Source organism: Salvelinus sp. IW2-2015, linkage group LG5, assembly GCF_002910315.2.
Source record: "Salvelinus sp. IW2-2015 linkage group LG5, ASM291031v2, whole genome shotgun sequence".
NCBI classification, from domain to species: Eukaryota; Metazoa; Chordata; class Actinopteri; order Salmoniformes; family Salmonidae; genus Salvelinus; species Salvelinus sp. IW2-2015.
This window is the reverse complement of record NC_036844.1, coordinates 26,001,960-26,074,048: the sequence shown is the minus strand read 5'-3', so window position 1 is coordinate 26,074,048 and position 72,089 is coordinate 26,001,960. Positions and strand designations below refer to the sequence as shown.

The 72,089-nt window shown below is 42.5% G+C and overlaps 3 protein-coding genes and 1 long non-coding RNA gene across 8 annotated transcripts in view; 2 read left to right on the top strand and 2 right to left on the bottom strand.

Moving 5' to 3' along the window:
• Positions 1–16,531: 16,531 nt before the first annotated feature.
• Positions 16,532–19,921, bottom strand: LOC111964126 (FHA domain-containing protein FhaA). 2 transcript variants are annotated; one of them, XM_023987866.2, is made up of 2 exons: positions 19,786–19,921; positions 16,532–19,135 (listed from the first exon to the last, which is right to left on the bottom strand). In XM_023987866.2, the coding sequence occupies exon 2, from the start codon at positions 19,123–19,125 to the stop codon at positions 17,713–17,715; it is 1,413 nt and encodes a 470-aa protein (XP_023843634.1). In that variant the 5' UTR covers positions 19,126–19,135; positions 19,786–19,921; the 3' UTR covers positions 16,532–17,712. The 2 variants fall into 2 exon arrangements, with proteins under 2 accessions (XP_023843634.1, XP_023843635.1); XM_023987867.2 differs by having other exon boundaries at positions 16,532–19,130.
• Positions 19,922–21,869: 1,948 nt separating this feature from the next.
• Positions 21,870–32,363, bottom strand: LOC111963660 (uncharacterized). Of its 2 annotated transcripts, none has more exons than XR_011479913.1 (3): positions 32,343–32,363; positions 22,709–22,832; positions 21,870–22,579 (listed from the first exon to the last, which is right to left on the bottom strand). It is a non-coding gene; the product is annotated as an uncharacterized lncRNA (long non-coding RNA). The 2 variants fall into 2 exon arrangements; XR_002877288.2 differs by lacking the exon at positions 32,343–32,363 and adding an exon at positions 25,168–25,257.
• On the top strand, positions 30,693–47,628 carry LOC111964125 (protein phosphatase PTC7 homolog). Its single transcript, XM_023987865.2, has 6 exons — positions 30,693–31,411; positions 43,550–43,729; positions 45,159–45,357; positions 45,690–45,813; positions 45,930–46,059; positions 46,219–47,628. Exons 1-6 carry the CDS (start codon positions 31,210–31,212, stop codon positions 46,275–46,277), a joined length of 894 nt encoding a protein of 297 aa, XP_023843633.1. The 5' UTR covers positions 30,693–31,209; the 3' UTR covers positions 46,278–47,628.
• A 10,620-nt stretch (positions 47,629–58,248) lies between these two features.
• LOC111964124 (TBC1 domain family member 10A) overlaps positions 58,249–72,089 on the top strand; it is a 19,382-nt gene continuing 5,541 nt past the window's right edge. For 2 of the 3 annotated variants that reach the window (XM_023987863.2, XM_023987862.2), the window contains exons 1-6: positions 58,249–58,985; positions 70,784–70,883; positions 71,327–71,434; positions 71,539–71,645; positions 71,766–71,880; positions 72,019–72,084. In XM_023987863.2, the coding sequence (XP_023843631.1) occupies positions 58,786–58,985; positions 70,784–70,883; positions 71,327–71,434; positions 71,539–71,645; positions 71,766–71,880; positions 72,019–72,084 (696 nt within the window). In that variant the 5' untranslated portion in view covers positions 58,249–58,785. Of the gene's footprint in view, positions 58,986–61,824; positions 63,930–70,783; positions 70,884–71,326; positions 71,435–71,538; positions 71,646–71,765; positions 71,881–72,018; positions 72,085–72,089 lie in introns of those variants that run through there. The other variant, XM_070443639.1, reaches the window with a different exon arrangement.

Genomic DNA, 72,089 nt, shown 5'->3' with positions numbered 1-72,089 from the left:
CCCAAACAGCAAGCAATGCAGGTGAAGAAGCACGGTGGCTAGGAAAAACTCCCTAGAAAGGMCAAAACCTAGGAAGAAACCTAGAGAGGAACCAGTCTATGAGGGGTGGCCAGTTCTCTTCTGGCTGTGCCGGGTGGAGATTATAACAGAACTGAATCTGTCCACTGTCATCTTAGATAAGCTGAACGAGCTGAAGATTCCATTTGAAGATTGCTGAGGGCAAGCTTATAATGGGGCCAACATGAAGGGCAAGCACCAAGGAGTACAAGCCAGACTGCTAAAAGAAATCCCAGAGCCGTGTTCGTCCCATGTGGAGCACATACTCCAAACCTTGTCATTGCAGATGCTGCCAAATCTTCAAAAGATGCAGTTGGGTTTTTTGGGCATGTGCAAAAGCTCTTCACCTTCTTTTCAGCTGGCACACAAAGATGGAGTGTTTTGAAGAAACACGTGAACATAACCGTGAAGTCATGGAGTGACACAAGATGGGAGAGTAGGCTCCAAAGTGTTCATGCAATCAGGTATCAAGCTCCTGAGGTTCGGGAGGCATTACTGGAAGTCAGACAGACGATCAACGATCCTGTAGCCAAAGTGGAGGCACAAGCACTCCCTCACTACATACCATCTGTTGGTCCGGAAGAAGAAATTAATGTGGAGGCTGTTCTGAAAGAGAAGAGACTGAGAAACAGCAAGAGGCATTTCAGCTATGAGGTTCCTGATGAACCCTTGACTGACGCACTGAAAAACCTTGAAGTCAACTACTTCAACATTGTGGTCGACTCTGCTGTGACATCCATGGATGAGAGATTTGAAACACTCAACCAGGTGAAAACCAAATATGGAGTGCTGCTGAACTTCAGCACTGCCTCTCAGATGTCCAGTGAATCTTTAAAGGCTCAGTGCATGGAAGTTAAACACTCTGACCTTCAGAGATGACTGTGACATCAGTGGAATGGATCTGGTACACGAGAATCAGAATTGACCTGATCTGCCATCAGTTAAGATGACTGCCTTTGAGCTGCTTTCCTTTCTCTGTGAGAAAAACCTGGAGGAACTCTATCCTAATCTTTGGATAGCCCTAAGAATTGCAGTCACCCTACCAGTAAGAGTAGCATCGGCAGATAGGAGCTTTTCAAAATGAAAGCTCATCAAAAGCTACGTGAGGTCTTCCATGTCACAGGAACGTTTGAATGGTCTGGCCATCATGAGTATAAATCATGACGTGGGGATACACATGTCGTATGATGACATCATTGATGATTTTGCCTCAAGAAAGTGCAGAATAGGGATATTTTGATGGTAAGATTTTAATTTAAACATTCAAATGTTTATACACACTTAGTAACATTTAAGATTGTATGGCAGAAGTGCATTTGTGTAAATGACTGCTTAACTATGTGACATGCGTTCTCAATTTCTTCCAGACAGTCCAGACAGACTGGTGTCCATGCTGATGCTGACAATGCCCAGGCTGTAGAGGGAACCAAAGTTAATCATACAGCTGTATAGGTTTTATTTGACTATTTTGAGACATATAGCTGCAGCCATAGTCTATAGGCTTATGTTTAAATAGTATAGACAAAGCTAATTGTATAATATTGTAAGGACTGGACTAATTACCAGGCAGAAGAGCCAAAGCTCAGTGTTATATTTGATTATTTTCTACATTTTAGATTTTCATATTTTTTTTGTTAATGTTAACTTCTTATGGCTGGGGGCAGTATTGAGTAGCTTGGATGAATAAGGTGCCCAGAGGTTCCCAGAGTAAACTGCCTGCTCCTCAGTCCCAGTTGCTAATATATGCATAGTATTAGTATATTTGGATAGAAAACACTCTGAAGTTTCTAAAACTGTTTGAATKATGTCTGTGAGTATAACAGAACTCATATGGCAGACAAAAACCTGAGAAAAATCCAACCAGGAAGTGGGAAATCTGATGTTGGTCGATTTTCAACTCAGCCCCTATTGAAGATACAGTGGGATATTGGTCATGTTGCACTTCCGAATGCTTCCACTAGATGTCAACCGTCTTTAGAAACTTGTTTGAGGCTTCTACTGTAAAGGTGGGCTGAATGAGAGGGGAATGAGTAAGAGGTCTGCCAGCAGCCACGGGTTGGTCACGCGCATTCACATGAGAGGTAGCTCCCGTTCCATTTGCTTTCCTGAAGACAAAGGAATTCTCCGGTTGAAACATTGTTGTAGATTTATGTTAAAAACATCCTAAAGATTGATTCTATACATCGTTTGACATGTTTCTACGGACTGTAACGTAACTTTTTGACATTTCGTCTGCAACTAGTGAACGCGCTTCGTGAGTTTTGATTTGTTTACCAAACGCGCTAACAAAAGTAGCTATTTGGACATAAATGATGGACATTATCGAACAAATCAAACATTTATTGTGGAACTGGGACTCCTGGGAGTACATTCTGATGAAGATCATCAAAGGTGAGTGAATATTTATAATGTTGTTTCTGACTTCTGTTGACTGCACAATATGGCGGATATCTTTTTGTCTTGATTGGGCTCTGAGCGCCGACCTCAGATTATTGCATGGTTTGCTTTTTCCGTAGCTTTTTTGAAATCTGACACAGCGGTTGCATTAAGGAGAAGTGGATCTAAAATTCCATCTATAACACTTGCATCTTTGATCAACGTTTATTATGAGTATTTCTGGAAATTGATGTGGCTCTCTGCAAATCACCGGATGTTTTTGGAACTACTGAACATAACGCGCCAATGTATACTGAGATTTTTTTATATAAATATGAACTTTACCGAACAAGACATACATGTATTGTGTAACATGAAGTCCTATGAGTGTCATCTGATGAAGATCATCAAAAGTTAGTGATTAATTTTATCTCTATTTCTGCTTTTTGTGACTCCTGTCTTTGGCTGGAAAAATGGCTGTTTTTCTGTGATTTGGCGGTGACCTAACATAATCGTTTGTGGTGCTTTCGCTGTAAAGCCTTTTTGAAATCGGACACTGTGGTGGGATTAACAACAAGATTACCTTTACAATACTTGTATGTTTGAGGAATTTTAATTATGAGATTTCTGTTGTTTGAATTTGGCGCCCTGCACTTTCACTGGCTGTTGTCATATCGATCCCGCAGCCATAAGAAGTTTTAAGTGAATATTATCTAACGATTCTATAAAGAAATACTATATTCAATAAATATTGTTTGTTTATACCTCGTTCTGTATAGGTCAGCTTATTCTTAGACCGACACATGGAGCAAACTGTTCTAAAGGAGGGAGGATTGTAGTGGGAGCCCTGGGGTGTCAGGTGTGACTGTGTGGCAATGGCAAATGGTTTACATGGCTCACGGATCAGGTTGGAGGGCCCCTTAGCAGAATTATGCTTAGGGCCCCAGGGAGGTCAAGACCGGCTCTGCTMATATGGAATACAGCGTTTATTTATATGTTTCAACATTCTCTTATAAACCAACTTTTCCATGAATTTTAAGAAATTGGGCGATAATTTGTAAAAGATCTTGGATCCCCAGATTTATGAAGGTGGATCATTTTGGAACTGTTCAMATCTTTAGGAACAATACCAGTTTGCATAGATTTCTTGAAGATACACATTACCTGTCAAAAGTTTGGACACACCTACTCCTTCAAGGGTTTTTCTTTATTTGTACTATTTTCCGCACTGTAGAATAGTAGTGACGACATCAAAACTATGAAATAACACATATGGAATCATGTAGTAACCAAATAAGTATAAACAAATCAAAATATATTATATATTTGAGATTCTTCACAGTAGCCACCATTTGCCTTGATTACAGATTTGCACACTATTGACATTCTCTCAGTCAGCGTCATGAGGTAGTCACCTGGAATGCATTTCAATTAACAGGTATGCCTTGTTAAAAGTTCATTTGTGGAATTTCTTTCCTTCTTAATGCGTTTGAGCCAATCAGTTGTGTTGTGACATGGTAGGGGTGGTATACAGAAGATAGCCCCATTTGGTAAAAGACCAAGTCCATATTATGACAAGAACAGCTCGAATAAGCAAAGAGAAATGACAGTCCATCATTACTTTAAGACATGAGGGTCAGACAACCTGGAACATTTCAATAACTTTTAAAGTTTCTTCAAGTGCAGAGTTAAAAACCATCTAGTGCTATGATGAAACTGGCTCTCATGAGGACCGTTACACAGGAAAGGAAGACCCAGGGTTACCTCTGCTGCAGCGGATAAGTTAATTATTATAACCAGGCAATTCAGTTAAGAACAAATTCTTATTTACAATGACGGCCTACACCGGCCCAACCCGGACGACGCTGGGCCAATTGTGAGCAACCATATGGAACTCCCAATCACAACCAGTTGTGATACAGCCTGGAATCGAACCAGGGACACCCTGTAGTGATGCCTCAAGCACTGAGATGCAGTGCCTTAGACAGCTACGCCACTTGGGACCACATTAGAGTTACCAGCCTCAGAAATTGGCAATTAACTGCATCTCAGATTGTAGCCCAAATAAATGTTTCAGAGTTCAAGTAACAGACACACCTCAACATCAACTGTTCAGAAGAGACTGCATGAGTCAGGCCTTCATAGTTGAATTGCTGCAAAGAAACCACTACTAACGGACACTAGTAAGAAGAAGAGACTTGCTTGGGCCAAGAAACACGAGCAATGGACATTAGACCGGTGGAAATCTGTCCTTTCGTCTGATGAGTCCAAATTGGAGATTTTTGGTTCCAACCGCCGTGAGACGCAGAGTAGGTGAACGGATGATCTCTGCATGTGTGTTTCACACCGTGAAGCATGGAGTAGGAGGTGTGATGGTGTGGGAGTTCATTGCTGGTGACACTGTCAGTCATTTATTTAGAATTCAAGGCACACTTAACCTGCATGGCAACCACAGAATTCTGCAGCGATATGCCATCGCATCTGGTTTGCGCTTAGTGGGACTATCATTTGTTTTTCAACAGGACAATGACCCAAAACACACCCCCAGGCTGTGTAAGGGCTATTTGACCAAGAAGGAGAGTGATGGAGTGCTGCATCATATCACCCGACCTCAACCCAATTGAGATGGTTTGGGACGAGTTGGACCTCAGAGTGAAGGAAAAGCAGCCAACATGTGCTCAGTATATGTGGGAACTCCTTCAAGACTGTTGAAAAAGCATTCCAGTTGACTACCTCATGAAGCTGGTTGAGAGAATGCCAATAGTGTGCAAATCTGTCCAAGGCAAAGGGTGGTTACTTTGAGGAATCTCAAATATATACACTGCTCAAAAAAATAAAGGGAACACTTAAACAACACAATGTAACTCCAAGTCAATCACACTTCTGTGAAATCAAATTGTCCACTTAGGAAGCAACACTGATTGACAATAAATTTCACATGCTGTTGTGCAAATGGAATAGACAAAAGGTGGAAATTATAGGCAATTTTAGCAGAACACCCCCAATAAAGGAGTGATTCTGCAGGTGGTGACCACAGACCACTTTCTCAGTTCCTATCTTCCTGGCTGATGTTTTGGTCACTTTTGAATGCTGGCGGTGCTCTCACTCTAGTGGTAGCATGAAACGGAGTCTACAACCCACACAAGTGGCTCAGGTAGTGCAACTCATCCAGGATGGCACATACAATGCGAACTGTGGCAAGAAGGTTTGCTGTGTCCGTCAGCGTAGTGTCCAGAGCATGGAGGCGCCATTCAGCCGACAGAAACTTTCAACCGGTTTTCCCCATTGATAGCGAGTCGGAGTCTGAGCCGAGTCTTCTCTTGTCTCTACTCCTCCCGTTACGGGGTCTGAGACGCCGAAGGCTCCCACCATTAGCTCTGACAAATTGAAAACCCTAGTCATTGGCGACTCCATTACCCGCAGTATTAGACTTAAAACGAATCACCCAGCGATCATACACTGTTTACCAGGGGGCAGGGCTACCGACGTTAGCTAATCTGAAGATGGTGCTGGCAAAGCTAAAACTGGCGAGTGTAGAGAGTATAGAGATATTGTTATCCACGTCGGCACCAACGATTGTTAGGATGAAACAGTCAGAGGTCACCAAGCGCAACATAGCTTCAGCCTGTAAATCAGCTAGAAAATGTGTCGGCATCGAGTAATTGTCTCTGGCCCTCTCCCAGTTAGGGGAGTGACGAGCTCTACAGCAGAGTCTCACAACTCAATCGCTGGTTGAAAACTGTTTTCTGCCCCTCCCAAAAGATAGAATTTGTAGATAATTGGCCCTCTTTCTGGGACTCACCCACAAGTAAATAAATTCATGAACTTCTTTGAGGAAAAGATCATGATCATTAGAAAGCAAATTATGGACTCCTCTTTAAATCTGCGTATTCCTCCAAGCTCAATTGTCCTGAGTCTGCACAACTCTGCCAGGACCTAGGATCAAGGGAGACACTCAAGTGTTTTACTACTATATCTCTTGACACAATGATGAAAATAATCATGCGCTCTAAACCTTCTAGCTGCATACTGGATCCTATTCCTACTAAACTACTAAAGAGCTGCTTCTGTGCTTGCCCTCATAGTTGAACATAATAAACGGCTCTCTATCCACCAGATGTGTACCAAACTCACTAAAAGTGGCAGTAATAAAGCCTCTCTTGAAAAAGCCAAACCTTGACCCGGAAAATATAAAAAACTATCGGCCTATTCGAATCTCCATTCCTCTCAAAAATTTTAGAAAAAGCTGTTGCGCAGCAAACTCACTGCTTTCCTGAAACAAACAATGTATACGAAATGCTTCAGTCTGGTTTTAGACCCCATCATAGCACTGAGACTGCACTTGTGAAGGTGGTAAATGACCTTTTAATGGCGTCAGACCCAAGGCTCTGCATCTGTCCTCGTGCTACTAGACCTTAGTGCTGCCTTTGACACCATCGATCACCACATTCTTTTGGAGAGACTGGAAACCCAAATTGGTCTACACGGACAAGTTCTGGCCTGGTTTAGATCTTACCTGTCGGAAAGATATCAGTTTTCTCTGTGAATGGTTTGTCCTCTTGACAAATCAACTGTACATTTCGGTGTTCCTCAAGGTTCCGTTTTAGGACCACTATTGTTTTCATCTATATATTTTTACCTCTGGGGATGTTATTCGAAACATAATGTTAACTTTCACTGCTATGCGGATGACACACAGCTGTACATTTCAATGAAACATGGTGAAGCCTCAAAATTGCCCTCGCTAGAAGCCTGTGTTTCAGACATAAGGAAGTGATGGCTGCAAACTTTCTACTTTTAAACTCGGACAAAACAGAGATGCTTGTTCTAGGTCCCAAGAAACAAAGAGATCTTCTGTTAAATCTGACAATTAATCTTGATGGTTGTAAAGTTGTATCAAATAAAACTGTGAAGGACCTCGGCGTTACTCTTGACCCTGATCTCTTCTGTTGGAACTCGATCATCAGACTGTTTCAAGGACAGTCTTTTTCTCATCTACTACAACATTGCAAAAATCAGAAATTTCTGTCCAAAATGATGCAGAAAAATTAATCCATGCATTTGTTACTTCTAGGTTAGACTACTGCAATGCTCTACTTTCCGGCTACCCGATAAAGCACTAAATAAACTTCAGTTAGTGCTAAATACGGCTGCTAGAATCCTGACTAGAACCAAGAAATTTGATCATATTACCCCAGTGCTAGCCTCCCTACACTGGCTTCCTGTTAAGGCAAGGGCTGATTTCAAGGTTTTACTGTTAACCTATAAGCGTTACATGGGCTTGCTCCTACCTATCTTTCTGAGTTGGTCCTGCCGTACATACCTACACGTACGCTACGGTCACAAGACGCAGGCCTCCTAATTGTCCTAGAATTTCTAAGCAAACAGCGGGAGGCAGGGCTTCTTCCTATAGATCTCAATTTTTATGGAATAGTCTGCCTACCCATGTGAGAGACGCAGACTCGGTCTCAACCTTTAAGTCTTTACTGAAGACTTATCTCTTCAGTAGTCATATGATTGAGTGTAGTCTGGCCCAGGAGTGTGAAGGTGAACGGAAAGGCTCTGGAGCAACGAACCGCCCTTGCTGTCTCTGCCTGGCCGGTTCCCTCTCTCCACTGGGATTCTCTGCCCCTAACCCTATTTCAGGGGCTGGCTTACTGGCTTACTGGTGCTCTTTCATGCCGTCCCTAGGGAGGGGTGCGTCACTTGAGTGGGTTGAGTTACTGACGTGATCTTCCTGTCTGGGTTGGCGCCCCCCTTGGTTTGTGCTGTGGTGGAGATCTTTGTGGGCTATACTCGGCCTTGTCTCAGGATTGTAAGTTGGTGGTTGAAGATATCCCTCTAGTGGTGTGGGGCTTAGCTTTGCAGAGTGGTGGGTTATATCCTTCCTGTTTGGCCCTGTCCGGGGTATCATCGGATGGGCCACAGTGTCTCCTGACCCCTCCTGTCTCAGCCTCCAGTATTTATGCTGCCAGTATTTATGTGTCGGGGGCTAGGGTCAGTTGGTTATACCTGGAGTACTTCTCCTATCTTATCCAGTGTCCTGTGTGAATTTAAGTATGCTCTCTCTAATTCTCTCGTTCTCTCTTTCTTTCTCTCTCTCGGAGAACCTGAGCCCTAGGACCATACGTCACAGCAAACCGGGCATGATGACTCCTTGCTGTCCCCAGTCCACCTGGCCTTGCTGCTGTTTCCAGTTTCAACTGTTCTGCCTGCTGTTTATGGAACCCCTACCTGTTCAACTCTTAATGATCGGCTATGAAAAGCCAACTGACTTTTATTCCTGATTATTATTTGACCATGCTTGTCATTTATGAACATTTTGAAAATCTTGGCTCTCTCTAATTTTCTCCTTCTCTCTTTCTTTCTCTCTCTCGGAGGACCGAGCCCTAGGACCATACGTATAGACTACCGGGCATGATGACTCCTTGCTGTCCCCAGTCCGCCTGGCCCTGCTGCTATTCCAGTTTCAACTGTTCTGCCTGCGGTTATGGAACCCCTACCTGTCCCAGACCTGCTGTTTTCAATTCTTAATGATCGGCTATGAAAAGCCAACTGACATTTATTCCTGATTATTATTTGACCATGCTTGTCATTTATGAACATTTTGAAAATCTTGGCTCTCTCTAATTCTCTCCTCTTCTCTCTCTTTCTCTCTCTCGGAGGACCTGAGCCCTGGGACCTGCGTCGGGGCTGCCGGGCGTGATGGCTCCTTGCTGTCCCCAGTCCACCTGGCCTTGCTGCTATTCCAGTTTCAGCTGTTCTGCCTGCGGTTATGGAACCGCCACCTGTCCCGGACCTGCTATTTTCAACTCTGGATGATCGGCTATGAAAAGCCAACTGAAAATTATTCATGATTATTATTTGACCATGCTTGTCACTTATGAACATTTTGAACATCTTGGCATATTTCTGTTATAATCTCCACCCAGCACAGCCAGAAGAGGACTGGCCACCCCTCATAGCCTGGTTCCTCTCTAGGTTTCTTCCCTAGGTTTTGGCCTTCAGGGGAGTTTTTCCTAGCCACCGTGCTTCTACACCTGCATTGCTTGCTGTTTGGGGTTTTAGGCTGGGTGTCTGTACAGCACTTCGAGATATTAGCTGATGTACGAAGGGCTATATAAAATAAACTTGATTTGATTCACCCATGACTGCATGACCATGCACTCAATCATCAAGTTTGCAGACAACACAACAGTAGTGGGCTTGATTACCAACAACGACAAGACAGCCTACAGGGAGGAGGTGAGGGCACTCGGAGAGTGGGTCAGAAAAACAACCTCTCACTCAACGTCAACAAAACAAAGGAGATGATCGTGGACTTCAGAAAACAGCAGAAGGAGCACCCCCATATCCACATTGACGGGACAGCAGTGGAAAAGGTGACAAGTTTTAAGTTCCTCTGCATACACATGACCGACAAACTGAAATGGTCCAACCACACAGACAGTGTGTTTGAAGAAGGCGCAACAGTGCCTCTCCAACCTCAGGAGGATGAAGAAGTTTGGTTTGTCACCTAAAATCCTCACAAACTTTTACAGATGCACAATTGAGAGCATCCTGTCGGACTGTATCACTGCCTGGTACGGAAACTGCACCGCCCACAACCGCAAGGCTCTCCAGAGGGTGGTGCGATTTGCACAACGAATCACCAGGGGTAAACTACCTGCCCTCCAGGACACCTACAGCGCCCGWTGTCACAGGTAGGCCAAAAAGATCATCAAGGACAACAACCACCCGAGCCACTGCCTGTTCACCCCACTACCATCCAGAAGGCGAGATCAGTACAGGTGCATCAAAGCTGGGCCCGATAGACTGAAAAACAGCTTCTATCAGCAGCCATCACTAACACAGAGAGGCTTTTGCCTACATACAGACTCAAAATCATTGGCCACTTCAATGAATGGATCACTAGTCACTTGAATAATGCCACTTTAATAATGTTTACATATCTTACATTACTCATCTCATATGTATACTGTATACTGTATTTTATACCATTTATTGCATCTTGCCTATGCTGATCGGTCATCGCTCATCCATATATTTACATGTACACTACCGTTCAAAAGTTTGGGGCCACTTAGAAATGTCATTATTTTTKAAAGAAAAACACATTTTTTGGTCCATTAAAATAACATCAAATTGATCAGAAATACAGTGTAGACATTGTTAATGTTTCTAAATGACTTTTGTAGCTGGAAACGGTAGATTTTTTATGGAATATCTACATAGGAGTACAGAGGCCTATTATCAGCAACCATCACTCCTGTATTCCAACGTTGTGTTATTTAATCCAAGTTTATCATTTTAAAAGGCTAATTGATCATTAGAAAATCATTTTGYAATTATGTTAGCACAGCTGAAAAATGTTGCGCTGGTTAAAGAAGCAATAAAACTGTTCTTCTTTAGACTAGCTAGTATCTGGAGCATCAGCATTTGTGGGTTCGATTACAGGCTCAAAATGGCCAGAAACAAAGGACTTTCTTCTGAAACTCGTCAGTCTATTTTTGTTCTGAGAAATGAAGGCTTTTCCATGTGAGAAATTGCCAAGAAACTGAAGATCTTGTACAACGCTGTGTACTACTCCCTTCACAGAACAGCGCAAACTGGCCCTAACCAGAATAGAAAGACGTGTGGGAGGCCCCGGTGCACAACTGAGCAAGAGGACAAGTACATAAGAGTGTCTAGTTTGAGAAACAGATGCCTCACAAGTCCTCAACTGGCAGCATCATTAAATAGCATCCGCAAAACACCAGTCTCAACGTCAACAGTGAAGAGGCAACTCCGGGATGCTGGCCTTCTTGGCAGTTGCAAAGAAAAAGCCATATCTCAGACTGGCCAATAAAAAGAAAAGATTAAGATGGGTAAAATAACTCAGACACTGGACAGAGGAACTCTGCATAGAAGGCCAGCATCCCGGAGTTGCCTCTTCACTGTTGACGTTGAGACTGGTGTTTTGCGGGTATTATTTAATGAAGCTGCCAGTTGAGGACTTGTGAGGAGCCTGTGTTGATGTCTATAACTATGCTATTATGTACTGTTGTTACTATGAAAGAAAATATAATAGGAAAGATTTTTCCCCAAAAAATGTTGATATATGTTCAAAATCCAAATACAGAATCCGTGTACAAAAGGACCCTTATATATGCATAAATTATTGTAGAGGGCAATATCTCCCACAATACACATTGGTTGAAGTTGTTAMATTTTTTATTCAAATATCCCTACCATCATATCTAAAAGCATACATGACACCAACATCGATGAAAATGTGCAAATCAACTTGATTGGGGGTACACAACACTATCACGTGCGCTCCCTCTCCGGCCTCTAGGTCACCAGGCTGCTCGTTAAGGCGCACACCTGTCACCATCGTTACAGGCATTAGCGCAATATGACACTCACCTGGACTCCATCCCCTCCTTGATTACCTGCCCTATATATGTCACTCCCCTTGGTTACTTCCCCAGGCATCATTGTTTCTGTTTCATGTCTGTGCATTGTTCTGGATTATGTTGCCTTTTTTCATTAACAAACTCACTCCCTGAACTTGCTTCCCGACTCTCAGCGCACATCGTTACAAACACACTCCCCGTCTCTTGTCATGAGCCGTCCGGTTGTTACCGAGAACCACATACCGGATTTTTAACAGGGTCGTTAGCATTAGAAAAAAATAAAATTTMTTCCCCAGACCTAGCTCAATATCTAGGCATCGGATAAGAACGAGACTACAGCATCCATAAAGTGATCATTAGACTTGCCACCTTTCGGACTGAATACTTCTGTAGGGTCAACAGTTTTGATTAAATATAAAAATGTATTGCTCTCACATGCTAATTTCTGTCCATTAAGAACCAACAATGTGCTACATTTTAGTATCATTTCTGACAATGCTAACATCTTTTCAGCCGACGATAAGAGTTCTAAACCGGACCAAAACATTTAGGTTGTGCAGCAAGCTACAAGCAAAGGAAGCTAGCTATATTTTGTTATGGAAGGTTTTTCACATGGCTGAAGTCATCTGTGTAAACTGTTGGCCTTGACTCTTAAGTGTAATCAGAGCACAAGCAAATAAGATAGTGAATGTCCTTGGCTTCTATTGCAAGTAATGTTAGCCAGCTAGCTACAAACCAACAAGGCTGTAACATTAGCTATACGGACAGATCGCGATGCMCAACTCAATGTGGACAATATCTCCAACATTCTTCCACAAAGCACAGCTACCTAGCTAACTAAGTTCAAACTTTGGGAAATGTGTACTGAATGATTAACACAGTGTCAAGTTACTGCTGTGTACCGGAGTCCTCCTAGCTAGCTATCTAGCTAACACACAGTGTCCATCACTCCTGCCGAACACTTTCCCTCGTCATTGTCATAAGAACTGCGGGAAAGTAGAGCCCGACTGGTTGGGGCAAAGGACAATGTCTTCCAGTGGCTATCGTTAGCTAGCTACCTATCCCGCTTGCTGTGCACTGGAGTCCTAGCTAGCAACCAGTGTCCTTTGCTAACGCCTGCCCTCATTAACAGAACTGAGGGAAACCATTGCCCGACATGAGGGGCAAAGGAAACCATCTACCGTTGTCCCTAGCTACCGGTGTTGTTGCCTCTGCGTCTTCTGTGGCGTTTATCAGTAGCAACTGCATACATTTTCATACTTTTTTGTACTGGTCCTTCGTGGGAATCAAACCCACAACCCTGGTGTTGCAAGCACCATAATCTACCAACTGAGCGACACAGGATGTTGACATCCAACATTATAGCGCATTACCGCCACCTACTGCACTGGAACGCTCATGAATTTTCTGTTGCCATTTGTCATTATTGTGTATTTTTACTTTACTTGTATTGCTGTGTTATACTGTATTATAATGTTGCATAATCACCTTCCGGTGTAAAACTGCGTTTTAAGTGAGAGGTAGGCACTGGTCTGAAGCCAGAAAAGAGAGGAATTTGGACACCTACTAACCCAAAAAATGTGTTTTATGAAAGGAAAAAATCTCAATGACATGTATTGCTAAATTAAAAAGGTTTAAGTAAATACATACAGGCATCACATTACTACAAGACAAAACAGCTCGCTCAATCAAGCTTGGTGGCTTGTTTTCATATAACAAAAAAAAACTTGAAAGGGTAGTGGAATGGGATTAGTGTCGTGTGTGTAGAATCCAATACTTGTCTGGGGTACAAATGTTTGAGAAGGTTTGAATCCTAAGCAACCTGCATACACATTGTTTGAAGTAATAGACCAGCATAGCTACTGTAGTAGGTCAAAGCTGTGTGCTGGAAAACCTTTGTAGAACATGGGTGGAGTAGGCATTGTGAATTTCTTTTCTTTTTGGCTTCAGACCATTCCATACTTCTCACTTAAAACAAAATGTTATGTTTTTAATACACACATTGTGATGGAAACTCAAAACAGACTTCATATATTTTAAAAGTTAGCATGACTAGGAKTAGTGTGTGCACTTACAAATTAAAAAAGGTCAGCACGCACATGAATATGATTTGCAATTGAAGCTTCTATTGAATATGATTTGCAATAGAAGCTTCAATTGCAAATCATGTTCAAATGAGTTCTGGCCTTTCGCCATTTTTATATGATTGATACATTTGTTCCAAGCACCCACATTACTTGTTTATACAAGAGGATTTAGAGTTGAGCATCTTCTCTGTCTTTACTTAGTGTGTGTACTTACCTCTACATTTTTCATTAGTCAAAATACTCTTTCCTAACCTGTTGATTGGAACTGGGCAAAGAGGTCACTTGTGTACAGTATAGGAGTGTTGGTGTTGGCAGAACATAGGGCATGTTCTAGACCTCACATTGGATGAGGTGCCATTTATTGTCTTGTTTGTTTGTTGGCGTGTGTGCAGCCTATGGTTTTGAAGTGCGCTGGGGTGTGTAATCCTCGGCTTTAATGCCTGTCTGAATAACATAGATTACAATGGACTTGATGGATGGTCTCTGGGGTGCTGAGTTTGTTTTGGTTCCCAACAGCTATAGTACATTGAATTGAGCTGTGCATTACTACTGTTCCTGTGCCTTCATCTCATTCAGAAGATATAACTGACAAAACTCCAAAAGAAATACAGTATATTAGAATGTTTACMTGGGATGATTTTCTAACACTTGAACAATAGACTGTGCTCATATTTGCTTACATAACATTTTACCAGTGTATTTTGTCTTTGCAGGAATCTCAAGTCATGATTGGCCAGCAGCAGCTTCTCCTCCTGTGGGCATGGACGTTGCTGGTGGCAGTGCTGTACCCAGGTGCCCTATGCAAACATGAGGTGGATTCAGGGGTTGGGGAAAGAATGTACAGGGATTTTTTTTTTACCTTTATTTAACTCGGCAGGTCAGTTAAGAACAAATTCTTATTTACAATGACGGCCTACCTAAAGGCAAAAGGCCACCTGTGGGGACGTGGACTGGGATTAAAAATACATTTAATAAAAATATAGGACAAAACACACATCACGACAAGAGAGACAACACAACTCTACATAAAGAGAGACCTAAGACAACAACATCATTGCAGCAACACATGACAACACAGCATGGTAGCAACACAACATGACAACAACATAGCAGCAGCACAACATGGTAGCACATGAGGCAAAGCGCCCACCTCCAAGAGCGGTGGCTCCTCCAGACAGGGGCTGAAGATGGCAGGGGCAGCAGCCGCCAGGGCACTGGGTGGGGCTGCCATTGAATACGGGCTGGGGTCACTCGGTAGGCCAAGACATGGCTACGGTGGGCGTGGGTATGGCTACGACGCATTCTCGTCTGAGGAGGACCAGAGATTCTACAATCCTGAAGGCCAAGTGCTTCACAACCAGTCTGACTGGCGCCGCTACAGAAACGCTGCTGGCCCCAGACATGACCCCATGAGTAAAATCCTCCTCACACTGGGATCAATGGTACCTTTCTTCTTCGGGGACTGGATAAGGGGATCTGGTCATAAATCATTTCCTAGGAAGTAGATTCTATCTGAAATACTGGTCCGAAAGACCAGTGAGTGGACTTAAAAACTATTTTAAATAAGTCCTGATCTTGTTGTCCTTTGGCATAGGCCCACCACCACCTTTACAAAGCTATACTCATTKGAACATCATTACGGATGGGGGCTCCTATCTTATTGTGTTGTAAAATCATGTGTCACTTGTTACTGTCAAAATGGACTGTGCTAGATCCTGTTTCAGCTTCATCCACTGTAATAACTGGATGAACTAAGGTAGGAGGCTGCAAATAATACATGTTCCTATTAACATCTACTTTGCTGTGATTTKGCTAATGTTATTACTCATATTTGGCCATGGCAATAAATGTGTGATTATTCACTAGCTTTTATATCTGCAAATAGCAAACATATGTTTTTGTAACCCATATTAAAGTAATATCAACCAATTTAATATTATTTTCTATGGATTTGGTAATATGGGATTCTTCATAATACTTGATTTACCTACTCTGGTCCACTAATAAAATATAGATTTCTATGTGTGTTTGTGTTGCTTTATTACATTCATTATGATGCATGTGACAGTAGTTAAGTTGAGGACCATATAGAGACAACATGGATAAGTAAAGGGGAGYAGTAAATATAAAATAAATCAGTGTTTCCCCTCTACATTTGGATTCAAAAAAATAATAAAAGAATGTAAGGAAAACTCACAACATAGTACTTTCAAATATAAGCCTTGTGTGCAAGGCTTCTGCGAAGAGAAAACATGATTTTATTTTAAAAGTATCCCAGAAACACAAAAACTGGTTTTGATTTAATAATAGGCCTTAGTTCACAAAAAAATACATGTTTTTGTGTATGAGATGAGTTGAGATCTTTGTGTTCTGTTGTAAAGAAAGCTTAAGGGTCATTTAATAGACAGTAACGGGAATTGTAATGCTGCCAASTAGCAGGCAGAAACCCTGTCTGTTCGATTTTCTCACACTGTAGTGACTGTTCTGTAACAATTTCCCTTGAGGCAATTAGACTCCTAGCAACAGATGTGTCTTTAAAAGCTTCAATGTGCTCTGTGAGATTGTCACAGTAACTGCCCTCATGTTTTCTAAAAGAGAGAATGGCCGACCATGTGATTTATTTTGTTTTTATTCATCCTGTACCTTGAAAATGGAAGAAGACTTGCGATATTTAAAGGCCAAGTAATATTCACCATTTAGTTCTAGCATGGCAAAGGGCTTATTTTAAATTTCCAAAACACATTAAAACAATGCATGTTTTATGTTCATCACTAAATACATGCTTGGGAAAAAAGGAAAAGAAGAGTCGTTTATATCCATTCGGCAAGAGAAATAAGTGCACTTCTGATAACCAGGGGACAGGAGGACATGGAGAGGGAGACTAGATGGGGAGGTAGAGAGGTATGGGACAAGAGAGAACTAAAGAAAAATAGGAACAGGCAACTTTTAAAACCAATTGCTGCAGACCACATAAGATGGACTCTTTACAGTACAAATATAAATATCACAGTAGAGTATAATGTACTGTTTAGTTCACCAAAAAATTATTCTGAGCAAATTGATTTCCAGCTAATATCTGGCATACAGGCGACAATGCTTTATGTACTTCATGTGGAACCACACTGGCAAAAAGACACTGAATACCCAGTCAGATGATAGTTGCCTCATCACATAAGAGTTTACAATTGGCTAAAATTTAAATTGGTTAGTGCCTACGTACAACCTGATAGATATCCAGAGTCAATAGTAAGCTTTATATTGTATGTACTTGTAGTGTTTGTRTGTTAGTGTTATATACAGAGATATCGTAATAGATGCAGAGATACAATATTAAAGCATCATGCATTTGCCATGACCTGAACAAATTAGTGTTTTACAGAACAAAATACAGTGATCAACAGAGTATTCTACCAGAAACTGCTCTGAAACAAAAAGTGCAATGAAAAAAAGAATTGCAATAGAAAAGAAGTCTAGAAGTACTACAGCGAAGATCCAAATTGACAGATCAGTGCAAATGTTAAAGACACAAATGAGATGGGCCATTAGACAAACAGTAAAACTATATTAAAGCTCAAATGCCACCATAAAATGTGGAGGAAATGGATCTTATCGTGCACCGGGAAGTTATTTTACACTTGCTTCCTTTCCATCATGACCACTGATAAGTGAAAGTACTGGTTATATCTCCACCGTACTTAATTAACCTATCCTCACAAGATATCAGTGGCATGATGAGGAAGGGGGACTATGAAATGAAGCTATTCCAGACGACTGGGACACACCGACTGTATGTCTCAGTGCAGTAGAAGAGTGCTGCTAAGGACCATGAGGAGACTGGTTATCAGCTGTACCAGCCCCTGGCCAAGGGGGTTACTGCGACTGTTCAGATTTTTGTTGTTGTTGTTGTTGTTGCTGCTGCTGCGTTCAGCTGTCTGCTTCTCCAGGAAGCGCGCCGATTGGTTTATGTACAGCTCCACACACTTCCGGTTCTTCAGCTGYTCCACCAATGCAGGGTAACCAATCTCTTCAATGCTCACTGTGGGGCCGTCAACCTCTTCCTTAAACTCTCCAGCTATCTCGCCAGGGGTGAGAGGCTTCACTTTGTCTGTTCCCTCCTGGTTGCTAGCTGGACTGCTGTTCCCCACCTCAGGAGTGATGGGCATGCTCTGGCTGTTGGCTTCCTGAGGGTTGTTCTTCTGGTTGTTAGGTGTGGCCTGGGAGTCTCTGCCCTGGTCCTGCAGAAGGTCATTCCTCTTCATGCAGGTATCCATGAAGCTGTCGTAGGACTCTGCCYGCGGAGGTACTTTGTAGGTGTAGTCCCGGCCATAGTCGTTTTCGTCTGTGGAGCGTTCGCCGTATTTTCTATACATGTAGTTGTTGTAGGACTGCTCTTCCTGAGGGTTGCGGAAGTTGAAGTGTGGACGAGGGAAACGCCCAAGGCCGTAGCCAACCGCCATACCTGCCACGACCCCAACCCCTGCAGCCATAAAAGCCTTCTTAGCAAACCCCTTGGACTGAGTAGAGGGGTACTGCCCCATTCCCTGAACTGAGCGTGAGAAGGGAKAGCCACCTCCCATACCTCCGTGCCCACCTCCATAACCATAGCCTCCACCATAGCGGGGACTGAGGATCTTATTGTTTGGGTTCCAGTTGGGTTGGTAACCTCCTCCCATCCCTCCACCAGGGTGGCCCCCTGCCTGCCCCCAGCCAGTATTTCCCCCTCTTACTGGGTAACCTCCAGCAGGGTAACCTCCGGCTGGGTATCCCGGATTTACTCCTCCTCTCCCTGGGTTCTGGTTGGGGTAGCCTCCTGCTGCAGGATAACCACCCACGGCGGGGTAACCTCCAGCTGCTGGGTTCTGGTTTGGATATCCCCCAGGATTTGCCTGGCCTGGATACTGCTGGTTGGGGTTTCCACCTGCTGCAGGGTATCCACCGGCTGGGTTCTGGTTCTGATTGGTACCTCTCCCTGGATAAGTACCTCCTGCTGGGTACGGGTTGGGGTTCCTATTGGGGCTTTGGGGTTGTCTTGGGTAGCTTCCCGTCTGTGTGTTTGATGTTTTCGACGGCTTTTTTTCTGAGCCCCTGTTGCTGGATGATGGCTTTTTGCTGCTGCTGCTGCCACTTCTCTTGGCCCATGTAGAGTCAGTATGAAGCAGAACCAGGAGGGCAAGAGACACCAGGGCCAGCTCACACAGCTTTCCCATGATGACTGCCCTGGGGGAAATATGGTGACGTCATTAACAGTAAGTACTTGGACTTGGTCCAATCGTTTTTCTGAAGCCTCAYCTAATTATTCCTGTTTACTTAAATCTGAGCTAACCCTCTCATGTCACTGACACTCCTGTCACGGACTGTAGAATTTATTTGCTTAATTCGTTTTCTGGATATCAAGTATAAGCCAACGCCTACCATGTTCTGTTCTGGAAGATTATCCTTAAAGTAGCCTAACAGAAAATACATGTAACATAATATTATTAGGGATAAGATTTTCCCTGAATGTTCAATACGCTGTATAGAATTCCAGAGAATTCCAGCAGTTAGTCCTATATTTTGTAGCTTTTATTTAGGCCAATCAGTAGGCTAAACATAATAAAGAAAATAGGCTACCACGGTGCAATAAAATACAACACATATCCAGGGGCAGCTTGGATGTTTTCTGAAAAATAAAATATGACGTAGGCTATATATAACTAGACGTGAAGGCAAATTAGGCTATATGCGCAGTACTATTTTTCAGAACCGGACCCGTTATTCGCATAAATGTAATGGTCTTATTCAATAAAATGGCGCTCCAGCGCTTTCACGCAGAACAGCCCGGSCTGATACTCCTTTACAACTAATGTGAATATCGTAAAATAACCTACCGTTGGAAATTCGAGACGATTTTGTTCCTTTTGTAGAAAAGTAGTATTTTTCATCCGTTTCTMTGTTATGTTTAAGGTTCTGTGTCGTTCGCTCACTGCTTTCATTCCGAGGGGAGGGGTTCCTATTTACAAGGATCACCGAACATAGGCTAGCCTGGCTACGTCACTCATCATAGCAGTCCTAGCTAAAACACCACATTTTCTTACCTTACAAAAATAAATTGAACTATATTTTAAGACAATTAAATACTCTACCAACAAAAAAGCTGTTAGAATTATAAATGTGTGTATGTTCCTTAAGGTCCWTGTGTAATGTGATATTGTACCCCCTGGCCCAACTGTCCTTTGTATATACTTGTGTTCCCCCATTTAGTTTTGTATTGGTTTGTTAACAATCATAAAATATATTTTCACGTTTGTCACGTGAAAATACTAGTAGCCTACAGTGAAATGCCTTTCTTGCTTGCTCTTTCCCAGCAATTCAGTACTATAAAATATAAATAAACAAGTCAATTAGAACAAAAACACACGAGAAATAGATRTAAGAACACGAGAAAGTAAGCCATAGATAGGCTATACAGGATAACGCATTCTGTCCCTGTAATAAGCTATTTCATTAATACTTTATTTTGTCAAAATTTAGCCTAGGCTAATCAATCGATTCGAAATTGAAAGCTTGTAATGGGAATTTATGCGCAAATCCCATTCACTTCCAATGGAGGATTCAGCTCAAGTCCAATGGATTTAACCATTTTAATGTTAACTTCTAGGGGTGTTTAAATCAATCATACTACGTGYAAAGCTTTAAAAACGTTACATTTAAAGCCAGGTTGTGCTACACTTTTTCCACCTACACAAACTACTGCTATTTACGTTAGTCATTGTCCACACTCAGGGCCTTTCCGTAGGCCTGCTACTGTAGCGTGTATGTGTGTGATACAACCTGAAGTAATGGAAAATCATAATTTTTAACTGCTCTAGGATATAATTGCTTGGATAACCTTATTTACTATTATTTATTGATTTACTTTTCACTCTTTATGTGGTGCGCACTGAACAGAACGGAATAATTATCACTGAATTGTCATGTTTGTTTGTGTGTCAATTAAACACGTAAGGGGTGGGTTGCCAACTTGCGATTTGACACGGAAATCAAATGTAATTTATTAATTCACAGTGGAACCCAATACAACTGCGTATGGTTCTTGCTGTGGCCTCGTTGTCTAAGTTGTGGACACCAGATGGCGACAAATGGATATATAATGTATACTGTAATGACCTGACTAGATCTTAAATGAACAATTGTCCAGACAGAGAATTGAGTTTGCGAATTGACGGTTTAATAAACCAACTTTACACAGGCTACTGTTTGGACGTAGCCCACGCCAAATAAATGACAGAACCTACAAGCCAATCGTGACCTTCTCTTGTGAAGCCCAGACTTAAGAGAGAGAACAAAGGCTTAACCTGGTCTTAACTTCCAATGCTCCATCCCCCTGCCCAACCCCCCTCCACGCCACTCCGCCAACCGCCAGGATGCCCGGCATCAGAACATTCCAGGCATTCCCGTGATTGGCAGATAGCAGGTTGATTGACATGTCGGACCCCGCGAACACTGGGTCGGGGTCAGTACAACACAACCACCTACTAGCCTAACACATAACACACAGCTGTCTGTGCGGGTCGCTACAATACTTTGTGTTCGATGAATTATTCCCAGGTCATACATGGAGTTGGGGAAATAAAAATGTTTTGATAACTGTACAAACATATTGACCGAAGTCGCGTGACGTGTGTATTTTGTGCCTGATTAGGCAATGAGGCTCAAGGAGGACTTTTGTTATATTTTGCAATCCAAACTACCTTGTGAATAAATAGGCAAGGGGGTCCATGGCCAGATTACAATGTATTCATCAAAGCCACAAACCTGGGACATTGAAGAGCATCATATGAACTATTAACTGCTATCGAAGAGCACACAGAGTCTCCTGCTTTTCCATTTTAGGAATTAGACCAGCACAAATAACACATGTAAAACAGCATATTGTGATTTTTGGTGGGAGAGTTACAAATGGAGAAAGAACTGGATGTGTAAGGTAGGTTTAATATAAAATACAAAGTTAACTCTAGCAGAATGAGAAACACTTAACAGATTTAGGCCATGCCTAAATGCAGCTATATCAACACCTTTCTGGTCAATTTAACACTGTCCACATTGCTGCTGACAATTGTGAGCAGCACATTTATTAACACTGCATTCAAGGGGAACGGAAAGGGGATACCTAGTCAGTTGCATAACTGAAAGCATTCARCCGAAATGTCCTCCCAATTTTAACACAACCCCTTTTCAGTCTGGACCCAAGAATAAGCAGGAGGGCAGCATTACACAGGTGGGAAAAAAGTAGCCAAAACAGTACACCACAACACTTAAACGTGGTACTGAGTCTAGATGTTATCAAACTAGGAGAAGAACAAGTGAAGGAAGCAGCATGGGGAGAAGAAAAAAAAAATGGGTGAAGGTAGGGTGTGTTTATAGAGATAAGATGGCGCGTTCCAAAGTGTCCGAAGTTGAGGGACCATGGGGCATAAAAGGCATAGTGTGGAATAAGGGGTAGCTAGAGGGATGGTTGGACATGTAATACATATAAAATGGGGTGCTGGTGTGCTTCTGCACACCTTTTAGGTCATTGTCACAAATATTCATTCCATGTCCAGCCATACTCGGGGTCTCAGCGTATATCCCTCGATGTCATTCTGTCTCAGTTGCAGCATTCAAATCGTGGTCATCGTGTGTCTGTAATTCACAACATTAAAGACGATGAATGAGCATAGCTTTTCCACAAATTGAGCCATACACAATACAATTTAAGCATTGAGGACAGCATTTTGTTGACTACATGTGTGAATGATGGAAGAATCTTACCCCCGCTGTAGGTCCATTTGAGTGCGTGTGATCACTTAGGCTTGAACATCAACCAGTACTGGGACCATTGGAGACGTGGGATGCTTGCTCTCAGAGTGCAGCTTGAATGTATTCGGGTCTGCATCTATAAAAGGTCAAGTACAAAATGGAAAAAGTTAACAATCTGTGGCTTAGATTGAATTCAATGTTGACACTAATGATAAACTAAACAATATGATGCAACAAACTACTACACATGAAAGACTGTACCACACAGGCCAATACAATGACCTACAGATGGAGGAACCTAAAAGGTACAGTTGAAGTCGAAGTTTACATACACCTTCCCAAATACATTTAAACCCAGTTCCACAATTCCTGACTTTTAATCCTAGTAAAAATTCCATTTTAGGTCAGTTTGGATCACCACTTTATTTTAAGAATGTGAAATGTCTAAATAATAGAGAGAATGATTTATTTAATATTTTATTTCTTTCATAACATTCCCAGTGGGTCAGAAGTTTACATACACTCAATTAGTATTTGGTAGCATTGCCTTGAAATTGTTTAACTTGGGTCAAACGTTTTGGGTAGCCTTCCACAATAAGTTGGGTGAATTTTGGCCCATTCCTCCTGACAGAGCTGGTGTAACTAAGTCAGGTTTGTAGGCCTCCTTGCTCACACACGCTTTTTCAGTTTTGCACACACATTTTTTATAGGATTAAAGTCAGGGCTGTGATAGCCACTCCAATACCTTGACTTTGTTGTCCTTAAGCCATTTTGCCACAACTTTGGAAGTATGCTTGGGATCATTGTTCATTTGGAAGACCCATTTGCGACCAAGCTTTAACTTCCTGACTGATGTCTTGAGATGTTGCTTCAATATATCTGCATAATTTTCCTACCTCATGATGCCATCTATTTTGTGAAGTGTGAAGACCCATTTGTGACCAAGCTTTAACCTCCTGACTGATGTCTTGAGATGTTGCTTCAATATATCTGCATAATTTTACTACCTCATGATGCCATCTATTTTGTGAAGTGCAGCAAAGCACCCCCACAACATGATGCTGCCACCCCCGTGCTTCACGGTTGGGATGGTGTTCTTCAGCTTGCAAGACTCCCCCTTTTCCCTCCAAACATAATGGTCATTATGGCCACAGTTCTATTTTTGTTTCATCAGACCAGAGGACATTTCTCCAAAAAGTACATGGTTTTGAAGCAATGGCTTCTTCCTTGCTGAGCTGCCTTTCAGGTTATGTTGATATAGGACTCGTTTTACTGTTGATATAGATACTTTTGTACCCGTTTCCTCCAGCATCTTCACAGGGTCCTTTGCTGTTGTTCTGGGATTGATTTGTACTTTTCGCACCAAAGTACGTTCATCTCTAGGAGACAGAACGCATCTCATTCCTGAGCGGTATGACAGCTACRTGGTCCCATGGTGTTTATACTTGCGTACTATTATTTGTACAGATGAACATGGTACCTTCAGGCATTTGGGAATTGCTCCCAAGGATGAACCATACTTGTGGAGGTCTAAAATCTTTTTTTCCCCCGAGGTCCTGGCTGATTTCCCTATGTCAAGAGGGACTGAATTTGAAGGTAGGCCTTGAAATACATCCACAGATACACTCCAATTTACTCAAATTATGTCAATTAGCCTATCAGAAGCTTCTAAAGCCATGACATTTTCTGGAATTTTCCAAGTTGTTTAAAGGCACAGCCAACTTAGTGTATGTAAACTTCTGACCCACTGGAATTGTGATAGTGAATTATAAGTGAAATAATCTGTCTGTAAACAATTGTTGGAAAAATGACTTGTCATGCACAAAGTAGATGTCCTAACCGACTTGCCAAAACTAGTTCGTTAACAAGAAATTTGTGGAGTGGTTGAAAAACGAGTTATAATGACTGCAACCTAAGTGTATGTAAACGTCCGACTTCAACTGTACATAGAACTATGTCTGGRTTTGATTAGAGCTTTGATCGAAAATTCAAGCCTGACGAGCCATTTTATATATAATACATTTTATGAGCCCAAGCCCAAATGTATGTGCCGTTATCCATTAAATATGATACAGTATAGGCTAGCGCACATTACGCAAGAGAGAAAACATAAGCCCATTGATGTAGCTAGCTACATGTTCTCGTGGGTAAATACATGAAACAAGTTCCAGTAAACTAATCTTTTTGAGTGTTGTTACGTACACCTCTTGAAGGGAACGCAACACCCTGCTACACGCAACTCCCTGTGGAGTGAAAGAGGTATGTGATTGTAGGTGCGGGTAAGGATGACAGCGGCAGAGAATATTACCATTAACAGGGAATTTATGTCCTTAACACGGTAAATGTGGGGAAATGGGGCTGGWCGGAACCAAAGYAAAGAAAGTRAAGTTAAAAAGCCTCCTCTCCTACCTATTCTTAACGCCACCTGGCGCGCTAACCAAAATACAGGGGGTGTTCCACCCAAGTCTTACCTAGTGTGCATAGACAGAGTACATACTACGGGTATATGTATGCCCGCTGGCCTCYTGCCTAAACACTCCCAAGGTGCCTTCCCCTTCCCCCCTGGGAACAAATTAAACAGAATAAGTCTCCAAACTCAGTGAACAATTTGAATAAACCAAAAACACTARGTACTATCGCAAACACATAGCTCTGCAGGACCAGCTACAAAAAACTTTACAGCATATTTCCCAGACCAGCACATACAACGAAGCTCTCTCTCTCCTCCTGACAAAGGAACACTGGCTTTTCAAGCTGCAGAAGGAGTCCGAAATTGCAGCCAGCTGTATCCCCTGACAAGAGGGCGGGTTCAGAGCTCCAATCTGCAATGGGGCCGACCAATCAGCAGCTTGGAATCCAGGAAGCCATCCTGAAACATATACACATATACACATACAAACCCACAACACAGAAACTGGGGAACGTAACAAGTGTGAACTGTATTACTGTACTGTATTATACTGTACTATACAGACTGGAATGACCTTGTTCAAACCATGATAAAACAGAGAACATGTGATTCTGGTGCAGCACATGTGGCCTACAAAGTTACAAGTATAGGCTTGCAAATTATTATTATAATTTTAAAAATAAAAAAATTCTCCCCAATTTTCATCTTGTCTCATTGCTGCAACTCCCCAACGGGCTCAGGTGGCGAAGGTCGAGTCATGAGTCCTCCGAAACATGATCCRCGAAACCGCACTTCTTAACGCCCACTTAACCCGGAAGCTAGCCGCACCAATGTGTCGGAACACCGTTCAACTGACAACCGAGGTCAGCCCGCAGGTGCCCGGCCCACCACAATGAGTTGCTAGAGCGCAATGAGCCAAGTAAAGTAATGAGCCAAGTAATGAGCCGGCAAAACCCTCCCCTAACGACGCTGGGCCAATTGTGCGCCGCCCAATGGGACTCCTGATCACGTCCGGTTGTGATACAGCCGGGATCGAAACCAGTGTCGTAGACTGCTGCGCCACTTGGGAGGCCCCGCAAATTTGATTTTAATTTTGAAGTCAATCACTGCATTATTAATCGGCAGACTCAACAGCCTTGGTTCTCAAATGACTGCCTCGCCTGGTTCACCAACCTCTTCTCAGATAGAGTTCAGTGTGTCAAATTGGAGGGCCTGTTGTCCGGACCTCTGGCAGTCTCTATGGGGGTGCCACGGGGTTCAATTCTAAGGCCGACTCTTTTCTCTGTATATATCAATGATGTCGCTCTTGCTGCTGGTGATTCTCTGATCCACCTCTACGCAGACGACACCTTTCTGTATACTTCTGGCCCTTCTTTTTAACAAACCTCCAGACGAGCTTCAATGCCATACAACACTCCTTCCATGGCCTTCAACTGCATACCTTTCAACCGATCGCTGCCGGCACCCGCCCGCCCGACTAGCATCACTACTCTGGACGGTTCTGACTTAGAATATGTGGACAACTACAAATACCTAGGTGTCTGGTTAGACTGTAAACTCTCCTTCCAGACTCACATTAAGCATCTCCAATCCAAAATCAAATCTAGAATCGGCTTCCTATTTCGCAGCAAAGCCTCCTTCACTCATGCTGCTAAACATACCCTCGTAAAACTGACTATCCTACCGATCCGTGACTTCGGCAATGTAATTTACAAAATAGCCTCCAACACTTTACTCAGTAAATTAGATTTACTGAGATTTACTTAGTGCCATCCGTTTTGTCACCAAAGCCCCATATACTACCCACCACTGCGACCTGTATGCTCTCGTCGGCTGGCCCTAGCTTCATATTCGTCGCCAAACCCACTGGCTCCAGGTCATCTAAGTCTTTGCTAGGTAAAGCCCCGCCTTATCTCAGTTCACCGGTCACCATAGCAACACCCACCAACAGCACGTACTCCAGCGGGTATATTTCACTGGTCATCCCCAAAGCCAACTCCTGCTTTGGCTGCCTTTCCTTCCAGTTCTCTGCTGCCAATGACTGGAACGAATTGCAAAAATCACTGAAGCTGGAGACTTATATCTCCCTCACTAACTTTAAGCATCAGCTGTCAAAGCAGCTTACTGATTGATCACTGCACCTGTACACAGCACACCTGTAAATAGCCCACCCAACTACCTCATCCCCATATTGCTATTTATTTTTGCTCTTTTGCACCCCAGTATCTCTATTTGCACATCATCATCTGCATATCCATCACTCCAGTGTCAATGCTAAATTGTAATTATGTCACCACTATGGCCTATTTATTTATTGCCTTACCTCCCTAATCTTACTTCATTTGCACACACTGTATATAGATTATTGTTATTGTGTTATTGACTGTACATTTGTTTATCCCATGTGTAACTCTGTGTTGTTGTTTTTGTCGCACTGCTTTGCTTTATCTTGGCCAGGTCACAGTTGTAAATGAGAAGTTGTTCTCAACTGGTCTACCTGGTTAAATAAAGGTAAAATATATATTTTTAATAAAAAGTATAATAGGGCCTATTTGAATAATTGGTAGGTTGATTATATACACTGGTGTTTGCCTTTCCAAATCATGTCCAACACTCTACTCAGCAAATTAGATGTAGTCTACACACAATACCCCATAATGACAAGTTGAAAAAAGGGTTTTAGAATTTTCTTCAAATGTATTAAAAATAAAAAACAGAAATACCTTATTTACATAGGTATTCAGACCCTTTGCCCTGAGACTCAAAAAAGACTTAAAGGTTGAGACTGAGTCTGTGTCTCTCACATGGATAGGCAGACCATTCCATAAAAATTGAGCTCTATAGGAGAAAGCCCCGCCTCCAGCTGTTTGCTTAAAATTCTAGGGACAATAAGGAGGCCTGCGTCTTGTGACCGTAGCGTACGTGTACAGCCGTGGCCAAAAGTTTTGAGAATGACACAAATACTAATTTCCACAAAGTTTGCTGCTTCAGTGTCTTTAGATATTTTGTCAGATGTTACTATGGAATACKGAAGTATAGTTACAAGGATTTCATAAGTGTCAAAGGCTTTTATTGACAATGACATGAAGTTGATACAAAGAGTCAATATTTGCAGTGTTGACCCTTCTTTTTCAAGACCTCTGCAATCCACCCTGGCATGCTGTCAATTAACTTCTGGGCCACACCCTGACTGATGGCAGCCCATTCTTGCATAACCAATGCTTGGAGTTTGTCAGAATTTGTGGGTTTTTGTTTGTCCACCCGCCTCTTGAGGATTGACCACAAGTTCTCAATGGGATTAAGGTCTGGGGAGTTTCCTGGCCATGGACCCAAAATATCGATATTTTGTTCCCCGAGCCACTTAGTTATCACTTTTGCCTTATGGCAAGGTACTCCATCATGCTGGGAAAGGCATTGTTCGTCACCAAACTGTTCCTGGAACGGTTGGGAGAAGTTGCTCTCGGAGGATGTGTTGGTACCATTCTTTACTCATGGCTGTGTTCTTAGGCAAAATTGTGAGTGAGCCCACTCCCTTGGCTGAGAAGCAACCCCACACATGAATGGTCTCAGGATGCTTTACTGTTGGCATGACACAGGACTGATGGTAGTGCTCACCTTGTCTTCTCCAGGCTAAGYTTTTTTCCGGATGCCCCAAACAATCGGAAAGGGGATTCATCAGAGAAAATGACTTTGCCCCAGTCCTCAGCAGTCCAATCCCTGTACCTTTTGCAGAATATCAGTCTGTCCCTGATGTTTTTCCTGGAGAGAAGTGGCTTCTTTGCTGCCATTCTTGACACCAGGCCATCCTCCAAAAGTCTTCGCCTCAATGTGCGTGCAGATGCACTCACACCTGCCTGCTGCCATTCCTGAGCAAGCTCTGTACTGGTGGTGCCCCGATCCCGCTGCTGAATCAACGTTAGGAGATGGTCCTGGTGCTTGCTGGACTTTCTTGGGCGCCCTGAAGCCTTCTTCACAACAATTGAACCGCTCTCCTTTAAGTTTTTGATGATCCAATAAATGGTTGATTTAGGTGCAATCTTACTGGCAGCAATATCCTTGCCTGTGAAGCCCTTTTTGTGCAAAGCAATGATGACGGCACGTGTTTCCTTGCAGGTATCCATGTTTGACAGAGGAAGAACAATGATTCCAAGCACCACCCTCCTTCTGTTTTTCGAACTCAATCATGAGAGTGATCTCCAGCCTTGTCCTCGTCAACACTCACACCTGTGTTAACGAGAGAATCACTGACATGATGTCAGCTGGTCCTTTTGTGGCAGGGCTGAAATGCAGTGGAAACGTGTTTTAGGGATTCAGTTMATTTGCATGGCAAAGAGGGACTTTGCAATTAATTGCAATTCATCTGATCACTTTTCATAACATTCTGGAGTATATGCAAATTGCCTTCATACAAACTGAGGCAGCAGACTTTGTGAAAATTCATATTTGTGTAATTCTCAAAACTTTTGGCCACGACTGTAGGTATGTACGGCAGGACCAAATTGTAAAGATAGGTTGGAGCAAGCCCATGTAATGCTTTGTAGGTTAGCAGTAAAACCTTGAAATCAGCCCTTGCCTTAACAGGAAGCCAGTGTAGAGAGGCTAGCACTGGAGTAATATGATAAAATGTTTTGGTTCTAGTCAAGATTCTAGCAGCCGTGTTAAGCACCAACTGAAGTTTATTTATTGCTTTATCCGAGTAGCCGGAAAGTAGAGCATTGCAGTAGTCAAAAGCAGTGACAAAGTGACAAAAGCATGGATAMATTTTTCTGCATAATTTTTGGACAGAAAGTTTCTGATTTTTGCAATGTTACGTAGATGAAAAAAAGCTATCCTTGAAACAGTCTTGATATTTAATTTATTTTTCACCTTTATTTAACCAAGTAGGCTAGTTGAGAACAAGTTCTCATTTGCAACTGCGACCTGGCCAAGATAAAGCAAAGCAGTTCGACACATACAACAACACAGAGTTACACATGGAATAAACAAACATACAGTCAACACAGTAGAAAAAATAAATAAAAAGTCTAAATATGTTTGTCAAAAGAGAGATCAGGGTCCAGAGTAATGCTGAAGTCCTTCGCAGTTTTATTTGAGGGGACTGTACAACCATCAAGATTAAATTGTGGTGGCAGCTGTAGAAAGGTATTTGGGTGTGCGAGACTTGACATCAGAAGAGTTACAGGGTCGTGATGTCCCATCCTTTCAGGTTGTTGGCCTGAGGTAGGACTAAATAGATTTAAATAGTGGAGTAGGGTGGTTTTCTTTTTTTTCTGTGTAGTGTTAGACGGAAGGGATTTGTTTCTTTATTTTTTTCAAGCAAAGTATAAGGGAGTTGTACTCCAGTATAGTAGGTGGCGGTAATGCACCATTTTTTKGGATGCCAACCGCCGTTAAACCTCATCGAAGAAAAAGCGACATGGTCGACTCCGCCCAAAATCTGTCCGCGCAGAATAAGCAGACCAAGTAAGGTGTTTTTTATTTTATTTTAATGGGGGCAATAGGAGAGTGTTACATTTGGTCAAGATAAAAGGGAATTACCATTTGATAGGTAAGGCATATTTGATCGAAGCTGAATAATGCTTAGGTTGTTACAAGTGTATTGGTATGTTTCTATAAAATATCATTAACTAGACCGTTCCCTCCCGATCTCGCCTTCGCAGACGTGTATTTCCATTGTTAGAGCGGTCAGTCGATCATCTTGTCAATTATAATAGGTCATCTTTGATTAAGCGTTGGAGAGCCTGCATTTGCGTGCGCAGCTGTGACGTCGGCCAACGAATCCCAAGACTGGAGGACCCGGTTTGCGCTGTCGGCGTGCATTTGTGTGTGACTGGAAACATGTCGGCAAGGATTGTGCACACCGGAAGATCAATGAAATCTACCAAAACCTAAAGAACCAGTGCAATTTCACAATTTAAAAGAATTTGACATAGTCCAGGACCCTTTTCCACGGTTGTGTTACCTCTCTGACTCGCGTTTTAGCCTATTCAGTGGTAGAAGTATCCAAAACGAATGGTGGAAGTCGAATAGAGTCTCGAAGTAGGCTAGGCCGAGTGGAGAGTGAAGGGCTCGGCAGGTAGAGACGAGCGCTCGCTTTTGAGGAATGTTATCCGTACTCTCCTATGGAAGATTGGTTGCGAGGGCTGTCCTTGGCGGACTCTCTCAAACTGATGGTCGGGACTACAGCCTGGTCACAGCTAGTTGTGGGTTTGGGAAAGACTTTCGTAAGGGGATATTGAAGAAAGGGATGTGCTACGGGGATGACGCTTGTTTCATTGCCCGGCATAGGTCCGCCGATGTATTGGGTAAGTCTCACTTTAATATTCCAATTATCTGTTCCGTAAAGACATCGTTAAAGTAGTCTAGTCGTTTATTATAAGAAAACAAAAGCCACCGTGAAATGTGCAAGGTATTTTGGGGGATAATAGCATTTTCCACAATTAACCTTCAATGTGTCGCCAACCCATGTCACGAAAACGAGGATATTCCCTACCGTTACCCATTACCTGATTTAACCTCGTCTTAAATTGTCACGGCGTTTTCCGATGTTTGCCTTCTACGGTAGACTACAGCTGTGGTCTGTAGGCCTAAAAGCCACCGAGAAACATTGTGCCTGGGTTTACAAAAAATGTATACTTTGTTGAAGAGTAATTGTAAAGACCTTTCACCTAGACGTATGGACAAGTCCTCTTACCAGCGCTACTAGTGGCGATAGTGTGAACATGTATACAACGATACAATGTATAACGTTACACAGCTATTTCATAGCGTGACAAATGTGGAAGTCGCACGTTGATTGTGGCTATAAATTGTTAGCTTATGAATTGTTCCGCCATTCGATGCTAAGAACAATGAGGTTCGTTGGAGTATAATTCTGTTATGACAGCCTATAGCTTCATATTCATTAGCCTTAGTCGACCTTTGTTGTTTTTACACACATTTCACACGCGCTTAGGGGAAACTCACTCCGGTGTTTTCCAAAGGTCAGAATGGTTGAACATGGAGGCAGCCATGTTTCCAGGACCAATTCACGTTTTACAGACTCATGAGGGGGAAGTGCATTGTCGTTTTACCAGTTCATAGAAAATATCCGCCCATATCTTTATCAAGTTCTTATTTACCAGATGTCACACATTCAGAACGGTGCCTAAAGCAGGTTTGCACCACTGAGATATAATAAAACCTGGAGAATACGTCCAAGATGTCCGCCCGTTTTTTTCAAGGTAATCTACTCACGTTCGTATACGCCGATTCATGGACCGTCTATATCCGGGTTGCATCCGGTTTATACGGACCAATATCACAGGGCGGATTCGATTATGCTAAGCACTCGTCTATGGCCCGTTTAGACAATGGGTGAGAGGGAGGAGCGCCAATCTCAAATCTAGCAATAATTTGAGGCTCGGTCATTTTGTCAACAAGGCTGSATGGTACATCATCCAGAAACATGCATCTCTTTTCTGTCAAATAAATGTTTGAATTTCAATTGCCAAACATGCCCCCGCATAGATACACAAAGAAGGCAGGGCTTAATGTGACCACGCCCCCGAATAGGGTACTACCATTACTCCTGTTGTTAAATTGCTTACTTTACTCATAACCTGACAACAGCTGTGTTCTTTTTTTACTCATTATAAATACTTCCAATTTTGTGATATCTAATTGCGATCCAATTACGATCTTGTCTCATCGCTGCAACTCCCCAGCGGGTTTGGGAGAGGGGAAGGTAGAGTCATGTGTCCTCAGAAACATGGCCCGCCAAATCGCTTAACCCAGAAGCCAGCTGCACCAATGTGTCGGGGAAAACTCAGTTCAACTGACAAACCTAGAGCGCGATGAGCCAAGTAAACCCCCCCCCCCCAGCCAAACCCTCCCCTAACTAGGACGACGCTAGGCCATTTGTGCGCCGCCCTATGGGACTCCAAGTCACGGCCGGTTGTGAAACAGCCTGGGAACGAACCCGGGTCTGTAGTGACGCCTCAAGCACTGCGATGCAGTGCCTTAGACTGCTGGGGGGGGGCTTCTAATCATTCTATAACATTTTGGGTAGGCTTGGTTGCCAATTTGTTTTTACTTCCATGTCGTCTTAATCAACAAACTAAATCATACCTAAAGACACTAATTCTAAATGTAAAATGTTAGCATGAACAGATACTGTTGCATGGAATGTAGGTCAGGATTATCAGCCAAAGCTAGCTAACCCTGCTTTTAAGATGCCGAAAAGCTTGTTTGAACAGTAGTAGGAGAAAAAGACCACCGAAATAAGTTTCATCAACTGCCTTGTTCAGAATGTGCAGAATTACACAACATGTGTAACAAATAACTGGCAGTTTTATGGAATACATTTCTATCTGTAACACTGTGTTGTACCTTATTGAATTTAGTTAGGGTTAGGCTAGTTCATAATTTTAGCTTGGTTTAAGTTGCCCTGTTTTCTTGATAGGATTTAGGCCTAACTCTGCATCATGTTAAGGCAGTGAATGAGATGCTTTTCAAAAACGTGCCCTATTTGACAGTGGTAGAAGCGCAGGATGAGTCATTGCAACAAGTCGTGCCGAACTAAAATGAAATGGTTGGATGTCTAGTGTAGCCTACTGCTTTTCTCTACCAGCTGGATTCTTGGACCTGAAACATTACTGCAGCAGAGCTCTTCAGTATGCTCATCGTATGCTCATTGTGTCTAGTGATTACACGGTCGGTAGTTTTTACATGGATAGCTTTGGTCTGCTCATACTTTAGGGAAATACAGTGGCGCTCACATTGTCTACTGATTTCTCATGATGGACTCACAACAAGTCAGGGGCTGAGGCCGAGCTGCTTTCCTCTGTGGCTAATTAACTGGTTATGGAGACCGGATCAAACACCCACAGAGACTGCTGGTTCTTGGCTTATGTATACTGTGTCTAACCTGGGTGCTATATTACTTCTGTTTGGCTAACACAATCTGTTGGCGGGAAGGATTCTATCCTGGCCTCTGCTGATCATTATAGACAGGCCTCCCTATACCCAGTGTAGTTTTAATGTCAATTAAGTTTTTAATATCTTGGAAATGTCTGTTTTGCCATGGCGAGAGTAGCTTTGGGCCTGTACTATGGGGTGGCAGGTAGCCTAGTGGTTAGAGCGTTGGGCCTGTAACCAAAGGGTTGCTGGATCGAATCCTCAAGCTGACAAGGTAAGAATCTGTCGTTCTGCCACTGAACAACGTAGCTAACCCACTGTTCCCCAGTAGGCTGTCATTGTAAATAAGCATTTGTTCTTAACTGACTTGCCTAGTTAAATAAAGGTACTTATGTGCCGCTGTGGAAGGAGATGTAGGACATGCGTCTGTGAGTGTGTACAGTATATGGAAGTGTTTGTTTTAGGCACCAACAAAGAGCGTTGCTAGCTACCAGAGGAGGTTGAGTGTAGATGCAAGAAGAACAGTGCAGGTGCAAAGTTTGGTGACAATGTCGTCATTACCAAACTTTGCATCGACACTGTTCAAGTAAATGTGTTTAGTTACATTTTCAGTGGAAATTAAGTCCTCCTTGCATGGTTTGCTTAAAAACCTCTTAAATGTACACTCCCAATATTTGATTTTTTAAAATTCAATTCAGTCTGGTATGAGTATCTTGGCTATTGATCTGTGCCTTAAAATCTTAGGTGTGACTTACAACCATATACATTCGTATGCCCATATAAGGTCAGGCTGAGCCGATGACCTCGTTTCAAGATGGCTGCTACCTACATTCCAGGTTTGCGCGGTAAACGCAATAAATAGGGAATAAACTGATTCAGACCGAAAGCTTTCCAACTTTCCAAGGATCCTGCTGACCAATGGTGGGTTTGAGGAGCTATTTGGCATCGCAGCTACCCTAGCTGCTAGCTAGCTGGAYGCGGATTGTCCCGGGTTTGTGGCTGTCTAGATCCCTGCTGTTTGTTGTTTTCAATTTTCCCCGTCACCTGCCCTGTCTGGAACTGCGAGGAGTAACAGCCTAACATACGTTGCTAGCTACCATGACAAAGACCAAAGCYGGCGGGGGTACCGTTGAGGACAGTGCCAGTGGTGTCTCTCTTTCACACGTGAAGGATCTTTTAAATTAACAAAAAGAGACCTATAAGCAGTTGTTACAACAACAAGAAAATAGTTTCAAGTGTTTTGTCCAAATACTCGTGGATTCTACTAATAAAAGAATGGACGACCTGACCAGAGAGGTCCAGGACCTGAAGAACAGTTTGCAGTTCTCCCAGGGTCAACTCGACAAGTTGAAACAGGAGAACGGCAAGATGACAGCAATCTGTAAGTCATTGAGAGAGGACATCAGTTCTGTGTGTGCATCCATGATTACAATGACACATAAATCAGACTATTTTGAGGGACAATCAAGGCGAAACAACATGGTTGTGGACGGAAGGACAAAGTGAGGGAAATGATCTCTGAGAAACTGAAGATGGACCACAGGAAGATTGAGGTGGAGCGTGCCCACAGGACTGGAAAACCCACCACCGGCCCAGGTGATAGACCCAGGCTGATAGTAGTCAAGTTCCTGAGGTTCAAGGACAAGGTAGCTGTTCTGGAAAGAGCCAAGAACGTATATCTTCCTCAACGAGGACTATCCTGAAGCTGTGCGCCAGAAGAGGAAAGAACTGATCCAAGCCATGAAGGCTGCCAGAGCGCATGAGGACATTGTGTACATCCGCTACGACAGGCTCATTGTCCACCCTCCCTCACAGAAGCCTGGAAGGGATGAGAGAGCCAAGCCTATGGTTTCGTAGCCTCAACCTCACAGCACACACACACACCAACTGATTAATGGACTGCTGAATGTATTTTTTTTCTACTCTTGATTTGTCTGCTCTTTTCAATATTATGTCTCTCTCTGATAAACTACCCAGGAAAGGGCTGAAAATAGCCCATATTAATATATGTAGCCTTAGAAATAAGGTTAATGAAATGAATTTCGTGATAACATTCACATATTAGCTATTTCTGTGACTCACTTAGATCATTCATTTGATGATACAGCATTAGCAATACAAGGATATAACATTTTTGAAGAGACACATGCTTATGAGGGTGGAGTTGCTGTATATATTCAGAGCCATATCCCTGTAATGCTTAGAAGATCTTATGTCAAGTGTTATTGAAGTGTTGTGGTTGCAGGTTCACTTGGCACATCTAAAGCCTTTTCTGTTGGGGTGTTGCTATAGGCCACCAAGGGCTAACAGTCTGTATCTAAATAATAAACTCAGCACAAAAAAAAAATTGTTTTCAGCAAACTTAACATGTGTAAATATTTGTATGAACATAAAATTCAACAACTGAGACATGAACTGAACAAGTTCCACAGACATGTGACTAGCAGAAATGGAATAATATGTCCCTGAACAAAGRGGGGGTCAAAATCAAAAGTAACAGTCAGTATTTGGTGTGGCCCACCAGCTGCATTAAGTACTACAGCGCATCCCCTCATGGACTGCACCAGATTAGCCAGTTCTTGCTGTGAGATGTTACCCAACTCTTCCACCAAGGCACCTGCAAGTTCCCGGACATTTCTGGGGGGGAATGGCCCTAGCCCTCACCCTCCGATCCAACAGGTCCCAGATGTGCTCAATGGGATTGAGATCTGGATTTTTCGCTGACCATGGCAGAACACTGACATTCCTGTCTTGTAGGAAATCACGCACAGAACGAGCAGTATGGCTGGTGGCATTGTCAAGCTGGAGGGGCATGTCAGGATGAGCCTGCAGGAAGGGTACCACATGAGGGAGGAGACTGTGTTCCCTGTAACGCACAGCGTTGAGATTGTGACGACAATGACGACAAGCTCAGTCCGATGATGCTGTGACACACCGCCCCAGACCATGGCGGACCCTCCACCTCCAAATCGATCTCGCTCCAGAGTACAGGCCTCGTTGTTACACTCATTCCATCGGCGATAAACGTGAATCCGACCATCACCCCTGATGAGACACAACCGCGACTTGTCAGTAAAGAGCACTTTGTCAGTCCTGTCTGGTCCAGAGAGAGTGGGTTTGGGCCCATAGGCACCATTGTTGCTGGTGATGTTTGGTGAGGACCTGCCTTACAACAGGCCTATAAGCCCTCAGTCCAGCCTCTCTCAGCCTATTGTGGACAGTCTGAGCACTGATGGAGGGATTGTGCGTTCCTGGTGTAACTCGGGCAGTTGTTGTTGCCATCCTGCACCTGTCCCGCAGGTGTGATGTTCGGATGTACCGATCCTGTGCAGGTGGTGTTACACGTGGTCTGCCACTGCGAGGACAATCAGCTGTCTGTCCTGTCTCCATGTAGTGCTGTCTTAGTTCCAACAGCTGGGCCTCACTGTACGGACATTGCAATTTATTGCCCTGGCCACATCTGCAGTCCTCATGCCTCCTTGCAGCACGTTCACATAGATGAGCAGGGATCCTGGGCATCTTTCTTTTGGTGTTTTTCAGAGTCAGTAGAAAGGCCTCTTTAGTGTCCTAAGTTTTCATAGCTGTGACCTTAATTACCTGCCGTCTGTAAGCTGTTAGTGTCTTAACGACCGTTCCACAGGTGCATGCTCATTAATTGTTTATGGTTCATTGAACAAGCATGGGAAACAGTGTTTAAACCCTTTACAATGAAGTTATTTTTATGAATTATCTTTGAATGACAGGGTCCTGAAAAAGGGCTGTTTTTGTTGTTGTTGCTGAGTTTGTGTGAAACGCTTGATAGTGTTTTGGGGACCTGAATATTGACTGGTTTTCATCAAGCTGTCCGCGCAAGAGGAAGCTTCTTACTGTAACCAGTGCATGTAATCTGGTTCAGGTTATTAACTTTTTATGGCTGCATGGGCAGTATTGAGTAGCTTGGATGAAAGGTGCCCATAGTAAACTGCCTGCTCCTCAGTCCCAGTTGCTAATATATGCTTATTATTATTAGTAGTATTGGATAGAAATCACTCTGAAGTTTCTAAAACTGTTTGAATGATGTCTGTGAGTATAACAGAACTCATATGGCAGGCAAAAACCTGCGAAAAAATCCAAACAGGAAGTGGGAATTCTGAGTTTGGTCGATTTTCAACCAAGCCGCTATTGAATACAGTGGGATATGGATGAGTTTGCACTTCCTACGGCTTCCAATAGATGTCAACAGTCTGTAGAACCTTGTCTGGTGCCTCTACTGTGAAGTGGGGCCGAAGGAGACAGGAATTAGTCAGGTCTATCATGACCACGYGCGTTCACATGAGAGRGAGCTCTGTTCCATCGCACATCTGAAGTCAATGTAATTCTCCGGTTGGAACGTTACTGAAGATTTATGTTAAAAACATTCTAAAGATTGATTAAATACATMGTTTGACATGTTTCTACTGATTTTTCYGGAACTTTTTGACATTTCGTCTGCTTTTAGTGAACGCGGTTCCTGACTTTGGATTTGTTTACCAAACACGCTAACAAAAATAGTTATTTGGACATAAATGATGGACATTTCCTGTGGGAGTCCTGGGAGTGCATTCCGACGAAGATCAGCAAAGGGAAGTTTTATAATGCTTTTTATRAGTTTTGTTGACTGCACARTTTGGCGGGTAACTGTATGGCTTCCTTTTGTGGCTGAACGCTGTTCTCAGATGATTGAATATTGTGCTTTTGCCGTAAAGATTTTTGAAATCTGACACAGCGGTTGCATTAAGAACAAGTGTATCTTTTAATTCTATGTAAAACATGTATCTTTCATCAAAGTTTATGATGAGTATTTATGTTATTTGACGTGGCTCTCTGCAATTTCTCAGGATATTTTGGAGGCATTTCTGAACATGGCGCCAATGTAAACTGAGGTTTTTGGATATAAATATGGACTTTATCGAACAAAACATATGTATTGTGTAACATGAAGTCCTATGAGTGTCATCTGATGAAGATCATCAAAGGTTACTGATTCATTTTATCTCTTTCTGCTTTTTGTGACTCCTGTCTTTGGCTGGAAAAATGACTGTTTTTCTGGGATTTTGCGGTGACCTAACATAATCGTTTGTGGTGCTTTCGCTGTTAAGCCTATTTGAAATCAGACACTTTGGTGGGATTAACAACAAGATTACCTTTTTGAAATGGTATAAAATACATGTATGTTTGAGGAATTTTAATTAKGAGTTTTCTGTTTGAATTTGGCGCCCTGCACTTTCACTGGCTGTCATATCATTCCGTTAACGGGATTGCAGCCATAAGTTTTAATCAACCTACCAGGGTGTTTTCAAACACTACAGGAACAAGATCATCGACATGGATTGATCACATCTTTACTAATACTGTAGAACTTTGCTCTAAAGCTGTATCTGTACCCATTGGATGCAGTGATCACAATATAGTGGCTATATCCAGGAAAGCCGAAGTTCCAACAGCTGGGCCTAAAATAGTGTATAAGAGATCATACAAAAGATTTTGCTGTGACTCATGTGGATGATGTTAAAAATATTTGTTGGTCTGATGTGATTAATGAGGAGCATCCAGACGCCGCACTTGATGAATTTATAATATTGCTTCTTCTAGAACTTTTTAGGCTCCGTGGATTGATGAGGAATTGAAAAACTGAATGGTTGAAAGAGATGGGGCAAAAGGATTGGCTAATAAGTCTGTCTGTACATCTGACTGGCTTCATTTCTCAATTTGCAGTAAGTATGTGTCAAAACTCAACAAAAAGAAGAATAAACTTTATTATGAAGCCAAGATCAATTATATAAAGAATGATGGATAAAACTTTGGCGTACTTTAAATTAAATTATGGGCAGAAGGAACAATTCAATTCCATCTTTCATCGAATCAGATGGCTTAATCATCGCAAAACCATTTGATGTTGCCAATTATTTTATTGATTATTTCATTGGCAAAGTGGGCAAACTTAGGCAGGAAATGCCTATGACAAACAGTGAATTATATTCATGCATCACTAAAACAAATAATGAAAGAAAAGCAGTGCTGAATTTGCAAAGTTATTGTGGGAGAGGTTGTTAACGATCAATAATGACAAACCTGGTATTGACAACTGAGATGGAAAGCTACTGAGGATGGTGGCTGACTCTATAGCCACTCCCTATCTGTCATATTTTTAATCTGAGCCTAGAGGAAAGTCTTTGTCCTCAGGCCTGGAGGGAAGCCAAGGTAATTCCGCTACCCAAGAGTGGTAAAGCGGCCTTTACTGGTTCTAACAGCAGACCTATCAGCTTGCTGACAGCTCTTAGCAAACTGTTGGGGAAAATGGTGTTTGACCAAATACAATGCTGTTTCTCTAAACAAATAAACAAGACTTTCAGCATGCTTATAAAGAAGGGCACTCCACATGTACTGCACTGACACAAATGACTGATGATTGGTTGAAAGAAATTGATAATAAGGTTGTGGGAGCTGTACTGTTAGATTTCAGTGCAGCCTTTGATATTATTGACCATAACCTGTTGAAAACTTAAGAGCTATCTATCTATCTATTAGAACTCAACGGGTTTTCTTTAATAGAAGCGTCTCTGTGAAACGTATAAAGTGCTGTGTACAGCAGGGCAGCTCTCTAGGCCCTCTACTCTTTTCACCAATGACCTGCCACTGGCATTAAACAAAGCATGTGTGTCCATGTTATGCTGATGATTCAACCATATATGCATCAGCAGCCACAGCTAAGGAAGTCACTGAAACCCTTAACAAAGAGTTGCAGTCTGTTTTGGAATGGTTGGCCAGTGATACAGTGCTCATAGTTTTAGAGATATTCAGGACCCAGTTTATTTGGTACAAATCATTCCTTAAGTACTAGACCTCAGCTGAATCTGGTAATGAATGGTGTGGCGGTTGAACAAGTTGAGGAGACTAAACTACTTGCCGTAACCTTGGATTGTAAATTGTCATGGTCAAAACATATAGATTCAGTGGTTGCAAAGATGGGGAGAGGTCTAGCCGTAATAAAGAGATGCTCTGCTTTTTTGACATCACACTCCTAAAAGCAAGTTCTGCAGCTCTAGTTTTGTCTATTCTTGATTATTGTCCAGTCGTGTGGTCCATTGCTGCAAGGAAAGACCTAGTTAAGCTGCAGCTGGTCCAGAACAGAGCGGCACGTTTTGCTCTTMATTGTAATCGGAGGGCTAATATTAATACTATGCATTCCAGTCTCTCTTGGCTAAGAGTCGAGGAGAGACTAACTGCATCACTTCATGTGTAAAAAAAAATAAATCCCTAATTGTTTGCATAGTTAACTTACACACAGCTCTGACACACACACTTATCCCACCAGACATGCCACCAGGGGTCTTTTCACAGTCCCCAAATCCAGAAGAAATTAAAGAAAATGAACAGTATTATATAGATGGAACTTCCTTCTATCTTATATTGCTCAAATAAACAGCAAACCTGGTTTTTCTTTTTAAACAGATAAAGTAACACCTCGTGGCACAATGCCTCTCCCCTATTTGACCTAGATGGTTTTGTGTATGCATTGATATGTAGGCTACGTGTGCCTTTTTAAAATGTATGTAGTTCTGTTCTTGTCTGATGTTTTGTCTGGACCCCAGGAAGAGTAGCTGCTGCTTTTGCAATGGCTAGTGGGGATGCGAATAAAATGCAAAATACCAGTGTGCAAAAACAGTGCAATTGCCACATTCGAACACTTTGGAGAGATTGAAAGGACACTTGAATGTCTGAGTGAGGTTGATATGGTAGAAATTGTGTTTTTATACTGAACTAGCATTTAGGGATTGCAAATATCAAATAGCACTGGAATTTTAATTTACAGACATGCCACTTGGGAGAGGTTTAGGGACTCTTGGCAATGTCTCGTGACCACACCTGACACCMCTTACTAAAACATCTGCCCATTTCTAGTTGTTAGGTCTATCAATCCTATTTTCTTTCTCATATTGTTCACGTGTTGTGGAAGCCATCTCTGTTTCCAGCTCTGGGCATCAATAATTCACCTAGCTTGTCAATGAAAGAGTACTTTCAACAAAAAAACGGTTATTTAGTGTGTGCTTCATCTTGTGTATTCTGAACTATGTAACGCCTATCTTCTGATAATTTCCTCATCTCCCAGATGTCGTCTTTCCAAATATACAAAGTTTTGGCATGTCAGAATCATGTAATTACACATGAAAAGCAGTTACTTTTGGGTATGTCTATTTAGGCAGAAATCTACATTTTTGCCATTACATCGAAGAGGGCCCAGCGCAATCAAAAACTTTATTTTCCTGTGTTTTATACATATTTCCACACTGAGGTTGGAATAATACTGTGTAATTGTACATTGATTTCAGCCTATTTTGGTGGAATGGAATTTTTGGCCTGTCTGGTGACATCACCAGGCGATTTTAAAATAGTTCATAGACCAATAAGAAAGTTTGAAACCTCTGCCAATAACAGCTAGTTTTAAGTTTTCCTCTCCCAACCAGACTACTCCCAAACAGTCCTAGAAAAAAAAATTGCATTAGAAAATGATCTTGGCTAAGAAGCTTTTTTTTTTTTWYCATTTGAATTGAAATCCTAGTAAGGTACTTGTTACCCAGAAATGATTTCATATTGAGATAACAGCTGCATTAGACCTTTTTAAACTACTAAATCAATAAATCATTMGTTTTTGTTTGGCATACATTTTAAAGTGCAAAATCTGAGTCTCCACATTCTGTTACTGTGGAATTGCCTGCATATTATCACGGGGGTCACACAGCTGTAAATCAATGCAGGGGCCCCTGATTTCACGTCCATCTCTCACTCTGAACTCATACACTCCTCCTTTGTCAGTGAGTTAAGCATCAGCAGGTTTGTTCAACAACTGCAGGTCCATAACTTTCTATTTGAATCGAGTGGTTTAATTTGATTTGTTAATTTTGTGTCACTCGTGTACCTTTTTGGATAACCTGCAATGAGCAGTTTGGAGCAGCTCATGGCTTGTATTGTTTTGTACTATTACTAGGTGGTGTTTGATGCGTATTTCTCTTTCTTGCTGTAGTCCAAAGGGTTCACACACAGACAGTGATGTGAGTTTGAGTAGTTTGTCTGGTCAGTGGTAACTAGAGGATGGATGTCTGGTCTTTTGTCTCTTGTCGCCATGCGACTGGGAACAGCGAACAGCTGCAATTTACAATGATAAAATACAATGCCCAGCCAGACAGCCAGGGTGTGTGAAAGAGAGCGTGAAGGCGGGGTTTGCCCTCCAACCCCTTTGCGCGGGGTTTGCCCTCCAACCCCTTTGCGCGGGGTTTGCCCTCCAACCCCTTTGCGCGGGGTTTGCCCTCCAAACCCTTTGCGCGGGGTTTGCCCTCCAAACCCTTTGCGCGGGGTTGACAACATTGGTACTTTACTTGGGGGTATTACAACGTTGATGGTAGACTTGGGGGTATTACAACGTTGATGGTAGACTTGGGGGTATTACAACGTTGATGGTAGACTATGACAAAGATAATCATTCACTATTCTCATACTTATACACTTTTCTCTTGTTCTGTATGTCTCAGGTGTGGCGGATGGTGTAGGTGGATGGAGGGACTACGGGGTGGACCCGTCCCAGTTCTCTGCCACCCTGATGAGGACGTGTGAGCGGCTGGTGAAGGAGGGCCGCTTCACCCCCAGCAGCCCTGTGGGGATCCTCACGTCAGGCTACTATGAGCTTCTACAGAACAAAGTACCCCTGCTAGGTGAGCAAAAACGCTCTCTCACTCACTGACACACACACACAATAATGCATGGGGGGGTCATACAGTATCTGCTGCATGAGTGTTTATCTGTTGCCTGTGGGTATCCCTTCCCACTCAGCTGCACTCCATCAATCCATCCCAAAATATAATGATACAGAGCTGAAATGCCTTCCCTCCTAAGCATTAGGGCTGGGAATTTCCAGGGATCTTACAATACGATATTATCACCATACTTTGGTGATGATATGTATTACCATTCTATATGTACTGCTTTTTTTCATTTTTTTATGGCGATTTGTTGTTACAAACATATTGTTACTTATATGTCTGCGGCAGAGAGACGAGAGCACATGAGAAAATTWGTTTTGATCAGTCATGGAGATAAGTGTTGAAAACATGTTGGCTCATAATTAAAAAAATATTGAGAATAAGCTATAGGATGAGAAGTTTTGGCACAGGTACAGCCAATTAGCGCTGGTTAATGCAACCTAGCAAAAGGCATATGTTTTTATTGGGGGGGGGTTTATGTGTGTGTGTGTATATATATATATATATATATATATATATATATATCTCACACATACAGGACCAGTCAAAGCTTAGACATACCTACTCATTCAATTAGTAGGTGTTCTAAAACTTTTGACTGGGGGGTGAATGTGTTCTTTTATACATATACATTTTTTTACAAATCGATTCTTGGAGTCAGTATCAATATAATATCATCCAAAATGATGTTGCGATATGTGACTGTATTGATTCCTCCCCCCATCACTACCAATAATCTAATTTAAAAAATATTGAGTAAAATGAAATGTGGTGATATGCCGTATTATATCCAAATAACAGTGATGTAATAATCATATAATTGAAAGGGTGCTGTCCTTCAGTCTGCAACCACCAAGGTCCAGCTCCACAGAAGTCATTGGGACAAACATTTGGCCAAGTCCCTACTCCCACATCCCCCTCCACGTGACCATTTCACCCCATTACAGAGCACCTAAAAGGTCAGTGGAAGGAGCAGTAACAGACACTGCTCATGGGTTCACATGTTTTTTTTAAGGCACTGGCATGTGACAGACTGAGGACACATTTCAACTGAGACCCAACACCACAGGCAAGGCTGCCTGCACAGAGCCACCACTATCCACCAAGTCACACAATGTTTGTCTATCAAAAGTGACCCGCTTCTTATTTTGGGATAGGTGGAGAGCAGCTAAAGGTCTGTGTTTGACTGTCCCTTCAAGGTCAGGGGCAGTCTAGGAGCTGAAGCAGGGGGAACATGGCATTTGTTTTTGGTCTCTGTGCCAGACTGACTGGTCCAACATGATCTCACGTACTCCTTGCTCACAAGGAGAAAGGATATCAAGTGATGGCTAACCACCATATGTTTTTCTATTCCCTCTCTCTTCTCCCCTCTCTTCTCCAGGGAGCAGCACAGCCTGTATTGTGGTTTTGGACCGACGGAGCCATCAACTGCACACGTGTAATCTAGGTGACTCTGGTTTCCTGGTGGTGCGAGGGGGAGAAGTGGTGCACCGCTCGGATGAACAGCAGCACTACTTCAACACCCCTTTTCAGCTGTCCATTGCTCCCCCAGGTGCAGAGGGAGTGGTACTCAGTGACAGGTCAGTCTACCGCCCTCACTTCTCTGACCCTCCATCTGGTCGCAAATGACCATTTCTGTTGAGAAAACTGTCTTTAGACCAGGGGTGTCAAACATATAGCCACATTTGACTATTATTATGTTAGCAGCGACGGTTCCACTGTGTTCCAGGAGGAACCGAGTGTCTTATTGCCCAGCCATCAGCTGTCCCTCTGGCGCACAGTCACTTTTGCCCTGCTTCCTCCTGATGCTATTTCTGTTTGTGAGGAGACCTATTACTGTCTGATAGCAGCTGTCTAGTGCCCTCTAGCTGGTCCACACTGACAGTCCTGTCCTGTTTGTTTTCTTCGCCAGCCCTGAGGCAGCTGACAGCTCCTCCTTCGACGTCCAGTTGGGTGACATCATCCTGACTGCCTCGGATGGCCTCTTCGACAACATGCCCGACTACATGATCCTGCAAGCGCTCAAAAAGCTCAAGGTAACACATCACAGTACCTCAGAACTGCTGGCACACACTCTTATATCTACACATTCACTTTAGTAAATACCTGCACACATTTCTCCGGTCCTAATGCTAATGCTTGTATTTCTCAGAGTACCAACTATGACAGCATCCAGCAGACCGCACAGAGCATTGCAAAGCAAGCCCATGAACTGGCCTATGACCCCAACTACATGTCCCCTTTTGCTCAGTTTGCCTGTGACAATGGTCTGAATGTAAGAGGTACGTATCAGGTTCTTGGGAAGTCCTTTACGTCCCTAATAACACCTCCAGCACCACTATTTTATGTCCACTGTCAGTTTGAAGATTGGGCCATTCAAAGTTGACTTTGAACTCTGGAAATCCGATTTAATACGTTCTCTTTTGTCTTGTGTCCTGCAGGGGGGAAGCCTGATGACATCACGGTGCTGCTGTCCATTGTGGCAGAATACACAGACTAAGTGTGTGTGATGTTTATTGGAACTGTTCACTTCCTTCCCTCTGTCAGTCTTCCACCTGGCTCCTTCTCAAATGCATTGCTTCGTGTTGGACAGACTGGGGAGGCCCCCCCATCCCTTCACTGACCTTTCTATCTCACAGCCACAAAATAGAACACACACTCCTCACCACAGAATTGGGCTCCATCTCTATTCTTCCATTTTGTTTTGGTACTGTAGTGAGGAGGCAGGCTGCAAGGACTTTCTCATGTTGATCGTGATGCAGAAGGGCATGTTGGTTCCCCACATTCAGACTACGACTGAATGGCAGTCCTGAGTGTAGGCAAGTTTGCTTTTGCAGGGAGTTGTGCTCGGTAGCCCTGAAACAAGCAGCGGTGTTATACATCAAATAAGCCATGCTTTGGAGTTGTTGGGGAGATGTGTTTGTGTTGCCTATACATTTTGATTCTGTCTGTGTTGTAGCTGTGTGACTATCTGTTCCAAGTCGTCTGTGTGTGTGGATGAATACTAAGGCTGTGGAATTGAGGGGCTGGGTTGTTGCGGGGTTTAGAGAGGTTACAGTGACTTGTGATCAGAAAGGATGTAGATCAGCGCGTCAGGGTCTTGGATTAGGATACAGGGGTAGCTGGCCAGTATAATGTACTAGCTCAGCTAGCAGAGATCTCTCCAGAGTGCCACCTATAGGCTAGTCTGAACTGTTCTGCTGGTGCGCACATCCTCATGGGTTTGTAAATATTGTGTGTCATGTAACAAGGCAGAGAGTGTCTTCACTGATAAGGATGGTTATTTTGCTGTTGTGYCAGATGTGTACACAAGCATTCACAATCTATAAAGGGTTGAACCTTGAAGTAAATACTCTCAATCCCTCCCTTCCATGGGCCGAAAGAACCACGATGTTGACGTGTTCATACCATGATCATGTTTGACTCGGTAGCCATGAAATGATTGTGTGTGTGTAAAAAGTGGATGTAGGTTCTTGTTTGAATGTCTCTTGTTGATATGTGTTAACTTGCAACGCTAATGGTAGCATCTAGGAATGCTTTCAACCGAAACAATAGGTCAGGTATGAATTATTAAACAAAGTTTTATTTTTATATCTTAATGTTATTAGTTTGATAGCCATTGATGTGACAGTTGAAATATCATCCAACATATGGATTCACCCTGTGATTCTTTTGTGAAGCTATATTTTGCTCCATGGATGGCAAATAAGAATCATGCCATCTTACTATTAAGCAAGAATCCGTCTTTGTGTGGTGGGTGTCATCTCAAAATAGTTTTTGTTCTGTCTCCCAATAACAATTTACCTGCTRCTTTTATTTTGTCAATTAAATGTGTTTAATACTGTACATTATTTGTGTGTGTGTGTGCAATTTCATTATTTCATGAAAGCTAGAAGTTGATCATCCTGTTCTGGTCTTAGCATGCTGTTAGTTCTTCTTCATAATAGCAGAATACACACCTGTCTGCATTGTTAGCCAATGTTTGCTCTGTTATGAAGCCAGTGCACCAAAGAGGAAAACTTGTTTTTGTTTGGGTTTGGAGAAATATCTGCACCTATACTGTAACATAAAATGTATTTTAAAATTGAGAGCATATCAGTTTGACAGTTAACCCGTCATTCTGCTTRTGGAGAATGATGGCCACTCGTATTTTCGGTGCAAAACAGTCAGAAGACCACTTAGGTGTCTTTTTAGTTGTGCCTAAAATGCAGTGTGACCAGAACGGGTTTGATCGTGTGTGTGTGGCTCTAGTTATGTGACAGGTAGTATATGAGAAACAAACAGCAATGCAGGTTTTTGAATCCTTAAAGAAACCAAAGAAGGAAAGCCATAGCTTCACAAGCATGACCAGGGTACAGCTTTTTATCTAAACCCTGCAGTCAGGCTAACAGTGTGATGGAGACCAATGTTGTCACTATTGATCTAGCTTATTTTAGCATACAAATAATTGAAAAGAACCTCAATTGTTACATTTGTGGAGTAAATACTATTTAAATTTGTTTTTAAGTATTTTTGTCGGTAGCCTTTGAGACTTAATTTCATGAATTTCATCTGTCCTATGCATTCTGTCTTTGCATGACAAGCTGTCTTTGTCCAAGCTATTTGTACTATTGGAATTTGCTTACCTGCAAATGTGCCCCTGTCACACACAGCTTGCCTCGCCTCCAAATGTTTGTCTGATTTGCTCACCTTCATTTTAAGGTTGTCTTTCAAACACTTAAACATGCAATCTTAGTAACACAACTCTAATTTTTTACTCTTTCTGACAGTGAGGGTTCAGTATGTGTTAATGAATAATTATCTTAATACCTGATCTGATTTTGAGATGAAGTCATCCTCTATGGTTTAAGGACACTTTTCTGTTACATGTGCTGAACCAGGAAGGGCGGGGCAGGTTGTAGTGCTGTTTATTGATAATGGTGAGGACCGATTCCGCCTTAACAAATAGATCTGTACCGTCCTATCAAGAGGCCTTGTCTGGCAGTGCAAGCCAGTCTCGTTTCGACTTGTATGTTGCTCAGTGTTCAATTATGTCCCTCTTTTTCTGTCCATGCTCTGAGTTTTTCGGTGGTGCTTCTGCAGTCAAGACAAGTTTATTTATTTTAAAAAAAAAATTTCTCTAGCAAGCAATGTTTCAGTATGAAAGCTACATGTGTGTTAAGTGTAATAATGCAGAACTAGTTTCTGTAAATGTTTTCAAAGTTGTAAAATATTCAAATAAAGAATCTAGTATTTGTACTAAAATACATGTTTGTGAGTATGTAGATGCAAAAACCGGTTTCCCACAAAACCCTGTTTTTATACAGGCGCACGTTCCCTGTGTTTACCAGTATGAGACAGTCATGAGATTGTGCACTGCTGTTGATTGCAGCATTCCATGTGATGGCATTGCCTGTAACAAATTTCACTGGCAGTGTGAAACATTGCCCAGCCTGCAGATTAACCTCCACTGGTGAGGTCAGCTCTATGAAGCTGAGCTATTTTAGACCTGTCTTGATTGGTAAGGGCTTAATGAGTTTGCCTTACTGTAATGGTCAAACGCTGGTCCCCCTTGCAATATGCTGGCATACCTCCCAAGCATTCATCAAAGGATTTTGGCATAATGTAAGAGCTAACCTGACCCTCAATTGTGTGTCGATCTCCCTTTACGTGGAAGACAGCCTACCAAAGCCACTGGTCCAGATTAGTCACAATTTTATTTTTGTTTCTTGTTTTGGCACATAATTGCAAGAAGGACCATCCACTATCCCCTCTCTGTCATTGTCTCGCGCATCCCTTTTTTGTAATCCTATTTCCACCATGTCCTTCTCTTTCTCAGTTAATCTCTGTCTTCCTCTCTTTCACTCACTCTCGCTCTCTTTTTCCACACGTGTCAGACAATATGGCATATGAGCCTGTGTGACCTTGGAACACACTAGTGTGTCACCACCAAAACAGGCCCATATCTGCAGGCTATGTATTGAATATAGATGCCAAACCTATTTCCATATCCACCCACATAATGAACAATGCTGCCAGTGGAGGCAGAGCGTGAAAGGAGTGCCCTTAAACCACGAGATGGACACGTGCTAGCCGGCCTATTGTATTTGTGCCAGTGCCATCTCGTGGGTTTTCTCTCCTGCACATTACTAAAGACAGACATCTCAAAATAGAGCCAATCTCATAAGTGAGATGTGTGTAATCTAAACTGGGACAGTGTCCAGGATGATTAGTGATGTTCTAGCCAGACAGCCATGAGCACTAGTGGTGATTTATTATTCATATTAATGATCTATTATTAGCTTTATTTATTAATAAAATGCATTTTCATTATTTTATTCCATCAGGCATTATCAAAGACATTTTTGAAATAATTAACCTTGAAGGAGTATCACATATTTGCCCAAGAGGGCTTTAGTTGATATCAGGTCAGCTATTTGCACAGAAGAGGTTAAATTCTTAAGAGTCTATTGACGCACCTGTCAAAGACTCCAGTCACGCAAGCGGTACAGGAGTGCGAAGTCTAGGACCAAAAGGCTCCTTAACAGTTTCTACCCCCAAGCCATAAGACTGCTGAACAATTAACCAAATGACCACAGCATTATTTACATATTTTTTTCGTAAGGGAGACGACATATACTTTGGCAAACCTGGGCTAAACAGTTTCCCCTACCACCTGCACCAGTCATTTTGGAAGGATTGAAGCCAGACCACAATTTTGAGAGTTATCCAAGGAGTTTGTTATAATTACATTTCTGTGGAACCATTTACCCCAGTGCACTCACAATTAAGTATAGTATTTTACTTTTAGCCCATCTCTTGGAGCAGTACTTTGGGACATGTAGCTAGCTAAATGCATCGGTAGGTGGCAACAAATATAAGTTAAGAGCATGGTAGTCAAAGAAYAAAACAGCTGACGCAGCAGTTGAGATTTATGGGCACGTTTCGGCTGATCTTTATTTTAGTCGCGCTGTGCAGAAGATCGCACAACCTCAGGACAAGTGTTTAGCTTGTCCGGAACCACATCCATATGATATGCACACATCACATGCAGAAAAATTCTTTAACATATTGATGTGGTTCCCGAGAACTAAATGTATCCAATCTTTTTCATACTTTCCAAAATAAGAAACGACCCTGAACGAGGTCTTTGCCTCCATGACAGTCAGCTGACGCTAGCAGCTCTGAAACATCCACCGAAGATATTTATAACTAACCCTAGATCAGTGTAGTTTACAATGAGAGCAAATTAAGTATAGTGGGCAGAACAAGCAAAGAGGTGACTAAAGCCAAGCTAGCGAGATCTTATTGGCCGTTGTAGCATGTATTTGCATATTTCCGTTAGGGAACGCCTCTTCTGTGAAGTGCGCATGTGCATAAAGACAATTCAACCTTGCACTCCTAAACAATGCAATTTAAAAAAACTTTTGCAACGTGTTAAGTCTGTAAACTTACTACACTGCGTTCGTAACAGATTTTAGTTTTGGGAACAGAAAAAGGTATTGAGATCAGATGTTTCATCGATGAGAAAATGAGCAGAATGTCAGCCCAGTTTCACCTAGTTCAATCCTCTCCCACTACCTGCGACTGGACTTCTTCTGACTACCATATTTGGTGGTGAGAAGATGTTCTAAATGGATGCTTCAGCTTTATAGCCCTGTGATGCTTTCTGGGACACAGGTGAATTGCTGTCGATGGTTGTTGACGTGGGTTGATCAGAGCTCCAGTATCAATCATTGATAAACAAACAAGCAAACTTTACTCAGTCGGGAGGCGGTTCGGCATGGCTGTGGTAGGAGATGGTAGTGATGGAGAAGAAAGTGAATCAAGTATGGAGCAGAGCGGTACAAATAAAAGGCGGAGTAGGAAAAAGAAAGCAGGAGAGAAAGGGAGTAGGGGTTTGAAGGGAAGAGAGAGGTTTATGGAGGCAGAGAGAAGACAGAAAATGAAGTTTGAGGAGAGAAACATAGTTTCCAAACGCTAGCGGCAGTTCGGGGGTAGAGAATGCAGAGGAAGTGCGAAATAAGTTGCGAGGGGAGCACCAAGGTGAGGAGGAGCATAAAGTGATTCTGAAGTTCAGGGAGGAAGGGGGAGTTGAGGCGATGAGTCCGATAAGGTTTCCGGCTGTGATAAAAGAGTTGATTGGGGAAATTGTCAATGCTGAAGTGTTAAGAGATGGGACCATGTTGGTGTTCTGTAAGGACATGGCACAGAAGGAAAAAGCTCTGAGTGAAGCAAATAGGGAAGTGTAAGGTGGTGTCGAGCAGCTGGACTGATCAAACAGGGAAGCAGTGGATTAAAGACGTGAGAACAGGACTGGTGTCGAGCATTTGAACTGATCAAACAGGGAAGCAGTGGATTAAAGGGGTGATAACRGGAGTGGTGTTGAGCATTTGGACTGATCAAACAGGGAAGCTTGATATTATAGGGGTAGGAGGAAGAACATACAACTGGATAAAGGATTTCCTGTTTGGAAAGTCTATCCAGGTGAGGATGGGGAAGTCTCTGTCATGTAGCTACCTGCTGGATAACGACACCGCAGGGAAGTGTGAGTAGTCCTCTGTTGTTCTCAGTCATGATCAGTGATGTTAACTCTCAGATATTGGGCGGTCGTTATTTGCAGATGATGTGGCCTTATTAGAGAGGGGAAGAAATGTGCCATACATAGTCAGGAAGGTACAGGAAGCAATTGATAAGGTAGAGCTGTGGGCATTAATGTGGGGATTCAGATTCTCTGTAGAGAAAACTCAGACAGTGTCCTTTATCAGGAGGAAGGTGGGAGATGAGGTATGCTTGAGGTTAAATGGGAGAAACTTGGAGAGGGTGGGGTCCTTCAGGTTCCTTGGGGTATACTTTGACACTAGACTGACCTGGGCAGAACACATTGAGAGAGTGGTGGGAAAGTTTATGAAGGTGCTAAATGTGATGCGCTGTCTGACGGGGAAGGAGTGGGGGGCTGGGCGTTCCTCAATGAGGACTATGTATGTTGCATTGATCCTGTCTGACGGGGAAGGAGTGGGGGACTGGGCGTTCCTCAATGAGGACCATGTATGTTGCATTGATCCTGTCTGACGGGGAAGGAGTGGGGGGCTGGGCGTTCCTCAATGAGGACATGTATGTTGCATTGATCCTGTCTGACGGGGAGGAGTGGGGGCTGGGCGTTCCTCAATGAGGACCATGTATGTTGCATTGATCCTGTCTGACGGGGAAGGAGTGGGGGGCTGGGCGTTCCTCAATGAGGACTATGTATGTTGCATTGATCCTGTCTGACGGGGAAGGAGTGGGGGGCTGGGCGTTCCTCAATGAGGACCATGTATGTTGCATTGATCCGATCTGTAATAGACTATGGCAGTATAGCGTATGGTTCGGCAGTACGGACCTCATTGGAAAGGCAAGATGTCATACAGGGACAAGGACTCAGAATATGTAGTGGGTCATTTCGGACCTCCCCAGTGGCTGAACTACTGGTGCAGATGGGGGATATGCCATTGCATATTAGGAGAAAGCAGCTGGCATGAAATATTGGTTCAACCTACAGGGACATGGGTTGTCTCATCCTGCAATCTGGGGTCTGGCTGGCTGGGCCACTCAAGGACATTCAGAGACTCGTCCCAAAGCCACTCCTGCGTTGCCTTGGCTGTGTGCTTAGGGTCATTGTCCTGTTGGAAGGTGAACCGTCACCCCAGTAAGAGGTCCTGAACACTCTGGAGCAGGTTTTCATCAAGGATCTCTCTGGACTTTGCTCCGTTCATCTTTGCCTCTATCCTGACTAGTCTCCCTGTTCCTGCCGCTGAAAAACATCCCCACAGCATGATGCTGCCACCACCATGCTTCACCGTAGAGATGGTGCCAAGTTTCCTCCAGATGTGACGCTTGGAATTGAGGCCAAAGAGTTCAATCTTGATTTCATCAGCCCAGAGAATCTTGTTTCTCATGGTCTGAGAGTCTTTAGGTGCTTTTTGGCAAACTCCAAGTGCCTCTTAGAGATGCAGAGATGGTTGACCTTCTGAAGGTTCTCCCATCACCTAAGAGTAACTCTAGAGCTCTGTCAGAGTGACCATCGGGTTCTTGGTTACATCCCTGACCAAGGCCCTTCTCCCTCGATTGCTCAGTTCGGCCGGGCGGCCAGCTCTAGGAAGAGTCTTGGTGGTTCCARACTTTTTCCATTTAAGAATGATGGAGGCCACTGTGTTCTTGGGGACCTTCAATACTGCAGAAATGTTTGGTACACTTCCCCACATCTGTGCCTCGACACAATCCTGTCTTGGAGCTCTATCAAATCATATCAAATTGTATTTGTCACACACGCCGAATACAACAGGTGTAGACCTTACATTGAAATGCTTACTTTAAGCCCTTAACCAACAATGCTTTAAGAAGTTAAGATTTTTTTTWAAGTGTTAAGTAAAAAATAGATAAATAGAAAATAAAAGTAACAAATCGTTAAACAGCAGCAGTAAAATAACAAGCAAGGCTATATACAAGGGGTACTGGTACATAGTCAATGTGCGGGGGCACCGGTTAGTTAAGGTAATTGAGGTAATATATACATGTAGGTGGAGTTAAAGTGACTATGCATAGATTATAAACAGAGCGTMTCAGCAGAGTAAAAGAGGGGTCTGGGTAGCCCTTTGATTAGCTGTTCAGGAGTCATATGGCTTGGGGTTAGAAGCTGTTAAGAAGCMTTTTGGACCTCGACTTGGCCCCAGTGATGTACTGGGCCATACGCACTACCCTCTGTAGTGCCTTGAGGTCGGAGGCTGAGCAGTTGCCATACCAGGCAGTGATGCAACCAGTCAGGATGCTCTCSWTGGTGCAGCTGTAGAACCTTTTGAGGATCTGAGGACCCATGCCAAATCTTTTGAGTCTCCTGAGGAGGAATGGGCTTTGTTGTGCCCTCTTCACGACTGTCTTAGTGTGTTTGGACCATAATAATTTGTTGGTGATGTGGACACCAAGGAACCTGAAGCTCTCAACCTGTTCCACAACAGCCCCGTAGATGGGAATGCTCGATCCTCCCTTTCCTGTTGTCCACAATCATCTCCTTTGTCTTGATATGTTGAGGGAGAGGTTGTTGTCCTGGCACAACATGGCCAGGTCTTTGACCTCCTCCCCACAGGCTGTCTCATCGTTGTCCGTGATCAGGCCTACCACTGTTGTGTCATCGGCGAACTTGATGATGGAGTTGGAGTCATGCCTGACCATGCAGTCATGAGTGAACAGGGAGTACAGGAGGGGACTGAGCACGCGCCCCTGAGGGGCCCCTGTTGAGGATCAGCGTGGCGGATGGTTTGTTCCCTACCTTTACCACCTGGGGGCGGCCCGTCAGGATGTCCAAGATCTAGATGCAGAGGGAGGTGTTAAGTCCCAGGGTCCTTAGCTTAGCTGTAGTCAATGAATAACATTCTCACATAGGTGTTCCTTTTGTCCAGGTGGGAATGGGCAGTATTGAGTGCAATAGAGATTGCATCATCTGTGGCTCTGTTGGGATGGTATTCAAATTGGCGTGGGTCTAGGGTTTCTGGGATAATGATGTTGATGTGAGCCATGACCCGCCTTTCAAAGCACTTAATGGCTACAGATGTGAGTGCTACGGGTCGGTAGTCATTTAGGCAGCTTACCTTAGTGTTCTTGGTCACAGGGACTATGGTGGTCTGCTTGACAGGTTGAAAATGTCAGTGAAGACACTTGCCAGTTGGTCAGTGCATGCTTGGAGTACACGTCCTGGTAATCCATCTGGCCCTGCGGCCTTGTGAATGTTGACCTGTTTAAAGGTTTTACTCACATCGGCTACGGAGAGCGTGATTACACAGTCGTCCGGAACAGCTGGTGCTCTCATGCAATTTTCAGTGTTACTTGCCTCGAAGCGAGCATAGAAGTAATTTATCTCGTCTGGTAGGTTCTTGTCGCTGGGCAGCTTGTGGCTGTTTTTCCCTTTGTAGTCTGTAATAGTTTGCAAGCTCTGCCACATCTGACGAGCGTCGGAGCCAGTGTAGTACCATTCAATCTTAGTCCTGTATTGACGCTTTGCCTGTTTGATGGTTCGTCGGAGGGCATAGCTGGATTTCTGATAAGCTTCCGAGTTAGAGTCCCTCTCCTTGAAAGCTCAGTGAGGATGTTGCCTGTAATCCATGGCTTTTGGTTGTGGTATGTACGTACAGTCACTGTAGGGACGACGTCATCGATGCACTTATTGATGAAGCCAGTGACTGATGTGGTGTACTCCTCAATGCCATCGGAAGTATCCCGGAACATATTCCAGTCTGTGCTAGCAAAACAGTCCTGTAGCTTAGCATCTGCTTCATCTGACCACTTTCTTATTGACCGAGTCACTGGTGCTTCCTGCTTTAGTTTTTGCTTGTAAGCAGGAATCAGGAGGATAGAATTATTGTCAGATTTTCCAAATGGAGGGTGAGGGAGAGCTTTGTATGCGTCTCTGTGTGTGGAGTAAAGGTGGTCTAGAGTTTTTTTCCCTCTGGTTGCACATTTAACATGCTGATAGAAATTAGGTAAAAGTGATTTAAGTTTCCCTGCATTAAAGTCCCCGGCCACTAGGAGCCTCGCCTCTGGATGAGTGTTTTCCTGTTTGCTTATGGCCGTATACAGCTCATTGAGTGCTGTCTTAGTGCCAGCATCGGTCTGCGGTGGTATTTGGACAGCTACGAAAAATATAGATGTAAACTCTCTTGGTAAATAGTGTCGTCTACAGCTTATCATGAGATACTCTACCTCAGGCGAGCAAAACCTCAAGACTTCCTTAGATTTCATGCACCAGCTGTTGTTTACACACATAGGCCACCGCCCCTTGTCTTACCAGAGGCCGCTGTTCTATCCTGCCAAAAAAGCGTAAAACCCGCCAACTGTATATTAATCATGTCGTCGTTCCATCCCGACTCAGTGAAACATAAGATATTACAGTTTTTAATGTCCCGTTGGTAGGATATACGTGCTTGTAGTTTGTCTATTTTATTAGTGATTGATTGTACTTTGGCTAATAGGATCGATGGTGAAGGTAGATTACCCTCTAGACGACGGATCCTTACAATGCACCCGGACCGTCGTCCAAGATATCTCCATCTTTTCCTCCTGTGAATGACGGGGATGAGGGCCTAGTCGGGTGTCTGGAGTAAATCCTTCCCATCCGACTCATTGAAGAAAAAGAATTCTTTCAGTATGGGGTGAGTAATCGCTTCCCTGATATCAAGAAGCTCTTTTCGATCATAAGACACAGTGGCAGAAATATTAAGTACAAAATAGGTTATAAATAACGTGAAAAAACATAAACAATAGCACAATTGGTTACGGGATCATAAAACGGCGGCCAACTCCTTCGGGCATCATTATTCACAATCACTCTACAGACAATTCCCTCGACCTCATGGCTTGATTTTCGCTCTGACATGCACTGTCAACTGTGGGAYCTTATATAGACAGGTGTGTGCCTTTCCAAATAATGTCCAATCAATTGAATTTACCACAGGTGGACTCCAATCAAGTTGTATTAACATCTCAAGGTCTCATAGCAAAGGGTCTGAATACTTATGTAAATAAGATATTTCTGTTTTTTATAAAAACATTTATAAAAACATGTTTTTGATTTCTCATTATGGTAAATTGTGTGTAGATTGCTGAGGATTTGTATTTATTTAATCCATTTTAGAATAAGGCTGTAATATAACAAAATGTGGAAAAAGTCTAGGAGTCTGAATACTTTCTGAATGCACTGTATATTTGGTGAAGCTGATGGCTATACTGTTGGCCTTGCAGTGGATAGAGGAAGTCAAGCCAGAGAGAGTAGTTATTTGCTCTGATTCATGTGCAGTGTTGATGAGTCTGCAGTCCTTTAGCACACGTAGCAGACAAGACCTGCTTTATGAGGTACAACAAACCCATGGCAGGATTAGACAAATGGGTATACAGATACAATTGATTTGTTCCCAGCCCATGTGGGGGTGGAGGGGAACGAGGCAGTTGATGTACTGGCTAAACAAACACTTAGTAGTTTTAATGAGCATGGACAGTGATGGTGCAGAGATGGCAGGAGCAGTGGAGTATAGATACTAAGGGCATGCATTTATTTCAAGTACAGGATGGTACAGAAGAGAGGAGACTATTTTTACACGATTAAGGGTGGGACACAGCCGGTTGAATAAGACTTTAAATGTGATAGGAAAGTATCCAACAGGAAAGTGTTATTATTGCCAGGAAACAGAGACCGTGGAGCATGTGTTGCTCCAGTGTGGGCAGTATCAGAGGGAAAGAGAGAGGATGAGATCTCGTATGAGGAAGATGGAGATACAGGGAATTAGTTTCAAGCATTTATTGAGTAGAACTTCCTTAGATATAGTCTCAAATATGTTGTCTTTTTTAATAGCAACAGGGCTGTCAGGTAGGATTTATTATCTCTCTGTCTTTGGCCCACACTCCAGCAGTTGGTGGCGGTAATGCACCATAACGTTGGATGCCAACCTCTGTTAAACCCCACCGAAGAAGAAGACATGTAGACCTGTGACATATCTGGGTTATCTTTTCTGTCTCTGCATCACCTCTTTAGACGTGCCAGTCCTGTGAGAGATTGATTGTCATTTGATTTCAACGGTTTTATCGGGCTGACCAGTCATTAGAAGTATACCAATTTTTGTATTTTGACTTGCGGTGCTGTTGTTGTTAAACAGCTAACGTTAGTGGYATGCTTCTCACTGGCAGTGCTAGCGGTTGGCTAACATAGCCAGCTAGCTATCTAGTTGCCATTCATTGATTCTGACATTGTTTTTTTATTTTCGTTAACGTTAATTGGTTGGCGAGCTAACGTTTATTAGCGTACTAGTTAGTCGAGAACTAGCTAGTTGCTTTGATTAAGGCTAGCTAGCTAGGTTACTGATTTAACTGCGACGATGCTATGGTCAGCTTATGACAAGATGTTGGACAACCAAAAACTAGCTACCTAGCTAAAGTTACAATTAAATAATGGGAGGTTTAGTTGACTAATTGTATTTGAAGAAGTAAGCTAGAGGGAGCTAGTGGTTTAAATGGCAAAAATAGAACCAGGCAATGGACTTAAGTCAGCAGAGTCCCGCAAAAGTTTGCGGGGCACGACAGAAAGTCTGGCACTAACAGATGGAGAAGGCAACCTCTTCGGCTCAGACTCGGAACTAAATGCCTATACCAGTGAGAGACAGACGGATAAATATGGATTTATTGGGGGTGCACAACAATATTCAGAACAATCGTAAGTATGACCCATCTGTTTAGAATTTTCCATAAAAAATGACGTCGCTAGCTAGCTCGTTCGTCTGTGGATGACAGACATGACTGTTCTAAATTGTCAAGACGTTGTGATAAGAAGTTTCTTACAGATTAGTCACCTGATTGACCCCTTGTCATCTGACTTCACGCACCACTTTACTGTTTGTTATTTTCTAATATGCAATCCACATTTTAATCAGTAGCCTGTTATTTGTTATCCCTGGAGGCCAACATAAACATTTCTTCCTYTTGCTCAGTGTTACACTCCAGGCTGGTCTCATAGACTAGACGTAACATAATAAMTTTACGTTACGTTTGGTATGGTTACATATTTAAGACTTAAAACGCGAACGTCTAGTAACCCAAAGGTTGCGTGTTCGAATCTCATCACGGACAACTTTAGAATTKTAGCTAATTAACAACWATTTACTACTTTGCAACAACTCAGCATGTTAGCGAACCCATCCCCTAACCTTGACCTTTTTAGTTAACCTTTTCCCTAACCTAAACCCTTCAACCTAACTCCTAATCTTAACCAAAACCTTAATCCCTAACTCCTAGAGCTAGTTAGCGTTAGCCGCCTAGCTAACGTTAGCCACAGCAAATTGGAATTTGTAACATATTGTACATAATCTGCTTCCATGGAGACTTGACAGCCTTTGTGTTGTATGGCATTTTCCCTTTCTCATTTTGTTTACCAATGTGTGTTATGTTCGGCTGGGTACTGCTGCCTTGTAAAGTAGAGGTCGACCGATTAATCGGAATCGCCGATTTAATTAGAGCCGATTTAAAATGTTCATAACAATCGGTAATCGGCATTTTTGTCCGCCGATTACATTGCATTYCACGAGAACTGCGAGTGCAGCAAGGAGCCAAGGTAAGTTGCTAGCTAGCATTAAACTTATCTTATAAAAAATAATCTTCACTTAACTACACGTGGTTGATGATATTACTAGGTTAACTAGCTTGTCTTGCGTTGCATATAATCAGTGCGGTGCCTGTTAATTTATCATCGAATCACAGCCTATTTCGCCAAACGTGTGATGATTTAACAAAAGCTAATTCGCGAAAAAAAGCACAATCGTTGCACGAYTGTACCTAACCATAAACATCAATGCCTTTCTTAAAATCAATACACAGAAGTATATATTTTTAAACCTGTATATTTATTTTAAATWAATTAATGTTAGCAGGCAATATTAACTAGGGAAAATGTGTCACTTCTCTTGCGTTCATTGCATGCAGAGTCAGGGTATATGMTACAGTTTGGGCAGCCTGGCTCGTTGCGAACTAATTTGCCAGAATTTAACATAATTATGACATTGAAGGTTGTGCAATGTAACAGCAATATTTAGACTTAGGGTTGCCACCCGTTCGATAAAATATGGAAGGGTTCCGTATTTCATTGAAAGAATAAACATTTTGTTTTCGAAATTATAGTTTATGGATTTGACCATATTAATGATCAAAGTTAATGATCCTATTTATGTGTTTATTATAATTAAGTCTATGATTTGATAGAGCAGTCTGACTGATCGGTGGTAGGCAGCAGCAGGCTCGTAAGCATTCATTCAAACTTTACTGCGTTTGCCAGCAGGTCTTAGCAATGCTTGAATCACAGCGCTGTTTATGACTTCAAGCCTATCAACTCCTGAGATTATGCTGRCAATACTAAAGTGCTGGTTAGAACATCAAAGGTATATGAAATACAAAGGGATTGAGAGAAATAGTCGACGCATCATAATTCCTATAATAACTACAACATAAAACTTCTTAACTGGGAATATTGAACCACCAGCTTTCATATGTTCTGAGCAAGGAACTTTAGCTTTTTTACATGGCACATATTGCACTTTTACTTTATTCTCCATCACTGTTTTTGCATTATTTAAACCAAATTGAGCATGTTTCATTATTTATTTGAGACTAATTAGATTGTATTTATATTAAGTTAAAATAAGTGTTCATTGTTCCTTTAGTATTGTTGTAATATATAAATCAATACAAAAAAAATGGCCAATTAATCGGTATCGGCTTTTTTTGTTCCGCCAATAATCGGTATCGGCGTTGAAAAATAATCGGTCGACCTCTATTGTAAAGTGCTTTTGATTTATTAAAATTGTAAGTGGCGATGACTGAAATCTTTCTTGCCTACTACTTACTAAAACGACATTGCCTACTGTGTACTAATATACTATCTAGAATGTACTGTTTAGTAAAAACGTAGCCTAATGTAGTAAGGAACAAATATGAACATAATGCTCATCCACACTGAGAAGGCATCATCTAATGCGCAATCAAGCTTGTTCATCTGATTATCAACTGTTGTCAAACACGTGTGTGAAAAGACAATTCTCTTCCTCAGTAGCGTGCAGAGAATTCTACTTTATGAAAGTCTAACTTAGTAGAACATCCTGGCATTGAAAGGCCCTATGCAGCTGTTTTCATCTCAATATCAAATCATTTCTGAGTAACAATTAACGTCTTACGGCTGAAATCCCGTTAACGGGATCGATTTGACAACAGCCAGTGAAAGTGCAGGGTGCCAAATTCAAACAACAGAAATCTCATAATTAAAATTCCTCAAACATACAAGTATTATACACCATTTTAAAGATGAACTGGTTGTTAATCCCACCACAGTGTCCGATTTCAAAAAGGCTTTACGACGAAAGCATACCATGCGATTTATGTTAGGTCAGTGCCTAGTCACATAAAAACACAGCCATTTTTCCAGCCAGAGAGGAGTAACCAAAAGTAGAAATAGAGATAAAATTAATCACTAACCTTTGATGGTCTTCATCAGATGGCAGTCATAGGACTTCATGTTACACAATACATGTATGTTTTGTTCGATAAAGTTCATATTTATATCCAAAAATCTCAGTTTACATTGGCGCGTTATGTTCAGTAATGTTTTGCTTCCAAAACATCCGGTGATTTTGCAGAGAGCCACATCAATTTACAGAAATACTCATCATAAATGTTGATGAAAATACAAGTGTTATGCATGGAATTAAAGATACTTCTCCTTAATGCAACCACTGTGTCAGATTTCAAAAAAGCTTTACAGCAAAAGCACACCATGGAATAATCTGAGTACAGAGCTCAGAGACCAAAACAAGCCATACAGATACCCGCCATGTTGTGGAGTCAACAGAAGTCAGAAATAGCATTATAAATATTCACTTACCTTTGATGATCTTCATCGGAATGCACTCCCAGGAATCCCAGTTCCACAATAAATGTTTGTTTTGTTCGATAAAGTCCATTTATGTCCAAATACCTCCTTTTTGTTCTCGCGTTTAGTTCACAAATCCAAATTCACAAGGCGCGAGCACTAGGTCCAGACAAAGTCAAAAACGTTCTATTACAGTTCGTAGAAACATGTCAAACGATGTATAGAATCAATCTTTAGGATGTTTTTATCATAAATCTTCAATAATGTTTCAACCGGACAATTCCTTTGTCTTTAGAAATGAAAAAGAACAGAGCTCGCTCTCACGGCCACGCGCTTGACTTAGCTCATGGCATTCTGCCAGACTCCTTAGTCAAACAGCTCTTATTCGCTCCCCCTTCACAGTAGAAGCCCGAAACAAGGTTCTAAAGACTGTTGACATCTAGTGGAAGCCTTAGGAAGTGCAATCGGACCAAATTTACACTGTATCTTGGATAGGCAAAGACTTGAAAACCTACAAACCTCAGATTTCCCACTTCCTGGTTGGATTCTTTCTCAGGTTTTTGCATGCCATATGAGTTCTGTTATGCTCACAGACATCATTGAGTGTTTTCTATCCAAATATACTAATAATATGCATATCTTAGCTTCTGGGCCTGAGTAGCAGGCAGTTTACTCTGGGCACGCTTTTCACCTGAACGTGAAAATAGCGCCCCCAGCCATACGAAGTTAAGTACCTTACTGTTATATTTTTCTATTAAAATCAATCAAATGCTCCATCAAATGTATCTATAAAGCGGGTTTTACATCAGCAATTGCCAGTGCTTATATAGAAACCTATCCTAAAAACCCAAATAGCAAGCAATGCAGCTGTAGAAGCAAGGTGGCTCTGAAAAACTCCCTAGAAAGGCAGGAATCTAGGAAGAAACCAAGAGAGGAACCAGGCTCTGAGGCGTGGCCAGTCCTTTTCTGACTCTGCCGGGTGGAGATTATAGGAGTACATGGCCAGATTGTTCTTCAGGATGTTCTAACGTTCAAAGATGACCAGCAACGTCAAATAATAATCACAGTGGTTATAGAGGGTGCAACAGGTCAGCAACTCAGTAGTAAATGTCAGTTGGCTTTTCATAGGGGGGAGAGAGTGGGTCGAAACAGCAGGTCCGGGACAAGGTAGCACGACCAGTGAGCAGGTCAAGGTTCCATAGCTGCAGGCAGAAACTGGATCAGCAGCACGACCAGGTGGGCTTGGGGTGGTTTTGGTAAATACAGTAGGATAAATGCACATGTAGGCAGTCCATTCAATTCTTTTAAGATTGATTGAGGGAAAAGTAATTTGAAACTTAGTATATTTACTGGTGGCTGAAAGACATTTCTGTTTAAAAATTAACAAAAATAGCTTCTTAGCGAAGCTCTGACTCTCGTCGGATGTGGCAGGGTTTGAAAACTATTACGGACTACAAAGGAAAACCCAGCCGTGAGCTGCCCAGTGACGCAAGCCTACCAGACAAGCTAAATGCCTTTTATGCTCGAGTCGAGACAAGCAACACACAAGCATGCATGAGAGTACCAGCTGTTCCGGATGACTCTGTAATCACGCTCTCTGTAGCCGATGTGAGCAAGACCTTTAAATCGGTCAACATTTACAAAGCCGAGGGGACAGACGGATTACCAGTACGTGTACTCAAAGCAGACATGTTACCTACATCTTTCAAGAAAACCATCAAAGTCCCTGTGCCCAAGAACGCCAAGGTATTCTGTCTAAATGACTAACGCCCCGTAGCACTCACATCTGTAGCCATGAAATGCTTTGAAAGACTGGTCATAACTCGCATCAACACCATCCCAGAAACCCTAGACCCACTCTAATTTGCATACCGCCCCAACAGATCTACAGATGACACAATCTCTATTGCACTCCACACTGCCTTTTCCCATCTGGACAAAAGGAACACTTATGTGACAATGCTGTTCATTGAGTATAGCTCAGTGTTCAACACCATAGGGTCCTCAAGCTCATCACTACGCTAAGGAGCCTGAGACTGAACACCTGGATCCTAGACCTGACACTCCAACACACACACTACATACGCTTACACACACATGCATATTGACGCCACACAGATTTGCACATAAACACACTTTCACACTCCTCAGATACGCTGCTGATACTCTATTATATATCCTGATTGCCATGTCACTTTTACACCTACCTACATGTACAATACTGTATTACCTCAACTACCTCGTACACCTGCACACTGACTCGTACTTGTACTCCTTGTGTATAGCCTTTTTATTGTATTACTATTTCCTTTTTTTACATTGTAAATATTTTTCATACATTTTAAAGCTCCATTGTTGGGAATTGGCTTGTAAGTAAGCATTACACGGTAATATCTACACCTGTTGTATTCGGTGCATGTGACCAATAACATTTTATTTGATTTTGATCTCTCTTATTGGTCTATTAACTCCTTTACTGCCTGGTGGTGTCATCAGGCAAGCCAAAGCTCCATCCCACCAAAAAAGCCTGAAATTTCAGGTGGTCTTTTCAAAACAGCTCTTACATTAAAATGGTATTTGACTGCGCTGGGCCTTTTAAAGAACTTTCATGCAAAAAAACAACATAGAAAACCACATGTTTTAGGCTTAGTCATAGTGAAACACACATTCTGGGCTTCATTTGGACAGTTAATTTCAAAAGTGATATATTTGGAACTTTTAGTAGTAAACCTAGCTCTTTTTGCCCCTAGCGCTTCAWCTCTTAACCATTTGAAATGGTAATGTAGGAACACTTATGTCATCTCAAGGGAGGGGTTTGGTATGAAATACACTCCCTTCTAGCTGTGCTGGGTGGTACCACCTCAGGTCTTACTATAAAAGCAKGTGACMGTGTGCCTTATTTGGCAATGGACTTGGTAAGTGGACTGTGCCAATATATTTTGCTTGACGCTTGATGCAAAATTCAAAAGGCCAAATTCAAGGTTTTTGCTTACCGTTTCATGCACATCTGAAGGCTATGAGGATTATACGTTTATATTCGTAGCTCGTGAAGGCTGCCGAGGGAAGAACGGCGGCTCATAATAATGGCCTGAACGGAGCAAATGGAATGGCATCAAACACATGCAAACCATGTGTTTTATGTATTTGAAACCATTCCACTGATTCCACTCCAGTCATTACCACAAGCCCGTTCTCCCCAATTAAGGTGCCACCAACCTCCTGTGGTAGCTACATCCATCGTAAAAAGAAATGGATGACACTGGTGGTCATGTTGACTCGTCTTATGTTTTTCCCGACTGGTGGCGCAGTCCACTAATTCAATGGTTGTGAGTTCTAATCCCATTATTTACAATATTTATCCCGTGCCCAAACACTTTTAATTCTGAAAAGTGAAGGCATACCTGCGAGAGGGGTAACAATGGTAGTATTTTTTTTTATTTTTTTTAACAGTGCCCAAGATCAGTCTGAGTTAATTTGACCATTGGAAAAAGAGCTACTGTGTACTGAAATGCGGGTTGGATTGATTTGAGACACTAATCTTAATTTTCAAGGTGATGATTGCACTTAATTGCATGTGAGTCCACATTTTCAAGGATTTRAACTTATACCACAAGTGGCAATTGATGTGCGGTAACTGTTCAAAGCTGTATTTGCTCACGATGCACATAATTTGATTATTAGAGGGTGCCAGTGGACTTCTGGTATGATTTAGTGAGAAAGTGTTGGGATCAGGTACAACTGTTTACCCACCCCCAAACGTAATATTTATGAGCAATTCCCCCCTACTCACAACTTCTCACCTGAATGCATTTTTTATTTTACTTGAAGGGGTTGGGTAAAGACTGAAATTGGGGTCGAGAGTTACCCTTTAAAGCATACTACATTTTTGAAATGTATATAAAATGTAACATTTTTCGAAATAGAAAAGGCCATTCAATATGGTCGAAACCCTTTTCGACATCACCAGCCATTATTGATAAATCTATACCTTGTTTTTTAGCATATTGTATTAAACTGAAATGTTATTGAATTTGTTTGTCTATTTTTAATATGCCCTGTTTGATATGTATCAAGTCTGGGTAATACTTTTGCCATTCTTATTGCTTATGAGCTTTGTTATAATTTTGTCACAATTTATTAAAGTTATGGGTCTAATCAGCAGAGGACTTTCCAGATTTTCCTTGTTTTAATATAACTTAAATAACTGTTTGATACATGTAACTAGGAAGCACTGGATTGAGTGACGTTTATTGTCATTTGTGTAAATAGGGGCGCTACTTTGTCCCAAAATGTTAAATGGAATTCTATGGGAAAGMCGTCCTTTCCTGGTGTTTTTCCTCCGCGTTAATTTTTTAACAATGTCTCTGTTTTTTTATTGATAATTATTTGTCTGCTGATAATTGATTCAGAGTTGTTGAGTCTAAGAAGACTTTAGGATCAGAATAAAATTCCTGCATGCCCAAGAAGCCTACTATTTAGAACACAAGTATGGGTATTCGGACACAGCCATTTTCTTTTCTACACTACTATGGCTTTTAGCCACTGAGTTCAACATGTGCCGCTGGTTCCTTGCAAAACAGAATACCAGCCTGATGTGTCACCACTTGGTCCAAACAAACGTCTTCTGACTCTACATRCAACCTATTGTGATGTGCATTTCTCTTGTGTTTAGGCCCCCTGTGAGTGGTTGACAAGCACCAGGAGTAGGAGTGGGGGGGAACAGAACTAGGGGAATGTTCTCAGAGCTTCCTGTTTTCTGTGTGCTTCACAGGCTGTGGCTAGTGTTCCACTGTTTTGTCTGAGGATTAATTTCCTTTGAGGAGTAGGAAGAGATCAGACGCTGCTCCTCCCCCACCAATGACAGGCCCCTCCCCCTAGAGTGCCAAGATGTGATAAAAAAGCATGCCACATCCCAGCACTCTGAACTGTTTGTATGGTGTTTTGTATTTGAGAGTGATTGCTCAAAATGATAGTATTTGGAACACCTGTCCCTGTTTACCTAGAGCTTCCTAAGATCACCCTCGACACGGGATGACTGTAATCTGATAGTCTGCACTAATTCAGCCAGGCTAATGCCAATCACTGTCTGTCTATGCTGCACTCAGCCCTTTGTACTACCTGGTATTTGTCTACCTTGTAAAGCAGGTGCTTGTGAGGTACTGCTGTTTGCACGGCATGAGTGACCCCTTGTCTTTCACTCTGGGGTTTTTATGTCCTAGTATCTGTCATGCCATATGATCTGCTGGAGTTTGAAAGAGAATGCAGGTCTGTGTTCTGCCCATTTTGTTGGATGTAGACTAATGACTGCAAGGSAGTCCCTAGAATAAATGTAAAAAGTCTAAACAAAGCAGACTTGTCAGAGCCTCTTAAGTGAAGAGCTTGTTAGTTTTAGCCTGTCCAAACTGTCTTTCATTATTATTATTGTAAAGTATTTTTGTTTTGCATTCTGCAGCAGGCTTTTCTGGCTGTTTTGGTTTGCTCCATTGGAAGGGAAAGGGCATGTTGTCCTTTGACTAATGATGCTACGGCTACCACAGTTGCTGCCACTGTGACAACAGTGGTATCTGTGTGTGTGCATGGATCTGTGTGTGTTCTATTGCCTTGTATGCGTGATATGTCCGAGGTCTGTGCCTCCCCTGAGGTTTTATTTATGTAGCCTACAACACACAACCTATTTTCATTCATCGCTGAGAAAAAGGAGAGGCTACATATAATGAAGACAATGACACAGTATAATTCCAAATCTAATTTTATGTCACATGCTTTGTAAACCACAGGTGTAACAGTGAAATTCTTACTTAAGAGTCCTTTTCCAAGAATGCAGAGATAAAGATATAAAAACAGAGACACAAGGAATAAATACACAGTAAATAACAATCAAAATAACATTGCTATATACAGGGAGTACCAGCACAGAGTAGATGTGCAGGGGTAGGAGGTAATTGAGGTAGATATGTACATATAGTTAGGGGTAAAGTGACTAGGCAACAGGATAGATAACACAGTAGCAGCAGCAAATGTGGAAAGTGTGTGTGTGGTGTGGGTGTATGTACGGTGTGTGTGTGCGTGCATAGTCAGTGTAGGAGAGTTAGTGCAAAAAAGTGTGTGTTGAATCTGGGCGATATGGAGCTAAAATCCATATTGCGATAAATTGCCTGAATTAATACCATTACTATAAATGTACAACAATAAATGTAAACAAAACATGTTTTATGACCCTTTAAACTACTATTTTGAATGTTTGTAGCTACCAATTATCCCGTTAAGTCACCCATATTTCTCTAGTATAGGCTACTTATCATAGTGAACGATATCAGCAAAATGCCCACGACAAGTGGTCGGTATAGTCGTTGTCAATCTTTTTCAGTTTATCGTCTCAGCTTTTGTGTGTATTGGTGTAAGTACGGTATATTTGTGGGTAGAGTCCAGTGTGTGTGTGTGTGCATAGTCATCGAGACAACTGTTGGTGCAAAAAAAGGGTAAATGGAGGTAGCTATTTAGCACTCTTGTTTAGAAGTCTTATGGCTTGGAGGTAGTGATGTGCAGTTCACGAATGATTCGTTCTTTTTGAACGACTCTTTGCTGACTCGAGAATCAAGATTCGTTTTTTTTCTGAGTGACTCATTCATTTTAGTCATTCATTTCACCTGCTGGCCGCAATTAATTCTGCAGCAGGATAAATACATGGTCGTCCGGCTCAGCGCCTCTGGAGACTTGCWCTGACCAGCAACTGTCTATCATGTCCGCTAGGGAAAATCGATCACGCTGCAGGCAGCATAGAGAAGAAAAATACATGTTTAGAACTGATAATTGATCGCATGGTGCAAAAATGAATTGCAATTAATTGAATGTTATGATGGACACACCTTTATAGAACCAAAACATACACAACCTCTGCTCAACAAACTTGAACTCGGTAACGAATCGTTTGGGGGGCTGCAGTTCAAACTATATTGAGCGAATCACTCTCACGGCAGTCCAGCTATGCATTCCGTGTCATTCACAATCTAGTCTGGTTGCGGCCACAACTAGATCTCGTCTCCACTGTATCAAKAAATAATCTTATTTGTATGCCTAGCAATCAACAAATGTACATCGTTTAAATCACACTTTTACAAGTCAGTTACAAATGACAGATCAAATTAGCCTCTATGGTGAGTAGGCGGTCCTGCGTGCTCTGGGCATTAATTTGAAAATCAGTAGTCTAACGATTCATTATTTTGATCTAATGACCTAAAAAGATCAAGGTTGGTAAAGAGCTGAACTTCCCATCAGTACTTGGGGTAGAAGCTGTTCAGGGTCCTGTTGGTTCCAGACTTGGTGCACATCACCAACAAACTATCATGGTCCAAACACACCAAGACAGTTGTGAAGAGGGCACTAGAACACCTTTTCCCCCTCAGGAGACTGAAAAGATTTGGCATGGGTCCCAGATCCTCAAAGTTCTACAGCTGCACCATCGAGAGCATCCTGACCGGTTGCATTACCGCCTGGTATGGTGGAAACATTACCTACAAAAACTAGTGGGAAAAAACACAAAATAGCAGAATTGGTCAGGAGCCCGTAAGACTGCCATTGCAGCGCCATCTACATAGTTCACCCCTCCTTCCTCCATCCCCCTTGGCTAATTTGACCACAGTCGTTCCACGTTACTGGGTGTGTCTGTCCGATGGATGCAATAAAGATGCTTTTTCTCAGAGGCCTTCTGAAACACGCAGCCTCTTGAGGGTCCCTTTCGAACCGCCCTCGACTCTACTGTCCTCGCCTCCATCCTCTGCTCTCTCTCTTCCGAGGGAAGGAGCACAAGCCCAGCTCTCCTCCTATGTCTCTTGTTTTCATATGGAGAGGCGCTACAATGGCAGCCATTGTCCTTGTCTTTTTTATATTTTCTTCAATTTCCGCTCTTGTTTCAACGGACACTATGATCATATGACTCAAGTTTTCTAGCGAAAGAGTTGTTTCTGAAAGAGAAACAATATAGGCTCCTATGGTCAAATTATTTTAAATAGCAACAGGAAGCGGCTTGTATTTTTGTTTTTCTCCAAGTCAACTTCCTGTGTGATGGATGGCGCTTCCTGTTTGGCCCCCGGCCCTCCCTCACTCTCCTCTTGTTTCACTGTTGTCTGTGTTGACAATCAAGTCAAATTGTATTTGTCACATTCGCCGAATACAACAGGTGTAGTAGACCTTACCATGAAATGCTTACAAGCCCTTAGCCAACAAAGCAGTTAAAAAAATAGAGTTAAGAAAATATTTACTCAATAAAGTAAAAAAAWKTWATCAAAAAGTAACACAAGATTACATAACAGTAACGAGGCAATATACAGAGAGTACCGGTATCAAGTCAATGTGCGGGGGTACAGGTTAGTCAGGTTAATTTGTACATGTAGGTAGGGGTAAAGTGACTGCATAGATAATAAACAGCAAGTAGCAGCAGTGTAAAAACAAAGGGGTGTGGGGTCAATGTAAATAGTCTGGTTGGCCATTTGACTACCTTTTGCTTTTCATGTCTAAAGTAATAAATCCCTGAGTGTTTGTTTAGAGAGACAGATGTATGTGTCTGTAGTGTGACCCTGGGTCTGTCTCCCTGACTCCCACAGAGCTGAAAAYATCCCTCCTGAGGTGCTGAGGCAGAGGGAGGCCAAATGGCTGGACATGCTCAACAACTGGGACAAGTGGATGGCAAAGAGACACAAGAAGGTAAGTCAGTCAAGCACTGGCTGATCTACACAAATCCCATTGCTGACGATAACAGCAAATTCCTGTGTTGGTCTTTTCTAGAAGCATGTTAAGGTAGCCTTGCAAGCTGTTGTCACCCCTTTTACTCCTGTTGAGTGACTGCTTTGGAAACTACAGTATGCACCTGTCAGGTCACAATCCAGTCACCACAGCCCACCTGTTTTGTAATGTGTAACTCAGCTGAATTATTTAATGCACACACAGTGTACACAAACCAGCCTGGAGAAAAGTCCTTAGGTCATGAACTGTAGAAGGAAAGTCATTCAACACATAATTGAACAACCTGTTCCCCTTGCTTGATATTTTAATATATTACACTTATGGAATTCCCATGATTTTTAAACTAATCTGACCGTGCATGATAATGAGTGGCTGTAACCATAGCACTAACTCCCTATCCCCAGATGAAGCTGCGCTGTCAGAAGGGCATACCCCCCTCTCTGCGAGGCCGGGCGTGGCTCTACCTGTCTGGAGGAAAGGTGAAGAGGGAGCAGCACAAGGGCACATTTGAGGTTACTCACTACCCTCCACTGTTAATACCAGTTTCTCTCACAAACACACACACTTATACTTTTACACATAGTGTAGCATGTAAATAGCTGTGTTTCTTTTTAAGGAGCTGGACAGCCAGGCAGGAGACCCTAAGTGGGTGGATGTGATAGAGAGGGACCTCCACAGACAGTTCCCCTTCCATGAGATGTTTGTGGCAAGAGGAGGCCATGGGTAAGCAATGTGAATGGGACGTTGTTTGTTATTGTTTCTGTTGGTGTTACTTGTGCCTTTGTCTCAGTATTTTTCTATGTTTGTTTTTTAGTAACTGAATTGTGCTTACTATGTATTTAGGCAGCAGGACCTGTACCGTGTCCTGAAGGCCTATACTCTGCACCGGCCAGAGGAGGGTTACTGCCAGGCCCAGGCTCCCATTGCTGCTGTGCTGCTAATGCACATGCCTGCTGAGGTGAGCCTGCACACACACACACACACACACACACACACACACACACACATACTGTTACTCACACGACAATGTTTTCTGATAATGTTGCATACATACGCCAACCGTCATGTTTAATTTATGTTTGTGCTTTATTGACAGGATGCATTCTGGGGTCTGGTCCAGATCTGTGAGAAGTACCTTCCTGGATACTACAGTGCAGGGCTGGTAAG

What these genes read in the sequence shown, in the direction of transcription:
- LOC111964125 (XM_023987865.2), top strand. Translation starts at nt 31,210, where the DNA reads ATGTTATCCGTACTCTCCTATGGAAGATTGGTTGCGAGGGCTGTCCTT. An exon ending in TAGGTCCGCCGATGTATTGG is followed by an intron (nt 31,412 to 43,549) that starts GTAAGTCTCACT and finishes TGTATGTCTCAG; the next exon opens with GTGTGGCGGATGGTGTAGGT. An exon ending in GAACAAAGTACCCCTGCTAG is followed by an intron (nt 43,730 to 45,158) that starts GTGAGCAAAAAC and finishes TCTCTTCTCCAG; the next exon opens with GGAGCAGCACAGCCTGTATT.